General features: G+C 38.5%; 1 protein-coding gene across 1 annotated transcript; it reads right to left on the reverse strand.

Moving 5' to 3' along the window:
* Nucleotides 1-36,915: 36,915 nt before the first annotated feature.
* Nucleotides 36,916-38,607, reverse strand: LOC121101190 (testis-expressed protein 13D-like). The gene is made up of 2 exons (XM_040624042.1): nt 37,996-38,607; nt 36,916-37,743 (listed from the first exon to the last, which is right to left on the reverse strand). The coding sequence occupies exons 1-2, from the start codon at nt 38,605-38,607 to the stop codon at nt 36,916-36,918; spliced, it is 1,440 nt and encodes a 479-aa protein (XP_040479976.1).
* Between the last annotated feature and the right edge of the window lie 33,482 nt (nt 38,608-72,089).

Here is a 72,089-nt window from a genome sequence, read left to right on the forward strand (position 1 = left end):
TCCCTTGTACATGATGAGTTGTTTTTATCTTGCAGTTTTCAAAACCCTTTGTCCTTGAATTTTGACAATTTAATTATACTATGTCCCAGTGTGGTCTTTTTTTTTAGGGTCAAGTGGTATTCTTGAATCTGGATACCCATTTCCTTCCCTAAATTTGGAAATTTTTTGGCTATTATTTCTTTAAATAATCTTTCTGACCCTTTCTCTTTTCCTTCTGGGACTCCTGTAATGTGAAGTCTCATCAGTCCCTTCGGCTTTCTTAACATTTTTTTCATTCTTTTTTATTTATTGCTCTTTTGACTGCATAATTTCAAGTGGCTTATCTTTCAGTTCACTAATCCTTTCTTCTACTTGATCAAGTCTGCTCTGGAACCCATATAGTGAATTTTTCTGTTCAGTTATTACATTCTTCAGCTTCCAAATTTCTGTTTGGTTCTTCTGTATATTTTCTCTTTTTGTTGAAATTCTTATTCTGTTCATGCAATATTTTCCTGAGCTCACTGAGCATCTTCACAATGGTTACTTTTAATTCTTATATTCAGGTAATTCACATACCTCCATTTCTTTAGAGTCAGTCTCTGGAAATTTATTTTGTTCCTTTGTTTGGACAGTTTTTTTCTATTTCTTAATGTTCCTTGTAACTTTGCGTCAGTATCCATAAATTTGAAAAAAAAAAAAAACAGCTACCACTCACAGGATTTATAGACTGACTTCAAACAGGGAAAGACCTTCACCAATCAACCTGGATAGAGATTCTGAGGGCCTCTCAAACCATTTTTGTGGATGTGCCTTCTCCAGCCTTATATTGTAGATTCTTCATTAGTGGCATTTGTTTCTTTTTTCAGGAGCCTGCAATCTCCTGTTCCTTCTAGTATTTTTCTGCTGTATCATGGTCCCTTTGAACCACAGAGTAGCAACATACCACCCACCTCTTTTTTGTTCTCAGTGGTCCCCAGGCATCTAGAATATGCTATGTCCCATCTACATCCTAAGTTAGGTAGGACAGAAACCAGTCCCTTGTGCAGCTTTCCAAAAAAACAGAACATTGTATACTTGCTCCACTCTTTTTCCCCCTGAGGGAAAGTCCATTGAGCTATATTTTCTGACTAGTTTACCACAGGTCCTCTGGAACAATAACATGAAGCCCAGTTCTAAATCGTTCTCAGTGTCCTCAGCATCTAGAGTATGTCTGGTCCTGTCCACACCTGAGACAGGTGAGACAGAAACCCATCTCCTGGATCACCCCCCCAAAAAGCTGGAATGTTGGATGCATGTTCCACTCTTCCTCCCAATGATGTGGTACTGTGCCAGGGAGAAAGAGTATGGTGACATCTTACAAATTTTCCTACTGGCTTCATTGTGGATGATTTTGCACTTGCTTAGGGTACAGGAGCCTCTTAATTTGTTTCTGATTTCTCACAAAGGGAAACAGTCCATGTATTGTTGAATTGGTGTCTCTATGAAAGGAAAAAGGGCCTGGTGCTTACTATCCTGCCATCGTGCTGTTATCACTTCCATGCATCTTGACTGGTAAGATACAGATAGAATTATTTGGGAATATTATTTTCATTCCAGTGGAATTAAAAGAGACTTCAAAAGTACTATGTTAAATTAGATTTTTCTAGGATCCAAATGCATGTTTGTCATGTTCTTTTTAATAGCAATCAAAACACTTAAATTTTGTCTTTCTACTTTAACAAACCAACTTCACCATAGAATGTCCTAGCTAGGTCTCCTTCAATTTTAGTCTAGTTCACTTTAGTAGTTTAGTCATTTATTTAGTCACTCACCCATTCATTCACCCTTCCATTAATTAATATATTAACATTCTGCACTTTAGTGAGAAGGCTTAGGAGAAATACAGAGTCCAGAGAGGTAAGCATACTATGACCCAATTCCAACACAACTCACTACCTGTTTTTATTGAAGTGTTATTTGAATACAGCCAAGATTATTCATATTATCTAAGCCTACCTTCATGGTACAACGGCAGAGTTAAGTAGTTGTTATCATGACCATATAGCCTACAAAGCCTAAATATTCACCATCTGGTCCTTCACAGAAAAATTTTGCCTACCTCTGCCATATGCTATAGTTAGTTCTCATCATTGGCTTGTATAGACATTCTTCTTTATATAAAATAATGGTATTTCTACTAAATGTTTCAGTTTAAATTATATTTTTGTGAATTGAAACCTGTTATAGGAACTCCATCTCTACGTTTTTTTATCCATGAAGGAATCCTTTTATAGAACAAATAATACATTGCACATGTTCTACCAGATTTAAAGTAGCACCCAGATAGGACGGGTTGGCATGCCAGTGGAATGGCATCAAAGAGCATTTTCTTCTTAAAAACAAGATATATGTCTTTTATAATCCACTAGCTAAAAAGTTTCCATTTTGAAAATAGGATATACACAGAAACACCCTATACCAGAAGCTGAGATTTTAAATTATGACCATACAGTTTTAAATAGTGGAATACTTGGTGTTCGTTTTAAACCTAATTGTGATTATTTCTTGATATCCTGTTCTATTTCTTTTAAACTTGTATTTTTATATAACAGGTTGTTTTTAAAGTAAGTTGAAATATTACCTTTACTTATAATATATTTGTATACACATCATGCACTTTATTCATATAAATATATTTTGCATGAGTAACTGCAAACCAAAGCCTTGTTTCTAACATGTGTATTATTTTAATATTTTATCTAAGAACCTTCCAAAATCTTCCTATAGCTGTATTATGTTACTTTTTAAAATTTTCTAAAATGTACTTATTTTAAATAAAGATACCTTTATGAGTAATAAAATGTATTTTATTCAATCATATGTATATGTTAAATAGAAGAAATAAATTCAATAATCAACAAGATGTTATTCAGCAGCTATTGTAGTAGAAATCATTGAGACATGTGGCTTTATCCATTTTCTGATGCTCTAGTTATAAATGGGAAAAAAACTAAATTCAGTATTTCTCAGAAGTTACATAGCATTATTGATTTATAAATAAATATCCAACTTTTATTAACAAAGCTAATCAGCTTCTCTTTTGATTTTTATTCTAAGTAATTAGGTCATAGAATGACGTTGTCTACATAATTGGAAAAAACATAGTGTTCCACCATTTAAAAGTGTATAGTCATGATTAATAATCTCAGCTTCTTATGTATAATGCTTATCCATATATCCTATTTTCAAAACACGGAATATGTCATTTTTAATAGTGAATTTTAAAACACATATTTTATGGGTTTTTTTTTAAGATTTTATTTATTTATTTGACACTGAGACAGCCAGTGAGAGAGACAGCCATTGAGAGAGAGAGACAAGCAGGGGGAGTGGGAGAGGAAGAAGCAGGCTCCCAGCAGAGAAGCCTGATGTGGGGCTCGATCCCCAAATGCTGGGATCATGCCCTGAGCCGAAAGCAGATGCTCAACGACTGAGCCACCCAGGCGCCCCCACATATTTTATGTTTAAACATCAAAGTGTTTCATTGACACACCAAGACACCTCTAATTGTGTGCTACCATACAGAAGTTCTCTTTTTACAATTTAAAACCTCCAGAATGTATGCCACTATATTTAAAACATATATATTTCTGCTTATATAAAGGATGGATGCCTCCAGTCTTCCTAGTTCTTTATTTTAATAAGCATAAAATAAGAGTAAATTCGAGTGACCATGGACATCTTTTATTTTACAAAGAAATGTTTCTTTCTTAGAAATTCTGTGTGCTTTGGCAAAATAATTCTTATGGTGAGAACAACAGCCACAGTGGCAATCCATTAATTTAGTGCCTATTCTGCTTTTATTAGGCTCAGCTAATTCAGATAGCAAGTACAAGAGTTGGTCCCAATCTGAACCTATTGAAACTACTTAAGCAAGTGATAAGAGAGTAAGTCAAAGGTTGTGTTATTTTTAAGGTGGTTCACTCAACATCTTCATTATTCCAGCAACACAAGCAGATTTAATTTACCTTAATTTAATTTCAGCAGTCAACAAATATGAGGACCTACTCTGTACACTATGTAAAAAGATACTATATTGGGCACTACCAGTTGTAGATAAGTAAAAAGCAATCTCTGTGAATTTGACCTTTAGAAAACAATAAAATGCCAATGTCCAAACAGCTATAATATATGGCAAACCATACAACCTATTATTTAAGTGGTAGAGTACTGGAGTTTAGAGAAGGAAGAGAGGGCATCTGACTGAGGAATCCTGAGATATTTTATGATTGAGGTACCTTTAAAATAAGCCATATCTGATTATAATTAAATAATATATTACAGAAATACATATTTAATATCTGTTTCCCCAAGGGAACAAACTGGTGCAGCCACTCTGAAAAACAGTATGGAGGTTCCTCAGAAAGGTAAAAATAGAAGTAGCTACAATCCAACAATTGCTCTATTAGGTATTTACCCAAAGGATACAAAAATACTGATTGGAAGGGATATATACATCCTGATGTGTACGGCAGCATTCTCAACAATAGGCAATTCATGGAAAGAACCCAACTGTCCACTGACTGATTGATGAATGGATAAAGAAGAGGTCTCATGCACGTGCACACACACACACACACACACACACACACACAATGGAATATCATTCAGCCATAAAAAGAATGAAATCTTGCCATTTGAAACAATGTGGATGGAGCTAGAGAGTATTATGCTAAGTGAAATAAGTCAGTCAGAGAAAGACAAATACCATATGATTTTACTCATGTGGAATTTAAAAAACAAAAGAAATGAACATAGAGGGAAAAAAGAAAGAGCCAAACCAAGAAATGCCTCTTAAATATAGAGAACAAACTGATGGTCACTAGAATGGAGGTGGGGGGGGCAGGTTAAATAGGTGATGGGATTAAGGAGTGTACTTGTTGTGTTGAGCACTAAGTAGTGTATGTAAGTGTTTAAGCACTAAATCACACAACTGAAACATAATACACTGGAGGTTAGCTAATTGGAATTTAAATAAAAATTTGGAGAAAGAAAAAAAAATAAAGAGTATTTGAAGCCCAAATCCCTTTCTTATCCAAATTTGGTAGATGCCTGCCATGTCTATTCTCACCCGAACAGAAGTCTGGGGTTTTATTAAATGGAGAAATCTCTGAACTGCAAGAGGCCAGGCACATACCCTCACCCCAACCCTAACCCTAACTCATAACCCCTAATTCCTAACCCATAACACTAATCCTAACTATAACCCTAAACTTAACCCTCTGGAGAGGTCTCTGAAATGCAGGATACCAAGCACATACCCTCACCCTAACCCTAACCTTAACTACTAACCCCTAACCCCTAACCCTAAAGTTATCCCTCTGGAGAGGTCTCTGAACTACAGGCAGGATAATAAGCACGTACCCTCACACTGTCCCTAACCCAACCCTAACCATTCTTCTGGCCCTAAACCAAACCCTAGATCTGAGGAAAAAAGGAAAAGATTATATTTACATATATATAAATATACATATATATATACATACATATATATATATAAATATACATATGAATATATATACATATATTCAGTCATCAAAAGAATGGAATCTTGCCATTTACAATGACATGGATGGAGCTAGAGAGTGTTATGCTAGCAAAATAAGTCAATCAGAAGAAGGCAAATACCATAGGACTTCATACGTGGAATTTAAGAAACAAAACAAATGAGCAAAGGGGGGAAAGCAACAGAGACGCAAACCAAGAAAGAGACTCTTAACTATAGAGAATACACTGATGGTTACCAGAGGAGAGCTGGGTGGGAAGATGGGTGAAACAGGTGATGGGGATTAAGGAGTGCACTTGTTGTGATAAGCACTGGGGGTTGTATGGAAGTGTTGAATCACTATATTGTACACCAGAATCTAGTACTACACTATATGATAACCAACAGGAATTAAAATTAAAAACTTAAAGAAAAAAAAGGAAAACTGCATAGTTTACTTCTTCAACAATTCAAAAGCAATTCTACAGTTTGCATTTTTTCAGAATCATAATTCAATGATCAGTTATCAAATATGGGAACACCTCTTAATAGACTTCCTGGTTTGTCAAAACTAAAGGAAACCAAAATTGAGATTTACAGAAAGATAATCTGTTACAGGAACATATTTAGGGTTAATCTATTAATTTATTTGAATAAATAATTGTGAACATGCTAACATTAAGACTACCCATCTTGGGTATAACTAACTTAAATATGAAATAAACTGAAACAAAATTGATGTAATGAATAAATATCACATTATTTTATAAAGTCAACTCTAAAAAGAGACTCCAGGGAGAAATAACTATGACTATTAAATTACATTTAATGAAGTTATCATAAATAAATGAAATTATTTGTCAAAAGCATTATATATCCACTGTTATTCCTTTATTTTAGGAGGAGAGGGAGCAAATTAAACACTACACAGCATGTGTTTATATGTCTGTGTGTGTCTGTGTGTGTACATAAAACACATATATGGAAATAAAGATTTACATGCTCTTTATTCTAGATCGTGCTGAGAAATACCTAACGTTGTTACAGTAAATACTATATAAGTTCCTTTAAAATTAACAAGTGGAAATCTATCCCATTATTTGACAAGAAATTAAAACTCTAGGATTTTAGTTAGTTGAAAACATGAGTATATCTGTCTTCAGTTATTCCTTCCAATGAAAGATTTTTAACTTTTCATCAGTAAACTTGATCACAAAGTCCTACTAATTTTCGGGAAAAACACAAACTAATTTTTTGCACCGAAGGAAAGCTAAAACATTGGCTGGGGAAAAAAACAGCACATCACATTATAGAATTTGGAATATTTCCTTATAACAATACAGGTTTCTCTGTTGATTCTGTTATGGGAATGTAGTAGTAAGCCCTGTGTTGCTTTTTGGATAAAAATATTGAAATAGCAAAAGGAAATGTGGGCTTGGGAGAAAATGAAGTAGTCTGTTTAGTAATGCTACTTTGTATCTAGGAACCTCTTGATCAATCATCAGAACGTGAAACTTAGACTGGCTGCTATTGTTGGAAGTCTTGGGATTTTGGAACATTTGGTCATTGTACAAGGAAAACAGAAGGAAATAAGCCCAAAGGGAAAAGAGGTTTTAGTGTTTAGATAATCTATCTAGCTCTAAAAGTTCAGGTGTTTCCCCCAATCTGGTGTGAAAATGCACCAATTATATATTTTCATTTTTTCCACTTTTTATTTTCAAATAATTTTAGACTTACAGAAAAGCTGCAAAAACAAGACATAATTCTATTTAATGTCTTCACTCAGCTTGTTAATGTCCTTATATACCCATAGTAAAATTATTAAAACTAAGAATTAACTTTGGTACACTACTAGTAACTAAACTACAGATTTTGGATTTAACCAGTTTTTCCAATAATGCCTTTTTAATCTTTTAATTTTAGAATTTGTAATCGTCGGGATGGCTAGGTGCTGTAGTTGGTTAAGCATCCCACTCTCGGTTTCGGCTCAGGTCATGATCTCAGGGTTGTGAGATCAAACCCTGTGTTGGGCTCCACAGTAAGCACAGAGTCTGCTCGGGATTCTCTCCCCCTCCCTCTGCCCCTCCCATGCACACTCTCTCTGTCTCTCTTAAATAAATAAATCTTTTTTAAAAAAATAAGCATTCCCCTAACAACTAATGATGCTGCACATCTTTCATGTGCCTGTGGGCCATCTGTATACCTTCTTCAGAGAAAAGTCCACCTGGATCTTTTGTCCATTTATGACTAGGTTTTCTGTATGTTTATGGTTGAGTTGTAAGAGTCCTTTATATATTCTGGACATAAATCCCTTCTCAGATAAATCATAAGGAAATATTTCCTCCCATTCTATAGGCTGTCTTCACTTTCTTGATAATGTTCTCTGATCAGCTCCCTGGTGGTCTAGTGGCTAGGATAATGTCCTTTGAAGCACACAAGTTTCCAATTTTGATGAAGTCCAAGTATCTCTTTCTCTGTCTTTTATTGATTGTCCCTTTGGTGTCATAACTTAAAAACTGTGAGCTAATCCAAGGTCATGGATATTTATATCCGTTTTTTTCCTAAGAATTTTATAGCCTTAACTCTTGCATTTAGGTCCATTTTGAGTTAGCTTTTGTCTATGGTGTGAGGGAGGAGTTAAAGTTCATACTTATAGCACCATTTGTTGAAAAGACTATTCTTACCCCCACTAAATAGTCTTGGCACCCTTGTCAAAAAGCAGCTGATCATAAATGCATGAGTTTATTTATGGACTCCCAATTCTGTTCCATTTATCTGTATGTCTGTCCTTACATCAATAACACACTGCCTTGATTACTACAAGTTTACATTAAGTTTTGAAATTGTTAAGTGTGAGTCCTCCAAGTTAGTTGTTGCTGTTGCTGTTGTTGTTGTTGTTGTTGTTGTTGTTGTTGTTGTTTTGGCAAGATCTTTCTGCACCTTGCATTTTCGTATGAATTTTAAGATCAACTTATCATTTCTGCAAATTATTGACTCCTTAGATCAATTTTGGGAGTATTTACACATTTAAAACATTTAATCTTCCAGTCCATGAAAATGATGTATACTTCCTTTTCCTCTGTTTGCTTCTGAGATTTTCTCTCTCTTGTTGACTTTGCACAGTTTTACTGAGAACTGTCTAAGTGTGTCTATTTGTCAGGGTTCTCCAGAGAAAGAGTAAACATAAATATTGATCTTAGATACCTATATATCTATTTATAGATATCTAGATAGATATCTGTCTATCTAGAGAGAAACAGAGAGAGAAAGGAAAGATATTTATTTTAAGGAATTGGCTCATGTGATTGTAAGGGCAGAGAAGTCTGAAATCTTGAGGGCAGGCTAGCAGGATGGATATTCTAGCAAGAGTTGATATTGCAGTCTTGACCTCAAAGTTTGGAAACTACAGCAAAATTTCTCCTTTGCAGTCTGAAGGCGGAATTCCTTCCTCTTCAGAGGATCTCAGTCTTTACTCCTACAGCCTTCGATTGATTGGATGAGGCCCACCCACATTATGATATGTAATCTGTTTTACTCAGAATCTACTGGTTTAAATTTAATCACATCTAAAAAAAAAATACCATCGCAGCAACATCTAGACTAGATGCTGTTTGACAAAACAACTGAGCACTATAGGCAAGCCCAGGTTGACATACAAAATTAACCATTACAGTGTGATTTTCTCTTATTTTGTTTGGCATTTCACTGGGCTTTTAAAATCAATGGCTCAGTGCTTTTCATCAGTTTTAGAAAATCTTCAGCTATTACCTCTTTAAAAATTGCTTATGCTTCATTTCTTTCCTCTTTTCAATATGAGCCTCCATTACCATATGTGTTAGACTTTCTGTATCTCTTATGCCCCTTACATTCTGTGTGTGTTAAGAATTATTTTGTCTCTCTCTTCTTCAGTCTAGGTATTTATCTGACATATTCCATTTCCCTAAGTAACTCTTCAGCTGAGTCTAATCTTCTCAAGCCATCCACTGAGTTGATTTAGTTCACTGTATTTTTTAAATTTAAAATTTTTTATTTGGTTCTCTTTTATAGTTTTCGGTTTTCTGTTTATGTTTACTGTTTATACTCCTTTATCTTAATATGCAGTTATTTTAAAGTTTGATTTTCATAATTTCATGATTAGAATTTTCTGTGTTTCTCTCTTTGTTCTGTATTGTTTTTCTTTTGTTAATTTGGTTTTGGTCACTCTCTCATTATCTTCATGTGCCTGGTTTTTTATTGAGGGCTGGCTATTGTATATTAACATCATAAAAAAGATATTGAGGTCTGAGATGATGCTGTCTTCCTCCACAGAAGATTTGAATTTGCTTCTGGGAAAAAGGCTAGGATACTAAAACTACAGATCAATGTAACCCAGTTATAGAGCACAACATTTTTTGAAGCATACTTTCAGTCCCTAAGAGTGCCAGAGTATTTCCGGCTCACCCTTAATCTAAATTATAGTTCTTTGGAGTCTCAACCTCAAGTATAAAGGATTTATAAGGTTTCCCACTCCTTGGTGAGCCCTAGAGAACCCTGCAACCTGTGCTCAACTTCTCAGCCTCTCAACAGCCTCTTCCAATATCAGCTAATATCCTTTGGGGAAAAGCTGAGCCAAAGCAGAATTGGTTTGGATGTCTCTTTGTTCTCCCAGTTCCTGACTCCATAATTCTTCAATATCAGTTAGCTTTCTTATGTCCTCAAATAGATTTTTTAAAAACATTTTGTTCATGTCTTCTGGTTGTTCACAGTAGAACAGTTGATCAGCATTACCTAGTCTGCCACAGGAGATGGAAGATACCCTAAATATGACCCTAATGAAAATTTTCAAACTTCTTACAGCCGCTATGTTGGAACTTGATTGTTTTCTCCTTTTCCTGCCCTAAAGTTCAATTATTACCCAAAAATAGGGCAAGAGAGAAAGGAGAAAAATGAAAAATAATGCACAATCTGGATAAATCCTCTGAACAATCAAGAATTAAGTCATTTTATATTAAAAATAAAATGTGCATTAATTAAACTGAGGTAATAACTGTGATGAATACCGAACACTAATTATTTCTAAAACTTTGCTTTATTACTAAACTTTTTATTGATTAGTCCCTTCTTTCCCCCTCGATCTAAATGCTACTTCTGTCATATACCAATTTCTTATTTATGTGTACTTCTGTTCTACTGATTCCTCTCTCTTCCTCTCTTCTCTCTCTCTCCCCCCACCCCAATATTACACTGTTTTTGTTTGCATCTTTATAATATGCCTAAGAAACTGGTGGCTACAATGGACCCCTCTTCAAATTGTTTTGATAATTCTTCACCATTTTTCTATGGATCTGTGAAAAACCTAGTTGTCATTTGGAATATAACTGCACTAAATTTTAGAAGTAAATTTGAGAAGAACTGATTGATAATATTGTATCCTTGCTTTTCACCATTATGTATATCTTTAGTTTACACTATATTTTGGACATTTAATAAATAGGTTTTTGGTAGATACCATTGATGGGGTTATAGAATTTCTCAGTTTTCTATGATTGGATGTTAATTTTATTAAAAGCTTTTCTGTATCTATTAAGATAATACTATTTTGTTTCTATTCTCCTCTATTAATTTTATTAGTACATTTTCTAATATTAAATCATCCTTAATTTCTGGAAAAAATATACTTGGATTACTTTTAAAAATATGTTGTTGGATTATGTTTACTAATATACTACTCAATATTTTTGCATCTATATTTCTGTTATTGGCCTATTATTGTCCTTTACTGTTCTTATCAATATTGTGTATCAGGGTTATAAAATTCTCATAAAATTAGGAGAAACACTCATTTTTTTTCTATTTTCTGGCACTGTTTGAATAAAGAAAAGGATTATCTGTACTGGGAGGGTTTGCAAAACATGCTTTTTTACACCCATTAGACCTAGTACTTTGTGGAAGGAGGAACTTCATAATGTTAATTCAGTAGATTTAATGTTTGTAGGACTATTCTGAGTGTTTGAGTAAATTGATCTTATTTTGAAAATACGTATTTACCTGGAAAATTTTCTCACTTCATCTTGGTTTTCTATTTTAGTGAAATGAGAACTATTCTGTTATTAACTTCAAACATTCCTACCAAAGCTATACAATGGCCCCCTTTCCATGCTAATACTATTTAATTGTGTCTTCTATTTGTTAACAATATTGCCAGAAGTCCCTATATCTTAATAATTATTTCAAATATACAGTATTTCAATTTTTATTCCTGTTGTTTCTTTGTCTTTTCTTTGATTTAATATCTGCTTTCCTACTTATGATTTTCTTCTATTTTTTTTGGCTTTATACTAATGTTCTTTGTCTCACTTTTCAAAGTGAATACTTGCCTCAGTGATTTTCAATCTTTCTTCTTTTCAAATACATTTATCAGGCTATACATGTCCTTATAAATATTGGCTTTTTCTGCATTCTACAAGTTTTGATTTAGAGTGATTCCATTGTTCTTCAGTTTTAAGTTTGATAATCTCAATTATGGTTTCTTATTTGGATCTTTACTTAGAAATTTCTTCCTTTAGGTGTTTCTAATTTCCACATATGGCAGTTGCACATTCAAGCTTTATTTGGGTGACATGTTAAAGGGTCTGCCGGCATGCAGGGAACTCCCTCACAGCATGAGACTGCCCAAAGGTTTTGGTGATGGTGGTGGCTACCATCCTGAAGGGGATGAGGGCAAGGGAACTCCAGGGTCAGGGGTAAATCAGAGATGGGTCTCGTTTGTCTAGGTGATGTACCTCAGCAACACTGCAGGGAGTCTTTGAGTCAGAGAGCTCTGAAGGGCAACAGTGGCTAAGAGCTTTACAGTTGCAGGATTTGTCTTATCAATGGTTAACATGTCTTGTAGTTTCACAGGGTATGCAAAGCAGGCAGACTCTAAATGGCTAAATATCAGCTTATTGGGGGTATGTTTAAAACAATTAGATGTCTAGGGGCAACTGGATGGCACAGTCAGTTAAGGTCTGACTCCTGATTTCGGCTCAGGTCATGATCTCAGGGTCCCGAAATCGAGCCCCACATGGGGCTCCATGCTCATCAGGAAGTCTGCTTGAGATTCCCTCTCCCTCTCCCTCTGCCCCTCTCCCCAATCTCCCTCTCTCTCAAAAATAATAAATAAATAAATCTTTTAAAAAAAATAGATGTGTAAAAATTTGAGTTTAGTGCCCAAGGGAATTTGAGCTAATGGATCTCACCCTGCTGTGTAGGAATAAACAACCTAGGGGACAATATACAGAGGCCATCTCTGGTTCATTTATATAACATGTAAAATAAGGAAGTGTGCACTAGTCCAATATAGCATGTTGCTTGAACTTCTAGGCTTAGTTTTTTACCAATGGAGCATTATGCTGAAATAATTTGTATTTCTAGTATACTGGGCTAATTCCTAAAGAACTCTTTTAAACTCTACCACTAATTTCACAATAAGTGGTAATAGAGTAGTAACTGGCAGCCTGTGGTCAAGACCCAGGCTTCCTATATGAGCCAAAGTCCCTAAAATATACGATATTTGAGGGGAATGGAAACTTGGAGCTAGATCATTTGATCCAATGCTTCATTATAAAGATGAAAAAGCTAAGTCACAGAAAGACTAAATGAATTATTTATAGTCACATAGCTAATTAGTGACAGAACCTCAATTGAAATCCAGGTCTCTTGGTTCTTAGTCTAGTAGTCTTCCTACTGTGCCATAACAAGGCAAATCTACCAGGTATATTAATAATTTCATAAATAGTATCTACCAATTTCTTCGTTCCTACAATATTCCACTTATTTATTTTAGCTACATTCCTCATTTTGTCTTTATCAAACCTCATGTTACAAATGATGGAAACAGAGCAAAAGTATAAACAGATAGAAAGCCAGGGTTCACATCTAAGTGTCGGTTCCTCCAAGCTCTTCCTCTTTGGGCTACACAATGGTAATAGTGGGGATATAGTTATAGTTAGTAGAGATACAGTTAATGCTACAGTGCTATGCTGAAATTCCATCATGACCAGCATTTTTTTTTTACTAAATCAGTTATATCAAAGTGTTACATGAAAAGAGCAACACTGAACATATTTATCAATTTCCATTATTTCTTAGCAATGGGTGGTCATTTCAGTAGGTGTTTTTCTGAGTACAAACAAGTTTCTGCTTGCTCCCTAACAACTCTAACCTCACAAGAAAGAGAAGGTGTATTATGAGATATGAAGGATATATACAATGAGTTTTATTTTGTTGTGCTCATTGCCATTTTGTGTTTCAAAGCATAGTAATAGCATTTACCATGTACTCTTATCACTATATCTTGTCATTCAGGTTTTTAAACATGTCAGCCTTTATGAGCACGTGTGTTTACTTAACTACTGTTTTGAGTTATGAAATTGAAGTTGGGAATGCTTACAAGTTGCTTCAATGTTCTTTTTAAGTTTAGACACATTTTCCTCTTCAAGTGACATCTTAAAGCTGATTTTGGCTCCTCAAATTAAAAATAAAACTGAGTATACAGTAAGCACAAAATTTACATTTACACACAGACATGAGAAAAGCAAGAGAATCTGCTATGAAAGGTGAATATTTCAGAAATATCTGGAGCATGCATATTTCAAAGCAAGTTATGATGATAACCTGCCAATCTTGGAACACAGATCATGTAACTAAAGCACTTCACCTGAGTCATGTTAATCTTACAGAATAAGGTATTCTCTTCTTAGTTTATTAGTCCTCTTTTATTGCTTTTAGTACAAAGTGTTCCATAAGAAAAATAACACTGATGACCAGACAACAGCATTTCATAAGTGTCTCTGGCGTTAATCAGTGTGCTTGAATCCAAGGAGCTATTATTTTATCCACATTTAAATCCTGATTGCATTTTATTCTGTCTTGGCAATGCTCACAATGTGATCTTCATTAGAATGTATTTTAAGCTTTCACATGCTGGCATGGCCATTATTTGTATCCTGCACTGTGAGCAGTAAATCATGTGGAAGATGCCTAGATGCAGAGTTCCAGGCTCCAAAATTTGCCTTCTTGTTTTCATTTTGTTCTTAGTGTTCTTCAAGGACTGAAAGGGGGTTTAAAATATAACTATCTCTGGAAACTAAGCACATAAACTGGAGAACCTCAGACCTCTACCATTTGCAAATAAAGATGTCTACCCGGTTCCCCCAGTACCTTCACTCTGGTGAGTAAACATAAAGTAGTTTGGGTGTATCCGGGTATTTTAGCCCATGTCAGGACTCTGCAGAATTATTTCAACTTCTTTGGGTATTTGCAGCAAATGTTAAAGGGCGTGATGTCCCCGGGCGCCTGGGTGGCTCAGACATTAAGCGTCTGCCTTCGGCTCAGGGCGTGATCCCGGAGTTCTGGGATGGAACCCCATGTCAGGCTCTTCCGCTGGGAGCCTGCTTCTTCCTCTCCCACTCCCCCTGCTTGCATTCCCTCTCTCTCTGGCTGTCTCACTCGCTCTCTCAAATAAATAAATAAAATCTTTTTAAAAAAATAAATAAAGGACCTGATATCCCGAAGCTCTTCTTATACCACCTGCATATTTGTGTCTCCACTCTGGAAGATCTTTTAATTCCCTTCAAAAAGGGCCTCAAGTCCTCACACTTTGTACTTTCCCCTTGAGCAGTGTGAAGCTCTAATATAAGAAGACATTTATGACGAGTTTTCCAATAATTGTGAGTTAGGTCAAGTTTGGCATCCAGACCTGACTTCCCATAGCATACACACTTTTATTTTGCTTGCCATTCAGTGTTATCAATGTCACATTCAATAGGGACAGTTTCACATAATGTCGAAATTCACGGGATTCTGAATCAGATAGACTTGAGTTTGAGTCCTAGCTCCCTTCCTTACAAGTTTCTGACCTAAGGCAGTTGTTCTCAACAAAAGGTAATTTTATACCCTGAACCTTCTGTGCCTAGAATATTTGGCAGTGTCTAGGGATATATTTTTTATTATAACAGCTAGTAAGTGCAACTAGAATCTACTGAGTAGAGATTAGGGATGCTGTTAAACATCCCACAATGCACAGAATAGCCCCCTAAAACAAAGAATTATCTGGGCCAAAATGGCAATAATGCCCAAGTTGAGAAACCCCGATATAAGGCAAATCATTTAACTTTTTTGAGCTTCCTCATATTTAAAATGGGAAGAATACAGTCAACTCTCAATTATATGGGTCAAACTGACAATTTGGGCATTAACTTTGATTAGGGTTCAGTAAGTGACTCAGAATGTGCACCCTATGGGGAGAAGAATTGCTAATTTTGCCTCTAGACATATAAAAGAGGAGGCAAATAGCCCTGTGGTTAAAGCAGGCATAGAGGAAGAGGGCCACAACTCCTTCTGCTAGGCCTCTCCATCTTCTAACAGTCACCAATTTAATGAGATTTATGTCTGGCTAAATGTCAGAGAACAAGAGTCGATTCTTGGTAACTTGAGTTAGTGTCCTTCTGAAGACAGTGCCCCTTATTTCTCATTGTGTTTCCCATCAGTGACTCTCTAAGGGTAGAATTTCAAATCAAGAAGGAAGGAACACTGAAAGTACATTACAAAAGACAGTTTTCTATTTGGTCCTTTCAGTATCCCACACAGCATATGATGGAGGCAGCTAGCTATCCTTCTGAAACAAAATACACCCTGTAGGTAAGCACATGAGACGTTTATAATAACAGTTATTTAGCATTATGTACAAGGCACTATGCCATCTAAGTGCTTTACATTATTCATTCATTTTAATCCTCAAACAGCATGAAGTAGTTACTAATACCTTCTTTTTATAGATGAAGAAATTCGGGCACGGAGAGGCTAAGTACCTTGCTCAAGATTATTATACAGCTAACAAAGTAGACGGACCAAGATTCAAACTCAGGATATCTGGCTCCAGAGACTCCAGAGTCTGTGCTATTAATCACTATACAAATCAGAGTCTCAAATAAGGAATACAGAAGAACTTGGAGTATAATGATCTGCATTCCAAATAAATTTTGCTAAAAAGGTAATTGAAGGGGTGCCTGGTTGGCTCAGCCAGAAGAGCATGTGACTCTTGGTCTTGGGGTTGTAAGTCCAAGCTCCACATTGGGTGTAGAGATTACTAATAAATAAATAAATAAACAAACAAACAAACAAAAGCAATTGGAGTTTCACGAATTGGGTGGGAAGAAAGGTACAGTTCAAATGCATAAAAGCAAGTCAAATTTTAAAGTGGAAGTTAATGCAGCATAGTGGAACGTATATGGGCTTTGAAATCAGAAAGATACTGGGCCTAAATTTATCTAAATTTCTTAGATAAAAGAGTTTAGTTATCTTGGGCAAATTACTATAGTCCATAATCCTTACTTTTTTTTGAAAGCCAAAATAAACAAATTTGCAAAATACCTTTAACAGCACCTGGGACATAATAGGCACTTTATAAATGTTCATTTGCATCCTTGCCCCCAACATTCTGCTTACATCTGTTCTTCCTGAAGGAGACCAGACAAATAAATGTTTTCCTTGGAGTGCCCTAATCTACCAAAAACAAAAAAAAAAACAAAAAACCATATCCTAGATCACATAGAGGAGATGGTGGCCTAGACAATATGGAGAGTTATAAATCCTCACTGTGCTTAGCCTGGTGATATATTTCTACAGCCTTTGAGTATATATATGTCTCTCTACCTCAAGAATGAAGATAATGTGGTGGATCCATCATCATCAGAGATTCCACCTTAGAACACAGACTATCAGTGGATCAGAAAAGCAGTTTAGTGGTCACCAAACAAATGTTTTTAATAAAATAGAATAAACAGGCTTATAAAACCCAGCAATGAAGGTAAACACTGTGTTATGAAATATTTGTTTTTGACATATACACACATATGTACATGATTATATTCATATGAATATATACTTATGTGTGTACATATGTACATCTACATTCATAGATGGATAGATAATAAGCTTTGACATAAAATGCATTTCTTTTGTGATAAAAAAAATTGAAAAGCACCATGTTAGAGTTTGGAATTTGGTGTTTTTATTTGTTTTGTTTTGTTTTGTTTTGTTTTGTATCTGACAGGATATATGTTCACAATGTGCCATTCATAATCTCACAGAAAATCCCCCCTTGCAATCAGGGCCATGGAATTGCAAGGTGACTAGCTAACATTGAATTAGGGCAGTCTGTGACCATGAAAATACAATGTAAGTGTTTCAGTAAAAAGGATCATATAGTTATTTCTTGGTGTCCTACTTGCCTATCACAGTACTCTCAATATAGTAAGAAGTCAATAAATAACAGTTGATTTGCTTTCATGAAGCAATGCAGTAACAGGTGAAACACTACCCAGAACTTTCAGAACCATGATACTAACATTAAAGGAAAGTATAACTAGTTGAAAAACTAAAACAAAGGATACAATTTAACAAAATAACATCAACTTAAAATGGAATAATGACCACCTAAAAGGAGATCTCCAACAACATGCCAAAGAAGTTCTCTGATCTCTGGCCTGTTTAATAATTTGGTTGATGAATTCTTTGAAAATATGAATCCTATAACAACTAAATTGGTAGACACCACAAACCTGAGTGGAGGAGAAAGTGCTTTTGAAGACAAAATCAGAATCCCTATGGATTATCACAGGTTGGCAAATAACAAGTGAAATCTAACAAGGTAAATTATTACAGGGATAAGTATAATGTCCTGGATTTAGATTCAAAAAGCCAACTATACAAGTGCAGCACGGGAATGACATGGTTTAGCAACGATACGCGCTTAAAGAAAAAAGAAATAAAAGAAAAAGACTTGGACCTTTTAAAGTGAATACAAAATAAATCAACCTTCCAAAAGTGTATTACAATTTAGATTATATTACTATACAAGCACAGATTTTAAACAAAGGAGTTGATAATCTTGTTCAGACCACACCTGAATATGGCCTTCAATTCTGAGAGCGATATTTTAGAATTTGTTTATGTGAAAGCAGTCAAAATGATGACAGAATTTGAAACCATTTTATATGAAGACTAGGTAAAAGAACTAGTAATGTGTAATCTTAAAAAGAGAAGCCGGGGCGCCTGGGTGACACAGCGGTTAAGCGTCTGCCTTCGGCTCAGGACGTGATCCCGGCATTCAGGGATCGAGCCCCACATCAGGCTCCTCCGCTGTGAGCCTGCTTCTTCCTCTCCCACTCCCCCTGCTTGTGTTCCCTCTCTCGCTGGCTGTCTCTGTCTCTGTCGAATAAATAAATAAAATCTTTAAAAAAAAAAAAAGAGAAGCCAAAAGAAGGATACTAAATTCCTTTTGCAAACTCCCAAAAGAAGACATTGGGACTGCTGGGTGAAAACTAACACGTGTCAGCTTTCATCTCAGTATAAGAAAAAATTTTGCTGTCTCTAGAGGTTATAAATTCCTGGATGGAATGATGGAGTAAAGTATTCATTTGGAAACCAGTCATTTTGCAGGAATGTTGCAAAAAGGATTAAAGTATTAGAATGGCCTGATATCTAGTGACTTTTAAGGTCCCTTCTACTTTTCAAAGTAAATAATTTTTAAAATAAATACTATACATGTTATACATCATTTTGTGGCCTTAGGATCGTCCCTAAATGAAGAAGGAGGAGGAGGAGGAGGAGGAGAAAGAATATTAAAACTCCACAGGATTACAAATTCTTTTTCTATTTTAAAGAGGATTACAAATTCTTATATCAAGCCTTTTATGTGATACATATTAGCTGATACTGCTTTCAAGTTTGGACCCAAACAAACTTGAAACTTGTAGTAAAAATGTATATTTTAAAGGAACAAGTATAATAAGCTCCATGATAGACTTCAAGTAGTTAGATGAAAACTAATATATCTCTCTGATGCCTAACAGATTGAAAGAGACAAAATTTCATCGAAATATTTCTCGAATATCTGTACAGTTGATCTTACATATATTAAATAAATAAAGGTACAGTAGATCTTTTTCTCATTTTTTATTTTGGTGTTAGATAAATGGAACCTGAATCCCCAGTTGCAGACTGATTTGCTGGGAGCAAATTTGAGTTGGCTGCAGACATCCAGATGTTCTTCTATTCATTTGGTAGCTGGCAAATAGCAGAATTAGTTCAAATACTGCCCATTTTGGCAAAATGCTTTTTTAATTGTAAAGAAAAATCCCCGGAGGAACATTCTTAATAAGATAATAGTCTTTCAATTATTCAATCATTAAAACAACAGAAAAAATATGTAAATCATCAAAAAGTTGGATTACCACAGCACTGCTGAATTTTTACGATTTGTTTATAAATTCCCCTGAACAGGCTCTTTGTTGTGAGTTGTCTGTTTTGGCAGGCCACTTGTCAAAACAAAGAGTTTTTAAAAGCACCCCAAATAAAATGACTGGTTTCACTAATCATGTCATCAATGGTATTGATCATTGTTATATTCCTAACCATGTTTATCACTGCTTCTGGGAGAGCAACTATATAGCCACTGGGCAGTAAGGGACTTTTTAATACATCATAGCATAGTTTGGCATACCGAAGTATATCATGTCATATAATCATCATGAAACACAGATATTTAAAATATTAGGTGATCAAAATATAAATTTTATCTGCATGAGTGTACATATTTATATATAAAGGAATGATTTCCAGGAGTGATGTGTTTTGTACAGTTTAAAGCCACGGCTATTAAATGTTGAAAGTTAACAGAAAATGGTAACAATGAACAAATACAAATAGCCCAATATATATATATATTTTTATCTGTGTAATCTTATGCACATTTGCATTTAATTTATTTTTTAAAGGAAAAAAAAAGGTCCTATAATATCATATGCTGTCTTTCATGCTCCTTCAAATATCCCTTCAGTCACTTTCTCATCAATATTGCTGGGCAGTATTAATTTTATTTTGATCTTATAACATCTTACAGTTATAATATTACAAGTACAAACAAAAGAGATCAAGAGAAAATGAATGTTATGTGCATTTGTAAAATACCACAGCAGATAAAGTCATTTGTTTACTTGGTCACCTTTTCTCTGGTCAGGAGAAGCTGTGACTTAAACTTCAGAAAAATATTGGTCTCATCTATTTTATACATATGAGAGATCACACACACACAATTATAAATTATTTTAATCAGAAATAAAGCATTCAATGTGTAAAATCAAACTATAGGCAAAAGAAAGTGAGTTACTCCAATCTAGTAATGGATACCATATTTTTCTTTTAAAAGTGAAGAATATTAAAAAAAGTGAGGAATATAACAAAAGGCCATGCTGTAAATGTATTTCTTCTAAATAGCAATATGTTTTTCTTTTCTTATTATCTTAGCTCAAAGCAGCTTTATAAAGCACTGATTTTTTTCCCAGCAATAGAATGTGATTATATATGAATTATTCTTTGTTAGTGTTTTAGCTGGTCATGTACTCATTATTATGAGGAAATCAAATCAATACACTCACTTTTTCTTTTTTTTCTTTTTTTTTAAGATTTTATTTATTTATTTGACAGAGAGAGAGACAGCCAGCGAGGGAGGGAACAAGCAGGGGGAGTGGGAGAGGAAGAAGCAGGCTCATAGCAGAGGAGCCTGATGTGGAACTCGATCCCAGGACTCTGGGATCACGCCCTGAGCCGAAGGCAGACGCTTAATGACTGAGCCACCCAGGCGCCCCTCACATTGTTTTTCTTATAAAGGCAAAAGGACGTCCAATTTGAATCATTGCCAAGTTGTCATTTTTTTTTTCCATGAAACCTCAGAGCATATTCTTCACTTTCAGTGTTCCTCATGACAAATCCTCTTACTCATAATAAATCAGGGGAAAAGCAGTTTTCCAGTTGAGACTTGTTTTGACATGTCTAAATATTGAACCATACAGGGCATGATAAACTCCATAAAAAATAGCCAAAGGTCTTAGATACATGTAAGACTTTTCTGTGTGTGGCTTTTAAGAATTAGCTTATTACTTCAAAGTTCTGTTGCTATATATCTCTCATAAGAGGTTAAGAGAGGTTTCTGTATTTTCATAATAAATTTTAATTCATTCTAATTCCTTTAATTATTTTTCCAGTGAAGTCTATGATAAACTTATTCTTCAGTGAAAAATAATGTGTGGTACATGGTTCACTGACTACAGAATATGATTTGTATTCAACAAATATAAGTTAAGAACCAAACATACATATCAAAATTAGTGTGGGGCATTCATAAATGTGCAAAGTTTATCTTTTAATTTTTCAAATAATTTCATAAAGTTAATTTTAATTTTTACTTTATATATACATACAAAATATGTTCATTGTAAGACTTTAGAAGACTAGTAACATTTTAAACAAAGTACCTCTCTAAATCCTTTCACCAGATATCACAACATTTAATATATTTTCACATTTTCATATTCCTATATATCCACATACATACATACATATTTAAAATATCTTTTAAAAGAATTTACAGCAAATGAAAAAGAAAACTAAATAGAGTAAGAAGAGTGAGCTAGCAGGAGGGTCTCATAATTTTAAACATAAGGGAAATGCTGTGAGTATTATATCAGTACTTGTGATGGGCAACTTCTAACATGAAACCCAATGGTCCCTGTCTCCTGGAGTTCACCAATTGTGTGATTTCCTCTCATCTATGGTGGGCTGGACCTAATGACTTGCGTCTAACAAATGTAATACACTGTAAGTGATAGATGTCACTTCTGTAACTAAATTACAAAACACTGTGATGTCCACCTTTCTAGCACCCTCTCTGTCTTGTTCATGCTCTTTTTCAGTGTTTGCACTGATGAAGCTGGAAAGATCCACATGGCAAGGGACTGAGGATAGCCATCAGCCAACCACTGACAAGGAACTGAGGCCCTCACTCCAATAACCAATAACCCTTGAAAAACTGATTGATTCTACATTTGTTTACTATTGCTGCTTTAACAAATTACCACACACTTAGCAGTTTGAAACAACACAAATTTATTATCTTATAGTTCTGGAAATCAGAAGTTTGAAATTAATCTCAGTGAGCTAAAATCAAGGCACCAGCAGTGCAGCATTCATTTCTAGAAGTTCTAGAGAAGAAACCATTTCCTTGCCTTTGCTAGCTTCTAGAGGCTGCGTGCATTCTTTGGCTCACACGCCACCCCTTCCATTTCAAACCCAGCAATAGCCGGTTGAGTCTTTCTCACATCACATCACTGATTCCTCTTCTGCCTCCCACTTCCACCTTTAAAGCCCCTTGTGATTACACTGGGCTCACCCAGATAATCCAGGATGATCTCCTTATTTTAAGTTCAGTTGATTAGCAATCTTAATTCCATCTGCAACTATAACTTCTTTTTGCCATGTAACATAACGTATTCACATGTTTCAGGGATTAAGACATGGACTTCTTTAGGGAACCATTATTCTGCCTACCACATTTATCAATAGCCAGGTGAGTGAGCTTAGAAATGTATCATTCCAGGGAGGAGTTAAGATGGCAGAGGAATAGGGGACCCCTTTTTCAGCCAGTCCCCTGACTCCAGTTGGATAGGTACCAGACCAGCCTGAACATCCACGGAATCAGCCTGAGACGCAGGAAGATACATCTGGATCTCTACAAATGAACATCTCCAGCGCTGAGTATTGAGGTACGAAGCGGGGAGCCGTGAAACCGCGCACAGATATCGGAAGATAAATGGAAGGGGGAGGGAGCTGCCGCATTTGGGCGCTGGGAAGCAGTAGCCACCTGCACAGGGGAGCGGGTGGACTCGCGGACCAGCACCCGCGAGAGAGCGGACTGAGACCGTGAGCCCGGAATGCGCGCCACCAGATTGAGGGCCGGAGCTTCGGGGTGCGCTGGAGGGGGGGGGTGGCTGGCGGCAAGCGGTGTTAGAAACATAAAGGACAGAGACACACCGGCCCTGGAAGTGAGGGCTGGGACGCCAGGTGTGGGGCGCACATCCCAGGACACTGCAGGGTTGAGCAGCACCAACAGAAACAGAGTTAAAGTGGCCAGAACATCAGTGGAGAACGGGCCGCAATCCCTCTGTTCTGAGACAGAAGCTGAGATTCGGCCACTGCTGCTCTGACTCTCAGAAGAGGCATAGCAAACCACCAGGGAAAGCCGCCAGAGAACAAAAGCCTGGAAATACCGGCTCACAGTGTGCCCATCTCTCAATAGGGACATGAAAAACCCCACCAAACAGCCGACTGTGGAGTATTGCGCTTGCAGGCCCCTACCCCAAGGCAGGCTGAAAAATCAAGAGGCCCACATCCTGGGGCGCCTGGGTGGAAGTGAGTCGCAGCCTGCCTCGGCTCAGGCATGATCCCGGCATTCGGATCGAGTCCTGCAACGGGCTCCTCCGCGGGAGCCTCGGTTTCCTTCCCTCTCCCACTGCTTGTGTTCCCTCTCTCGCTGCCTCTCTGTCACAAAAATAAATAAAATCTTTAAAAAAAGAAGCCCACATACCTAAGATCCCGTTAAAAGGGGCTGGCGCACGGCTCGGGGACCTGATCAATAATTTGGGCTCTGGACGTAAACCTCCCGCAACCTATCCTCATCAGAATGACGAGAAGGAGAAGTCCCCCCAGCAAAGAAAAGACACGATTCTGTGGCCCGCCACAGAACTAATGGATATGGATATAACCAAATTATCAGAAATGAACAGAATAATGTCAAGATGATGTATATCTTGAAAAAAAAGTATTAACGAAAATGTTAATGATGAATATAGAATCTGTAAGGGCGAAGTAGAGAGCAAATTTGGCAGAAATTAGTACCTTATAAGCCAAATGCAGTCAAACTAGAGGTTCTGACTGCCAGGTGAATGAGGCAGAAGAACGTATCAGCTAATTGGAGGATGGGTTAGTAGAAAAAAGCTAAAATAGAATCTGGACTCAAAAATCCATGAACAGGAATGTAGGTTACAGGAGATTACTGGCTCATCGAAACGCTCCAATGTCAGAACAACTGCATCCCCGAGGGGTGGAGAAAAACAAAGGTCTAGAAGAGATATTTAAACAAATTGTAGCTGAAAACTTCCCTAATCTAACAGGGGAAACAAACATTCCTAGTCCAAGAGAGAGGACCCTCCCAAGCTCAACCACAACAACTCACACACATAGTGCACTTTGTAAATATTAGATCCAAGGATACAGTATTGAAAGCAGCCAGGGCAAAGAAATTTCTCACATATCGCTGAGAAAAGGTATTAGAATTATGTCAGACTTGTCTACACAGACCTGGAATAGAGGTGGGGCATTTTTAAATCTCTTTCAGAGAAAAACATGCTGCCAAGGATCCTTTATCCAGCAAGGCTGTTATTCAGAATGGATAGAGAAAGAAAGACCTTCCAGAATCGCCAGTCATTGACCAATTTCATAACCACGAAACCAGCCCTACAGGAGATGCTATAGTTCTAAAAGTAAAGTGGCCCAAGAGTGATACAGAACAATAAGTCACAATCGATAGAAACAAAGACTTTACTGGCAACATGGCATCATTAAAATCATATCTCAATATTCAGTCTCAATGTAAATGGCCTAAATGTTCCCATAAAACACCACAGGGTTGCAGATTGGATAAAAAGACATGACCCATCCATTTGCTGTCTACAAGAGACTCATTTTGAACCTAAAGATACACTCAGACTGAAAGTAAAGGGATGGAATACCATCTTTCATCCCAATGGACCTCAAAAGAAAGCTGGGGTAGAAATTCTCATATCAGACAGATTGGATTTTAAACTAAAGACTATAGTTAGAGACACAGAAGAGCACTATAGTATTCTTAAAGGATGTATCCAACAAGTGGATATGACAGTTATAAATAGATATGCCCATAACAGGGGAACAGCAAGATACACAAGCCAACTCTTAACCAGAATAAAGAGACATAAAGATAAAAATACATTAAAGTAGGGGACCTGAACACTCCACTATCAGAAATAGAACACCTATGCAAAAAATCGACAAAGAAACAAGGGCTTTGAATGCCATACTCGACAAGTTGGACCCCATAGATATATATAGAACACTACACCCCAGAACCAAAGAATACTCATTCTATTCTAATGCCCATGGAACATTTTCAAGAATAGACCATGTTCTGGGACACAAAACAGGTCTCAACTGATACCAAAAGACTGAAATTATTCCCTGCATATTCTCAGACCACAACGCATTGAAATTGGAACTCAACCACAGGGGAAAATTTGGAAGGAACTCAAGCACTTGGAGACTAAGAACCATCCTGCTCAGGAATGATTTGATAAACCAGGAAATCAAAAATCAATTTAAACAATTTATGGAGACCAACGAGAATGAAAAACACAAATCTGTTCCAAAACCTAAGTGGGATACGCAAAGGTAGTCCTGAAGGGGAAATACATAGCCATCCAAGCCTCATTCTCAAAAGAATAGAACACACCTCAAAATGCAGTTTCTTTATATTTCTCACAAAGCTGGAACAGCAACAGAAGGACAGGCCTAATCCACGCATGAGGAAGCAGTTGACCAAGATTAGAGCATATATCAATGAATTAGAAACCAGGAGCACAGTAGAGCAGATCAACAGAACTAGAAGCTGGTTCTTTGAGAGAATTAATAAAATTGACAGACCACTGGCAAGACTTATCCAAAAGAATAGAGAAAGGACCCAAATTAATAAAATTATGATTGAAAAAGGAGAGGTCACAACCAACACCAATGAAATTGGAAGGATTATTAGAAACTTTTATCAACAGCTTTATGCCAATAAGTTAAGCAATCTGGAAGAGATGGAGGCCTTCCTGGAAACCTATAAACTACCAAGACTGAAACAGGAAGAAATTGGTTTTTTAAATAGGCCAATTAATTATGAAGACATTGAGTCAGTGATAAACAACCTTCCAAATAACAAAACTCCAGGCCCGGATGGTTTTCGTGGGGAATTCTACCAAACATTCAAAGAAGAAATAATACCTATTCTCCTAAAGCTATTTCAAAAAATAGAAACAGAAGGAAAGCTACCAAACTCATTTTATGAGGCCAATATTACCTTGATCCCCAAACCAGGCAAAGACCCCATCAAAAAGGAGAATTACAGACCGATTTCCCTAATGAATATGGACTCCAAAATCCTCAACAAGATCCTGGCTAATAGAATCCAACAGTACATTAAAAGGATTATCCATCATGACCAAGTGGGATTCATCCCTGGGATGCAAGGGTGGTTCAACATTCGCAAATCAATTGGTGTCTTAGATTTTATCCAGAAAGAAAAATTCAAAAATCATGATTCTCTCAATAGATGCAGAAAAAGCATTTGACAAAATACAGCATCATTTCCTGATTAAAACCCTTCAGACTGTAGGGATAGAGGGTACATTCCTCAATCTCATAAAAACCATCTATGAAAAGCCTACAGCAAATATCATTCTCAATGGGGAAAAGCTGGAAGCCTTTCCCTTAAGATCAGGAACACGACAAGGATGCCCACTCTCGCCACTATTATTCAACATAGTACTAGAAGTTCTTGCAACAGCAATCAGACAACAAAAAGGGATAAAAGGTATCCAAATTGGCAAAGAAGAAGTCAAAATGTCTCTCTTCGCAGATGACATGATACTCTATATGGAAAACCCAAGAGAATCCATGCCCAAACTATTAGAAGTTATAGAGCAATTCAGTAATGTGGCAGGATACAAAATCAATGCTCAGAAATCAGTTGCATCTCTATACACGAATAATGAGACTGAAGAAAGAGAAATTAGGGAATCCATCCCATTTACAATAGCACCAAAACCCATACGTTACCTTGGAATTAACTTAACCAGAGACGTAAAGGATGTAATAGTCTAGAAACTACAAATCACACTTGAAAGACATTGAGGAAGACACAAAAAGATGGAAAAATATTCCATGCTCATGGATCAGAAGAATTAACATAGTTAAAATGTCCATGTTACCCAGAGCAATCTACACTTTCAATGCTATCCCGATCAAAATACTGATGACATTTTTCAAAGAACTGGAACAAATAGTCCTTAAATTTGTATGGAACCAGAAAAGGCCCCGAATTGCCAAGGAACTGTTGAAAAGGAGAAACAAAGCTGGGGGCATCACAATGCCGGATTTCGAGCTGTACTACAAAGCTGTGATCACAAAGACAGCATGGTACTGGCACAAAAACAGACACATAGACCAATGGAACAGAATAGAGAACCCAGAAATGGACCCTCGGCTCTTTGGGCAACTTAATCTTTGATAAAGCAGGAAAAAAACATCCGGTGGGAAAAAGACAGTCTCCTTCAATAAATGGTGCTGGGAAAATTGGACAGCTACATGCAAAAGAATGAAACTTGACCACTCTCTCACACCATACACAAAAATAAACTCCAAATGCATGAAAGACCTCAATGTGAGACAGGAATCCATCAAAATCCTAGAGAAGAACGTAGGCAGCAACCTCTATGACATCGGCCAAAGCAACCTCTTTCATGACACATCTCCAAAGGCAAGAGAAACAAAAGATACAATGAACTTGTGGGACTTCATCAAGATAAAAAGCTTCTGCACAGCCAAGGAAACAGTCAAAAAAACTAAGAGGCAGCCCACGGAATGGGAGTAGATATTTGCAAATGACACTACAGATAAAAGACTGGTATGCAAGATCTACAAAGAACTTCTCAAACTCAGTACACAAGAAACAAATCAATAAATGGGAAGAAGATATGAACAGACACTTTTCCAATGAAGACTACAAATGGCTAACAGACACATGAAAAAATGTTCAAAATCATTAGCCACCAGGGAAATTCAAATCAAAACCACACTAAGATACCACCTTACGCCAGTTAGAATGGCAAAAATAGACAAGGCAAGAAACAACAATTGTTGGAGAGGATGTGGAAAGGGGATCCCTCCTACATTGTTGGTGGGAATGCAAGTTGGTACAGCCACTCTGGAAAACAGTGTGGAGGTCCCTTAAAAAGTTAAAAATTGAGCTCCCCTATGATCCAGCCATTGCACTACTGGGTATTTACCCCAAAGATACAGATGTAGTGAAGAGAAGGGCCATATGCATCCCAATGTTCATAGCAGCATTGTCCACAATAGCCAAATCATGGAAGGAACAGAGATGCCCTTCAACAGATGACTGGATTAAGAAGTTGTGGTCCATATATACAATGGAATATTACTCAGCTATCAGAAAGAACGAGTTCTCAACATTTGCTACAACATGGACAGCACTGGAGGAGATAATGCTAAGTGAAATAAGTCAAGCAGAGAAAGATAATTATCATATGATTTCTCTTATCTATGGAACATAAGAAGTAGAAAGATCGGTAAGGGAAGAAAGGGATAAAGAAAGGGGGGGTAATCAGAAGGGGGAATGAAGCATGAGAGACTATGGACTATGAGAAACAAACTGAGGGCCTCAGAGGGGAGGGGGATGGGGGAATGGGATAGACTGGTGATGGGTAGTAAGGAGGGCACGTATTGCATGGTGCACTGGGTGTTATACGCAACTAATGAATCATCGAACTTTACATCGGAAACTGGGGATGTACTGTTTGGTGACTAACATAATATAATAAAAAAACATTAAATTTAAAAAATAAAATAAATAAATAAATAAATTTAATACTCATCCTAAAGCTCAAAAAAAAAAAAAAAAGAAATGTATCATTCCACAGTGGAGCCTTCATATGAGTCTCTAAACCCTGGCTGATACTTTGATTGCAGCCTTGTAAGTGACCTCAAAGCAGAGGACCCAACTAAACCATGTCTGGACTCCTGACCCACAGAAACTGTTAGATAATAAACGTACATCGCTGTAAACTGCTAAATTCTGGGTAATTTGTTACATAGCAATAGGTAACTAATACAGTACTTAAAACTAAATTTTTGTTTTTATTTGCACATTTCCCTAGATTTTATTTTGGCAGCCATTTAATTAAAAATAAATGTACTCCATTGATTTCAAGTTGTGGAAATTACAGGTTACATTTAAGTTACCCTAACCAATTGGTAAAATGATCAATTATGATACTGTTCATAATGAAAAGCTCCAATTTGCTACACTCACACAGTAATTCTACTACATCAACAATACAAATCATTCTTCTTTTAGCTACAGACTGATCCTCAGAATAGGATTACAGTATAGGAAGATGATCAATCAGAAAATGCATGGTGGCTCAGCTAAACCACAATGCTTGTAATTATAAGGAAATTGCGGTACAGTCAACAGAAATTTTAGCTGCTGGAATCAAATTAATGTGTTTCTACTTACATGTTTTCTTCTTCAGAAGTTAAGGATGGTGTCCCTTCTTTATAAAACAAGGAGCACCAAGAGATGAAATTACTATAAAAACTGAGAAGCTGACTTACCTTTTAAAGCTTTTGGTATAGTCAATGGGTGATATCTATACCAATTGATTTGTAACCGATTCACTCAATTAAACCATGGAGATGATGACTGAACCTAATTGCCCTAGACAGAACAAAGCTCAAGACTGTTTCCTTAGCATTATGTTCCCATCAGCCAAATAAACACTTTTTAAAAAATCATCAAGAATATTGGCAGAAGCTTTGTTTGTCTCTCACGAGCAAGAAAGTTTAAAATCATACATTTCCAAATACTTATATTTTATTTGGTAACTTTTCAGAGAGATTACTTATTTAATGCCTATCAGTTGGTTTCATTGTTTCTTCTAAGTAAGGGAAAAAAGTATACAATTGTTTTATAAACTGAAGGTGGCACTGTTCTAAGTGTGTTTTCATATATTACTTCATTTAATACTCACAACATGCCCTATTCAGTACATATTATTATTCCCATTTTGTAGATGGGAAAATTGAGCCACAGAAATGATGAGCAACTTGCTTAATATCACACAGCTAGCAATCACCAGTGCTAGAATTCAAACCTAGTTTATACCCTATACCAGAAACAAGTTCCAAGAGCTTAGTCTTAATAGTTTTTAAATTCAGAAAAACTACATTTAGGAGTCTTATGAGTTGAGTTGTGTCCCCTAAAAATTCAGATGATGAAATCCTAAACTCCAGAACTTCAGAATGTGACTTTACTTGGCAACAGGGTCATTGCAGATGAAATTAATTACAGTGAGGTCATTAGGGTGGCCCTAATCTGACTGGTGTCCTTGTAAAGAAGAAAAATATGGACATAGAGACAGAGGCACACATAGAGGAAAGACAATTTGAAGAGGCACTAGTAGAAGATAGCCATCTACAAGCTAAGGAGAGAGTCCTGGGACAGATCTTTCTCTCAGGGCCCTCACAGCCCAACTTCGCTAACACCTTGATTTTGGACTTGTAGCCTCCAGAACTGCAAGAAAGTAAACTGCTTTTTGAAGACCACACAAAAGTAATAGATTGAACTTTGAGATGTTAGAAAGCTCCGCTGAACCATGCCTCCTTCAGGAAAACCGATTTCATTTAAAAATGAGTAACAGAAAATGATGAGGAAAATTTCAAACAAAGTTATTATAAAGGAAAAAGAGAATAAGAAGTAGAATGACATCTCTCCTGTCAGTATGGGTTTGTCCTGGAAGGGAGGTTTGGCTGCAGTTTTGAGAGCTCATAATGCCTAGATAATTCAACCCCTTCAACCTTACGACATATCACTTGTACTCATTCTAGTTTTCTCAAATCAGTCCACTGTGTTATCTAATTAGTACCTGTAGAGTATTTTAATTTGTTGAGTATTTTAGGGTTTTCCCATCTTCTGATCTGTCAGATGATCCACTGTTTCTTTATGCTCACTCCCACACAGATTGCTCAGGTCTTATAGCTGTGAATTGCCCCCAGCCTCTTGTATTTAGAGCTCATGGAAATATGTTATCACCTACTCTTTTGTAGATGCTGTCCATGGATTTGTTAATTATATAACACATTGCATGCGCAATTCACTTACCCCTTGTGGCCTCCATGGTTCTGTTCCCGCACAGCTTGTGGGTCTGCGCACAGTCCCGACACCCAGCCTAGTGGCGGTGGGGTGAGGCACCCACCACAGGCAGGGAAAGGTGTGAACGAGAAGTGAGGTTTGCATGATAGGTGGCCTGAGCCAGACTCCTTATGGACGAGTCTGGGATAACAAGGGCCCAACACACAGGAAGGTCACCCAGCTATTTCTCTTCCCAGGATTCCTCTGCCAGCCACAGTAAATCTCCTGAGATCCCGCGAGATCACGTTCCTCTGGAAGGAGTGGTAGCCGCAGTAGCATTTCAGCTGTGATGCAGCCATCCTCTGAGCCGCTCTTAACCCTCAGTCTATCCTAGCCCAACATCTCCCTGTCCGTACATCTGGACTCGAATTTACGCCCCTATACACACCCGAGGCTGTAGAGCATATCTGGAGGGCTCCAACTGCCCTGTTTGCCTTCCTGGGAAAACCCACACTTTATCGAGCTGGATCAGTCCCCAGCAGATAGGTGTTCCTCCTAGTGTTCAGAAGAGGCAAACATTTCCTGATCGAGGGGCTTGGGTGAAGGGGCTATCGCTGGGTGCTGGCAGTTGGACTAGGTCAGAGAGAGCAGAGAGCAAGAGCTTGAGGCTGTACTTCAGGGTGAGAGGCTGGAGATACAGGCAGCAATGGTCTCCTGGGCTGGATTCTATAAACTTTGCTTTTGCCAAGAAGAACAACTGGCCTCCCATCTCAACATTTGCTGCAACATGGATGGGACTGGAGGAGATAATGCTAAGCAAAATAAGTCAAGCAGAGAAAGACAATTATCATATGGTTTCACTCATTTATGGAACATAAGAAGTAGAAAGATTGGTAGGAGAAGAAGGGGAAGAAGAAAGGGGGGGTAAACAGAAGGGGGAATGAACCATGAGAGACTGGACTCTGGGAAACAAATTGAGGGCTTCAGAGGGGAGGGGGGTAGGGGAATGGAATAGGCTGGTGATGGGTATTAAGGAGGGCACGTATTGCATGGTGCACTGGGTGTTATAGGCAACTAATGAATCATCGAACTTTACATCCAAAACTAGGGATGTACTGTACGGTGACTAACATAATGTAATTTAAAAAAAAAGAAGAAGAAGAACAACTGTCGCCATGGATGTGCAATGAGACAGTGCATTTGGGTTGTTTCAGCCTTGGACCTTGGCAGACGTCAGACTGGGGCCTGAAGCTTGTGCACCAGGGGCCCAAGTCACTGCCCAGGGGCCTTTAGCCTCCAGGAAGGCAATAGACTTGCTGCCCGTGCTTGCACAGTTTACTCCTCCATTCTGGCTTCAGGCAGTCCTGCCCCACACAGGCTCTAGACCAGAACCTGGTCCCTGATACATAGCCATGGGCCCCTGGGGTGAAGTACCACTGCACTGTACTCCGAGTGGGATGGGGGGAGGCACTGACAAGGATTGGGGTTTGATAGGTGGTGTGATGAGGACTTCACCTGGCAAGCACCAAGGTGTGAAAGGAAAAAAATTAATATATTAATTAAAAATAAGACTACAGGTATAAAGTTTCGATTATGCAAGATGGAAAAGCTTTAGGGACCTGCTGTACAACACTGTGCTTATGGTTAGTAATGTAGTTAAATTTCAGTCAAAATTTTGTTAAGAAGCTAAGATCTCATTCTGTTTTTTTAACCACCATAAAAGATACGGTTATACAATATTCCGTATAATTCCATGTAAAGGATGTTTAAAAAACCTATCCCACCTATCTCTGTGTACATATACGAAATTAAATACACAAAAATGTAAACAGTGGTACTTATCTCCAGTGGTAGAATTATGGTTAAATGTTTTTTTTTCTTTTTCTGCATTTTCTAATTTTTCTCAAGTGAAATCAAACTACATTTATAATCAGAGGCATACTCAGAAAACGGTTTCTTCCGTTTCAGATCTTCTTGGTTCTCTCTTGCATTTCTGAAATCAAAGAGGACTGGCCCCATCAGAAGACAAAGCTCCTGTCTAGGATCAGACATCTTCAGTTGAAGCATAGTTTTATTCCCCGCATAATTATTTTTTAACACTTCCACCATTCCAGGCCCTTGGTCTTTACCACGTATAATTCTCTTATCCCTAAGGGATCTTGAAGAATGCTGAGCCCTTTGTTCCTGTCCCTTCTGTCCCCAGAGCCCGCTGCCTCCTCTTGCCTACCACAGGAACTTTTTCCATATCCCACACCTGCCAATATGTTAGCTGCAGATGCTCCCACAGAAACAGCTATTAGAGCCACTTCTTCTGATTCTGCTTTTGTTAGTGGAAGTGGCAAGAGATAAATGAGAGGTGGTATATTAATTGTGGAAATGGAAATGCTCCTAGTAGCAGGTATGAAGTGAAGAAATGGGTGAGAATGTGGAGTACAGGAGGATATTGCTATGATTCTCCAATTTCTCCACACAGAATTTTGCCTCTCCCATTTTGAAGATCCCATAGAATCTGAAAGACTTCTTCCCACATCCCCTGCACTCTCCTGTTCAGAGAAATACCCATATCACTCATCTATCACCACCACCTTGATAAGTGCCTGTAAGGCAGCAGCACTAGGCCCACCCCTACCATCAGTAATGGTAGTAGCTGCTGCAAGGACTGATTCTTTCTCTTCTTTCTCCAGCACCATTTGAACTCTTCCTTTATTGCACCAGCACTAAATTAAGACCCAGCAGGAAAAATATCTGTACATGCTCATCTTTCCAAATGCACAGGAGACATTAGGATCTACAGGATATCATAGGGTCTCCTCTCCTCCCCCTCCAAATAGTTACGTGTCTGTTTCCCTGACAGCCCTCTTTTATTCCTGCATTCCTATCCCAGGTAACCAAGGCCCTCACCGTTAGTCATATCTCTGAGAGAAGAGAGATTTCCGGTATGACAGGATCATTTTTGTTGTCCATCCCCTCATCTCACTATACCCATTCCAAGAAGGTGTCCAGATCTTTGTTCCCCTCTTATACCAGGGTAGATTTATGCTGCCAGCCTGTATTTGGTTTTCTATAATCCTGATCATTTTTTCTAAATTTTTAAATTTAAATTCTATTAATTAACATATAGTGTATTATTAGTTTCAGAGGTAGAGTTCAGTGATTCATCAGTCTTATGTAATACCCAGTGCTCATTACATCATGTGCTCTCCTTAATGTCCATTACCCAGTTACCACATCCCTTCACCCCCCTCCCCTCCAGCCACCCTCAGTTTGCTTCCTATGATTAAGAGTCTCTTATGGTTTGTCTCCCTTTCTCATTATCTTGACCAAATTTTGCTAAGGGAGAGAGGAATGACTTAGAGAAGAGAGTGAATGGAGGGAGAATACTGTTTATGATACCTAAGCACTCCTTATTCCCTGCCAGGACCCTGGGGAGAAGGTAGGGCCCCAGAGGGGAATGGCCGCTGGGTGCATGTAGGGAAATGGACCCTAGGCATTAGGGCTTCCAGCATTGACAGACACCTCCAAACACCACTGGCCCTGGAGAAGCAAACATGCCCACCTTCAAGGGACCATCTGGACTTGGTTGGTAAGGGTAGCATGGAATGAAGGCCCCACGAAAACCCCTTCCCCCTCCCATTCTTGGGTAATTCTCATTATGAGAGGAGCCCTCTCATAATGAACAAGATTGAACTTTCCTTCACCTCAATGGGATAGAAGGAAGATGAAGATTTAAGCTGCCACCTCTGATTAACCTGCCCCAACACATTACACAGAAGACACAGCAGGCAAGTGCACACTCTTTATTAATAATTACATCAGAAAAACCCTGGCAGAGGTTGAGCTTGGTGAGCTGGGCAGATCTCATGGGAGAAACTACAACATCTTTTGTCCAGACCGAGGCTGATCTACCTTCCCATCCCCTGGGCTCCACCCCGGCTCCCTCCTTACTTGTAGCAGCTGCCTCAGAAGAGCAGAGAGCCTGGAAGAGAATACACCAAGCGGAAGAGAAGGGGATGGGGGCATTCTCAAGAGTGCTTGTCCCAGTCCAGTATTATTTTTAATCCAATCCAAGAGAATCATGATGTCTGTCCTTGGAATCCACCTTGTTCTTCATCCACTCTTGACTGGAAAGGGTCTTGGAATGAAAGTAGCCAAGACTGAGGGTTCAAGTGCATAGCCAATACTCCCTCGAGCACTGTCTTTAAGTCACCCAGTAGTCTTTCAGGTAACCAGGAAAATGGTTTTTCCCTCTCAAAGGAAGAAATCAGACTTTCAGAAAAGTCCTGCCTGTACTTTGTGATGCTACTTTCCCAATCTTTGCGACAGCTCATTCATTTCACCTAGGAGCGATAAGATGAGCAGTCTGGTAAATCTTCTCATGAAAATCTCTGATGTTGTTCCCAGAACTGCAAAAATACCTATGTTATTTCGATTGGGTTTACCCAAAGGCCAAAGGCAAAGAAGTCACCTCTGATCTCAAAGTATGCTCTCTCCTATCATCTAAGCAAACTCACCAAAAAGTTGTGATGTGTGCATTAAATATTAACATATTGCTCTAGCTCCTAACATACATTAGGTAATCAATAACTACTTGTTTAATGAATTAAATGTAATCCATCAAATTTGCTATCATCAATAGAATTTAACACTCCAACACCCCCCCAACTCTTCCAAATTAATCCCAACAGAGAAATTATATTCTAACAAAATTGTTTTGCCCTCCTTTCCCCCCTAATGAGTGTCAGAGCATCTCTTCTTCCCTGACTTCCTCTCACTCTTCTCAGCTCCAGCCAATGGGGGTCTCAGTGAGGTGCGGGTCAGCTGGAATCAAGGTGTGATTTCTTTAGACTCTTGGGAGATCTTCTAATGGGACGGGTTCAGCTTCTTCAGCAACAAACAAGTTCTGTGGGGCTCAGAGACACAAAAACAGGCCCTCACCTATAAAACTTAAAAACAAGAAGCAAACATGAATGCTGTAGTAGTTTAAAAAGGAATAATAGCATTTTCAAGAAAAAACAGTGCTCCTAAAATTCAATATAAGTTATAACTATATACATAGTTATATGTATATACTATATACTATAAATACATGGTTGTTCCTATCCAATGACATAACATTTTCAGGAAAGGGAGGTTAATAAGAAAACAGAAGAGTGAAAAAGGAAAAGGCTTCAGGACTTCAGCCTCTCCGGGGTGTCAACCAATCAGCATCAGCTATCCAGAATCCACCACCTGTGAACTTAAATGCAAATAGAAGAAACCCCCCATTTAAAACATGTGATACTCAAAAAGTAGTCTATCCTTGTTAAAATAAATATATAAAATAAAAACATAGATACATATATGCTTTTGTGTGTGTGTGTAATCAGAATGATTTTTAAAAAGTAATTATTGGGTAACAGGATAATGGACGATTTTATTTAATTTTCTATACTTTAATTTTGGTTTTCAAATTTTCTGTGAAGTAAATGAGTTACTTTTTGATCAGAAGGGGGTCTTACAAAATTGGTTTTTCTTTGCAGTGTTTCCATTCTTACTTACCTTTCTAAAATTAGTGAGTTTGTCCTGGGTCCAGACCTCCACCCTCAACTGCCACACAGACTTTCTTGCATTTATAGCAGGCCTTGCGCCATGAAAAATTCATGGCTTTACACCATGGGCAGTCCCAATTCTTTGGACTGCATCCTGAGGCAGGCTTCCCCTGGTCTTGGGAATCCACGGCTTTTTTCCCTTTTAGTTGCTTGGTCTTCTGCCCCGGAGGCTGCTGTTTCTTGGGGCTTTTTCTCACACCACTGCTCCTGCTGCTTCCCGGTGGGGATGTCCCCTGGGGCCTCTCTGGATCTTCCTGGCTGTGGCTCTTGCTGTTCTCCAGGGGATACTTCTCCTGGGGCATCACTGGACATTCCTTCTGGCTGGAGCTTCTGTCTCCCAGGGGTGCTGTCCCCTGAGGTCTCTCCAGATCTTTCTGGCTGTGGCTCCCGATGTCCTCCAGGGAAGTTATTCCCTGGGTACACACAGGACCTTCCTCTTGGCTGTGGCTTCTGCTGTCCCCCAAGGGACATCCCCCCTGGAGGGTCTCAGAATATTCCTCCTGGTCACAGCACCTCTGGTCACACAGCGGTGCCATCTGCTCCTGAGCCCCTACTGCAGCCCATGTGCCAGGCGGGTAGATCCCGAGAAGTGGCATCTGGGGCATCTGGGGTGGGACTGCTGCTGCTGCTGCTGCCGCCGCTGCTGCGCCTGCTTCTACTACTACTGAGTGTGGTAGAGGTGTCGAGTATGGGAATCCCATTGGGAATGATGCAGAGAATGGGAATGGATGTGACACCTGCCCTGGCAGAGAGGGTTGCACAGCCTGGGCCCAGGAGCTTGGAGGTGCCTGCACATAAAGCAGAGCTGCTGGAGCTGCTGCTGCTGGAGCTGCTGGAGCTGCTGGAGGAGGTGCTGCTGCGGTTGTTGCTGCTGGAGCTGCTGCTGGCGCTGCTGCTGCTGCTGCTGCTGCTGCTACTGGAGCTTCTGCTGGGGCTGCTGCTGCTGCTACTGGAGCGGCTGCTGGGGCTGCTGCTGCTGCTGCTGCTGCTGCCACTGGAGCTCCTGCTGCTGCTGCTGCTGCTGCTGCTGCTGCTGCTACTGGAGCTGCCATCTGGGCCTCCGAACGGTGCATGGCCTGTGCGCCTGTAGCCATCATCTTGCCCTGCTCATCTACATCCACTGGCCATGCAGCGGCCCCACGCTGTTCTGCTCCCGACTCAGACGTGACCTCCTGAGGAGGGTGGTCAGCCGGGGCCGACTTCTCTGCCTGGAGCAGTCGCCCACGCAACACATTTCTCTCATCCAACACCTGCTGCAGAGCAGCCCGCGCGCATCGAAGCTGCGCAGCCACCTCCTTGCGCTCCCCACGCAGCCGCCGCAGCTCGGAGGCCAGGGCCCAGGCAGCGGTCTCTCGCTCCTCTACTTGCTCCTGCAGCCCATAGACCCGGCGCGCCTGCTGCTCCTGCTGCCTGGCGCCCGCCCGCACGCCCAAGGCCAGCGCGCTCCACGTACAGGCTCTCTTAATGGCGCGCGGCACCTGAGGGTCGGCCAGGACACTTCTAAGCCGGTCCTCTACCTCATTCCAGGGCCGTGAGCGGAAGGCCACGTAGAAATCTGGGCCGCCGCCGTTCATGAGGACTTCGTTGTTGATGAACCTGATCACTTCCATGTGGCGGAACCCGCTGGCGTGGTCCCCAAAGTCAACCGCCATGGCTGCTGCGGCCTAGTTAGCCAACCGCCTCACAGGCGATGCCGCCCCTGCTGCCACCAGTAAATGGCCGCCCCTCACCTCCCCACTCAGTCCTACGAAAGTCGTTTCCCAGTCCTGGCCTCCTCCTTGGCTTCTTTTCTCCCTCACTCCCAAGTTTTTCCTCAAAAAGAGAAGAAAAAAAGAAAAGAAAGAAAAGCGGGTTCTCTCACCACACCAACCCCCGGTGCGTGAAAGGCGACGACGGCGTGATGCGTCACTGACAGGATCTCTGAGCCACGCACGTCACCGCAAGGTGTTCTGGGACCCATCTCCTGGGCCAAGCGCCCCCTGGAAGGCGAACCGGGTGGATGGCTGCATGGTGGATGGCTGCATTGGGTAGTACAGTGAGTCCAGACAGGGACGGGGCACATCAGATTCCTTGGAGATAATAATAGTTGTCACTCGTGCACATAAGGTCTTGGATGGGACTTTCAAACACACACACTCCAGTCAAAAAAAACGGGTGGGTCAGAGAAGGTCAGAGAACTTCTGGGGGAGGGAGGAAGAGAGTTGAGGTGGAGGCTGGGGTGCAGGACCCCCTGTTCGGGGAGATAAATAGGGCGCAAGCCTGGGGTCTATCAAACCTAGAAAAGGGGCAGGACAGTGTTAAGAGTGAAGGCTGTGCTTGTGCTACTGCTGTGGGAAAGGGAACGAAGCTGCGCATTGGGGCAGCAGGGGGAACCAGGTGAAGAAGAGCAGGAATTTGCCACCCCAAAATATGCCACTTGGGCACATTACTTTGAGTTGAAGTTACTTAAGAAACAGCTGATACAAGCAGGACACTCTAACCCTCCTTTGTGCCCCTGAAAGGAGGAAATAAATCACCCATGTGAAGTATACCCTCTCTTACCCAAAGAGTAGAAGGCACCCTTACCAACAGAAATAGGGAATGAATTTAGGGCTGAAAAGGCTAAATAAAACACTTTATTACGTCTTCATTAATTTATAACCCCAAACCCAAACCTCTTTGTCTTGTCAATCTGTTACAATTTTTTTGTTTGTTTTCAAGTTATAAAAGCTGCCTGGTTTAGTCACTTTTTTAAGTCTTATATTTATATGGGGCTCCTGTATGTATGAAATTAAATTTGTTTTTCTCCTGTAAATCTGTCTTATGTTAATTTAATTATTAGGCCAGCCAAAGAACCCAGAAGGGAAGAAGGGAAAAGTTTTCCACCTCTAAGTTTTGGCACCTGATGTGGGACCCTCCACTACCTAGACATTGCTCAGTCTGGGGCTGCTGCAGCTGAGAGATCCTGGGATCTGAAAAGAGCCCACAGAAGGTAAGAATTCTTACCACATAGGTCTTCTGGATATCTGCTCACAGGGTCTGGTGTAAGTGAGAGTGAGAGTCCTTTTCTTCTTCTAAGTTTAGTTTAACAGGAGAATATCAGGTTCCTTGGATATAGTGACTCTGGTAAATATTATGAGTACTCTTGTTTTTTTTTAAGATTTTATTTGTTTATTTGACAGAGAAAGAGCCTGAGCACGCGCACAAGCAGGGGAGTGGCAGGCAGCGGGAGAAGGAGAAGCAGGCTCCCTGCTAAGCAGAGAGCCCAAAGCAGGGCTCAATCCCAGGACCCTGAGATCATGACCTGAGCCAAAGGCAGACGCTTAACTGACTGAACCACCCAGGCACCCCTAGCCCTCTTGTCTCCTATTGATCTCTTTCCTCCCAGAGATGGTCATTGTTTTCTTTTGTCTTTGTCCTTCGTGTCATTTGTCACGAGGGAAACCATAGGGTAAAATGCTTCACAAACTGGTGAGTTCACAGCTCTCACCAGACTGGCATCCGTTTAGACAAACTTGGCTGTGGCTCCTTTATGTAAAAAACAGATGAGGTTTTCTTTTCATCTTGGTCTGTCCTGAGAGTATGGCATTGTGACCAATGAGAATATTCTCTCTGGTCTCTGGCAGCCAGAAGGTATAAGTACTGGCTTGCTTCTGGTAGCCAGCCAAATGAGCTGGGAATCCAACATGAAGTCACAGGCAACATTCTCTTTGTCCAACTGTGCCAGCTCTCAGGGGAGTTTGTCATAAGGTGTCCCAGTTCATAAGGGGCCTTTGTTGTCTAAACCATTGTTGTCTCGTTAGTGCTGGAAAAGTATAATTCTAATAGCACCTGCTTAGTGGCATAGATTAGTGGGTCTGTGACTGGAGACATCTCACATTCTCATGGGAAACTGGAGACACCATTTTCACTACACTATTCTTACTACTGGTGACAACAAAGGTTTTTGCTTTCTTAGGCTAACTCTGGGAGTGAACCCTCTGGATCTTGTGAACACTACATCTTTTGCACACTCTTTTGGGATGCCTCATGTTCATGGTTAAGCTATGAAAAGTTTTACTGGTTTGAGTCTCTATTGAGATTAATATAAGATCCTACTCGTCAATGCCAGACAATAAATTCTTTGAATTAGAAAAACTTCTATATTTGAAAAAAAAATTAAAGAGCTCTCACCCTAAACCACTGCCTTGTTGGTACCTATGGAAAGACCAAATTATAAAGTGGATACAGAGGAGGATAATTACTAGATTAGAGACTCCCTTAACAAGATTAAAGAACAGAAATTAGAACAAAAATTAAAGTCTACATCCAACATAAATTCCAGCTTTGTCACTAAATTACACATCTGAAACTAATATTACACTGTATGTTAACTAACTGGAATTTAAATAAAAACTTTAAAAAAAAATAGAATAATAAAATCCAGCCCTGTCTCCTCAGCAAATTCCCTTAGCTCCTAAAACTCCTTCATGTTCCCCAGAAAATCCCTTAAACATCCAGCTGCCTGTTTTAACCTCCCTTTCCCTACAAGATTTACCACAAGCACTCTGGCCTGATCTCCAGGTCTAGGGTACACAGGTTACTCACGTAAATGTTGAAAGCTAGGAAGTGAATTTAGCAGAAGCACAAAGATAGGTGGTAGGATTCACTTTGCTCTGTCCCTTACAACAACTCCTGCTCTCCAGAGCTCTGTAATCAGGCTCATTTGTATTTCCCTTGGGTGCAATGGAACAAATCATATTTAAATAAGAAGGAACAGATTGGATTTCTGGTGACAGATCCAATGGTCAGAAAGGTTTTCCTCTTTTGCAATAGATTGGGCCAAGAAAGAAAGTGATGAAATAAGGTAAGAAGCAACAGTGAGAAAAAGGTATACAGGTCTGGTCTGGTCATGTTGGGAAAGCTGTCTCCTTCAGCTGTCATCTGCTTCAATTCCTAGAAATCTTTATTTTCAGGTCATCAGTTGGTGTGCAGATCTAGTCAGGGTTTGGTGCTTTCTGTAGATGTGAGGGGTCTGTTCTTTGGAGGTCAGAAGCACAAGGGTTGGTTAACAGTACCTGATAGGGGTCTTTCCATCAGGGTTGAAGAGAGTCTTTCTGGACATGTTTTTTCTAATAGATGAAATTTCTGGGCTGTAATGTGTGATGTTTAAGGTCTTTGTCTCTGGAGAGTACACTGTGGAAAGACTGTTCTACTAAAGCATGGTTATTCCCAACAGAAGCAATTAGGCCTTTGCAATATTTAAGTATATCTCCTTTTACCATTTGTGGATGGAAAGAAGCAGGAGCCAAGTACATTGGCCATCCTGTGATTATCTTAAAGGGTGAGAGTTTATGAGTTCCAAAAGGGGATGACCTGAAATTTAGAACCACTAACGGCAGTGCTTTTGGCCAGGGTATTTGAAGGATCTCTACAAATTTTGCCTAATAATGCTGTTGGTGCATTTGGTTAGCCCTGAGGCAGTAGAAGCACAGTAGAAGTGTTAACACCAGCCAAACAGCACAGACCTGTTAAAGTGAATTCCCTGGTCACTATGGAGGTCGAGGTGGATTCCCCAGGTAGGGATGATCTTTTCCAGTAGGATTGTAGCCACAAAAGTAGCAGTCCAGTAAGAAAACATACAAACCATTACCAAGACATATTTATATCCATGAGATAGGGGAAGCTAAATAAAATCCATCTGCCAAACTTAAGTGGTCCATTGGGCAATTTGAAGTTTCCAGGAGCAGTTGCAGATAGCTTTTCCTGAACTATATTTCAGGCAGGTGGGACAAGCAAAGTAGGCACTCTGTGGCCTTATTAACATTTAGCCACTAGTATTAGTTTATAAAAGTTTTTGTTTTAGACTTTTGTTTTGTAGACTAAAGATTCATTGCATGTATAGTAGTCAGTAATGGGAACTGGATTATTATTTGGCCCAACCCAGAGTTTTCTTTTTTTATTGAACCAATATTTAGTAGATTTCCGATATTGTTTTTACTTTTCTGGGGCCAATTGTTGGACATCTCTACTCAATTTTTCTGGATTATTATTCGGAGGAACATCCCTTTGGACCAAGACAGAAGTTTAGTTGTTTCTTCCTTTGAGAGCAGAATGTTTTGCAGAAATAGTCATTGAGGTGGTTTCCATTAGCCTCCAGGGAATCAAGTTTGGAATGCACAGGGATCTTGATACTGGCCAAAGTGTCTGCAAGAGTATGGCATCTAATAATTTCTGCATATAAAGGCCGTTTTTAATTTTGTCTCCACTGGAAGTAAGGAAGCCTTGCTGTTTCCATAACATTCCAAAGTCATAAACTATTCCAACATACCTACTGTTAGTATAAATATTTGCAGTTTTCCCCTTGGCTAAAATGCAGGTCTGATCAATAGTATACAATTCAGTCTGTTGAGCCAATTCAGCCAAGGGCAAATGTGTTGCCTCAGTGACTTCAAAAGGAGTTGCAATAGCGTACCCAGCATAATATTTATCATTTTCACCTTTTAAATAAGAACCATCAGCAAACCACGGAGAGTTAGTGTTATACAAAGCAGTTTCCCGTAAGTCATCATGGGGAGTCAGGAGGTGATCTGTGAGAATTATAGTCATGAGGAGTATTTCATGGGGAGTCAGGAGGTGATCTGTGAGAGTTATAGTCATGAGGAGTATTGCCCATAGAGAAGGGAAGACGGGTGGCAGTGTTAAGATTATTACAATGAGGAAAAGAGAGTTTGGAATCCAATTTTGACAGTAGCCAGCTGGCCTGAGAAAACCTTGTAATTGGCACTTAGTTTTGGAAAGTTCGGGATGCCATGAAGCCTATTTGGATTTAAATACAGCCCGTGTTCTGAAATCAGGTGCCACAAATATCAAACCCGAGTTTGAGCAAATCACAGTTTCTCCTTGGAGGTTCTATGTTCCTTTAAGGCTAAAAGTTTTAACAGGTAGATGCTGCCTTTCCGCAAAGAGGCCTGAGAAGGAGAGGAGAGAAGCAAGTCATCTACATATTATAATAAAGTAGAGCTTCCAGGTAACTTTATATCATCTAAATCCACTTTTAAGATTTGGGAGTAGGAAGGATTTTTAGTAAAACCCTGGGACATTACTGTCTAGGTGCACTGCTTTCCTTCCCAAGTAAAGGCAAAGGATTATTGACTGGCCTTATCCACAGGGAAATCAATCACGGAAAGATCTGATGGAGCAAATAAAAGATATTGAAATGTCATCTGATTTCCATAGTTGACTATTTTGGTTGCTACCAAATTCTAGAATCATCTCCCCCTTTCAGGAGAAAAATTCTAGCATGATATTTCTCTAAGAAATCTCAGCCTAATAAATGAACAGGGGTGGGGGAACCAAGAAGAAAAGTATCTGTATCTCTTAGAGAGCCTAAATGAAAGGGAATAAGTTTAGAGATAGAAACCTGTTTATATTTATTAAAGATCCTCACTCTTTGAACTGTTCCAGTACTTTCACGTAAGGGCTATTTAATAACAGTAAGCTCAAGCACCAAGAGGGTAGCTCCAGTGTTGATAAGAATTCTCTAAGCCAAGTAAGAGGAAGGATTGGGAAAAGCCCTGTAGTTCCTCAGAATTGTATAGTTGGGAGTTCAGAGGGCATTGGAAATGCTGGTGAGAGGGCTGAACATACCTGGAATGCTTACATTTGGAACAATCTTTCTTCCAGTGCCTTGGTTTTTTGCAAGAGTGGCAGAGACCAGGACGGGTTTGTTTTTTGTTTAGAGGCTTCCATTTGTTAGATCTGAAAATCAAGGATTTTACTTTTAGGTCTCCCTTTTACTTGAATCCTCTAGGGTATAGGTGAGCTGATTTGCTAAAAACTGAATCTGGAGTGGATAGTTTCCCATTCCATCCTAGTCCTTTTAACTACAGGGGAAAGATCACAGTTCAGCCCTTTAATGAACATAAAGTTGAAGGCTACCTGTGTAGATTCAGCATCCATAAGGAGGCCAGAATTTTCCTTAAAAACAATTTGGAGGTGACTGTAATAGTTGTCCACAGGTTCACTGGGTTTCTGAATGGTAGCAATTGCCTAGCCTGATCATATAAAAAGGCATTGGGGTTGGTCTCTCATTTAAAGTTCTAGAAATTTGTTCAGGATCATCCCAATCAGCTGTTTCCATCCAATGTTGGGTTTGGCCTTCACCAACAAGCATGTGAACCAGCTGGTACAAATCTGAGGAATGTGTTTGTTAAGTCAGGATGACTATATTAAATTCCTTGGCAAATCTATGGGGATCTTCAATAACTCCAGGAAAATCTTTGACTATGGCTTATAATTCAGCCTTAGTCCAGGAGACATGGGAAATTAGGGGCTTAGCAGTAGGATCTTCAGAAGGTCTAATTTTAAAGATGTAGTTTCTAATGGATTCAGAGGAGGAAGGAACAAGGAGAAGTTCAGAGAAAAAGTGAAGTTTATCGAGAGAATTAGAATAAGAAGGTAGAAGGTAAAAGGAGGTGGGTATGGGAAGAAAGACCTGTGAAGCTTTTTGTCTTCTTTTAAATTGTTCACCTCAGTTAATTTAGAAATGGTCATTGTAAAGAGGCGATTTTAGAGTCCTGAATACACTTGGAAGCCTCAAGATACCAATTGAAATAGGGGTCCCATTCAGTTTATTTTAGAGCCATGGTTCTAAGAAAATCAAGTTTAGGGAGATCAAAAGCCCCCCATAATAGCCATTGGAGTTCTAAATTATTTTTGGTTAAATTGGTCCAATTAGTTAAAAATGCACATGAGCAGGGACCATAGTTTTTTTTTTAAGATTTATTTTATTTATTTTAGACAGAGAAAAAGCAGGACAGAGGGGCAGAGGAAGAGAAAATCTTAAGTAGTCTCTGCACTAAGCACAGAGCCTGACTCAGGGCTTCATCCCATGACCCTGAAATCACAACCTGAGCCAAAACCAAGAGTCACTTAACTGACTGTGCTACCCAGATGCCCCAGGAGAATAGTTTTTAAACATAAAATTGTCTGAGGTAATAGAAGGAGATCCCTCCTGACAGAATTTAGCAGATGGGGATCCCATTATTCGAAACCTATCAAGAAACTGAAAAGTACTCAGCAAGAAGAACAATACCTTCATAAAAGCAAAAACAAGAACAGATCCTGAATAAAGTCAGAGAGCTCAACCAAAAGGAGGGAGTTCATATCCAAGAGGAGATTTACTTAACTGAAAGTGCCGGGAATGGCCAGCAATCCCTGCACCAGTGGATGAAAGATTACACCGAACTTTGCTGTGAAAGAGAGGAGAAGGCAAGGGGGTCAATGCTCAGAGACAAAGACCCTTTGCTCTTCTTTGCTCCCGCTTTTATTGGTCCTTCAGGATAATCACAAATCCTTATCACTGTTTCTCAAGCACGTGATGTGTGACAGGGGGTCTTAACGGAAACTGGGAGGATCTGTTTACAAGGAACGGTCTCGGATATGCTAATCTGCATGTTCTACAAGTTCTGCTAAACATAGCCTAAGGGACAATGCCTCTGTCTCTTAGATCACAGGGTGGCTATTTCAGCTAAGAAAGCTTTGGGGGGAAGGCAGGTCCCCGTGGCATTCCACCGGCAGAGTGGTCATGCAGGCCTCGGCATTCCAAAGGCCTACGCCCTTCTCTGAAATCTTCCATTCCCTCAGCAGCTTCTGTGTTACATTTTAGCAAGCCAGGTATTATGGCTGATTTCATGCTCTGCATTAACCCCAACATGAAAGGAAGAAGATGACTCACAGAAGCAGAGAGCACAAGGGGCTCAAGTGGGTACTTCACATGGTTCCATAGGTCATTAGTTTCTCATGGGTTTGTCTCCTTTGGGTCCCTTCCTGGTCACCATGGTCACCATGTAATGTTGACCTTAGAAAACAAAAGATCCAGTTATTTTACCAGCAATTTAGTGTATCCCGGAATAGCAGAAGAATTGCAATTCAAGCAAACTATGACAACCATTGGCAAGTCTGGGGAATAGAGGAGAGGAGCCTGCTTTTATAGAAGAAAGAAGGAAGCTGGGAGGGGCTCTTTTGCTGAGTTCTCATTGACTGGGCTGTTGCTGGGGGAGAAATTCTTCCTCCTGCTGGGGTATGGAAAGTAAGCTGCTTTCTCTTAGGGGAATGTGACGTACGATGCTCTAGAAATAATTCCAAGTCCACCTAACTTACCAACCCCAAATCTCTGTCCTGTACCTAAGAAAAAGATAGAAAATTTTAAGTAGTAATTACCACATGCTTCTGATGATAGAGAAATGTACCACAAAACTCCTAGGAGAAAACATACATTTTTTTCACCATCCCTTGAAGATGTAAATCTTAACATGTCTTTGAAATGTAAACACCCCAGGAGATAAAACACTGCCCACAATCACCTGAGACTGAAGAAAAAAGGGAAGAAAGAAGCTTTTTTATATACAAACTTCTTTAAAGGCTCCTTTGCCCAAACACTAGTCCACAGCCTTCATAAGATTACTTATGAAAAACAAATACAATTCTTAAGCGTCTTCTCCACAAATATTAGTAAAAAGTTTAGCCATCTGAGCAGGTACACAATTTACTCTAATTGCAGAAACACAATTTGAATCCAACTGTTATTTATAAATTAGTGAGTTCTGTATTACTGTACCTGATTCATGACCAAAATTTTAGAATGAAAGTTATAAGGTCTCTATATGTTTCTGTATGTCTATAAATGTGTGTCATGTATATGTGATATTTTCCTACTATGGGATGGTATTGCCAAAATTAATTTTTTAAAGGTTCCATTTAATTGGCTTAAAGGTTCCATTTAATTGGCTTAAAGAAAAATAAGTGCTTATCAAAATAAATATATCTAAGCTCTCAGAAATATATTTGAAATTAACTGAAATGTTTTTCAAGTTCACATGATTGGGAACAATCTTCAGTAAATAAAAGCTAGTTTAATTTTATTGGTTTAATTAAAAAAGGAATGTCTTCAGAGTTATCAGCATTAAATATAATGCAGACATACAACTTTTATTCTACCTGGGCTTATTAGTCAAATAAACTCATGTTATCTCTGCTACAAAATTTGTCAGCAAGAAAAGTTAACTTAAGATGATGGCTAGCTGCTTTAACGTCTCATGAAATTTTCATGAGCAATCTAAATATGATTGTTTAAAACAAGTGATTTAGATGAAATGAGATAAAATTTTATAAGTAAAGTTTTCAATAATAATTGTATTGTATAATATGTCTACTTTAATAGTTTCCAAAATCTTTTTGGTAACTTTAAACCTTAAAGTTTTGGTAAATTAGGTTAAATGATGGAAATTCATTGACAATCTAGATCATTCCCAGATTAGATAAAATACTGAAACATTAGTTACTAAACATAGGTTTATCCACTTTTGGCTTCTTATTACAGAGAAACTAAAGATATTTGGATCTTTCAGTAAACATGTCCTGTGCCACATTGAAAAATTGGACTATAAAAAAAGTATATGCTTCTAGAAATCATGAAATAGATTCATAATTTTTTTATAATAATTTTTTATTATGTTATGTTAGTCACCATACAATACATCCCTAGTTTTTGATGTAATGTTCCATGATTCATTACTTGCATATAACACCCAGTGCACCATGCAATATGTGCCCTCCTGAATACCCATCACTGGCCTATCCCAATCCCCCACCCCCCTCCCCGCTAAAGCCCTCAGTTTGTTTCCCAGAGTCCATAGTCTCTCATGGTTCATTCCCCCTTCTGATTACCCCCCTTCATTCTTCCCTTTCTTCTCCTGCCAATCTTCCTATTTCTTATGTTCCATAAATGAGTGAAACCATATGATAATTGTCTTTCTCTGTTTGACTTATTTCACTTAGCATTATCTCCTCCAGTCCCATATATGTTGCTGCAAATGTTGTGAAATCATTCTTTTTGATGGCTGAGTAATAGTCCATTGTATATATGGACCACATCTTCTTAATCCAATCATCTGTTGAAGGGCATCTCAGCTCCTTCCACAATTTAGCTATTGTGGACAATGCTGCTATGAACATTGGGGTGCATATGGCCCTTCTCTTCATTATATCTGTATCTTTGGGGTAAATACCAAGTAGTGTAATGGCTGGATCATAGGGTAACTCAATTTTTAACTTTTTAAGGGACCTCCACACTGTTTTCCAGAGTGGCTGTACCAACTTGCATTCCCACCAACAGTGTAAGAGGGATCCCCTTTCTCCACATCCTCTCTAACATTTGTTGTTTCTTGCTTCAGAGGGGAGGGGGGTGGGGGATTGGGATAGGCCAGTGATGGGTATTAAAGAGGGCACATATTGCATGGTGCACTGGGTGTTATATGCAAAAATGGATCATGGAACATTGCATCAAAAACTGGGGATGTACTGTATGGTGAGTAATATAACAAAATAAAAATTATTTAAAAAACTGCTTAATATAAAAGAAACTCCAAAGAAATTATAATCACCCTGTAAAATTGAAAGTAGAAAGCACTTAAAAATTCATGAGTATAAAATAAAATACGCTTCAATAAAAAAATTGTCACTTTGGTTAAATGGATAATTATTGTTTCACAGTGATCTGCGATCCTATTTAATCAAGTGTTTTAAAACCTTTTAATATTTTTTAAAGATTTCATTTATTTATTTGACAGAGAGAGAGAGCACAAGAAGGGAGAGGGAGAAGCAGGCTCCCTGTTAAGCAGAGAGCCTGATGCAGGGCTTGATCCCAGGACCCTGGGATCATGACCTGAGCCAAAGGCAGACACTTAACTGACTGAACCACCCAGGCACCCCAAAACCTTTTAATATTTTTGACAAACTTCCCCAAAATCAAATTCTAAATGAAGCTGATGTAGGAAAGATGTTAGGGTTCGAAGCTGATGGCCAAGAAAGAATTCTTGAGATGTCTTTGGTGCAAAAGTTGATTTTATTAAAGCCCACAGACAGGACCCATGCACAGAAAAAGCTGCACTGGGGTCATGAGGAGTAGTCCATTATATACTTGCAAGTTGGGAAGGGATTAGTGATAGTGTAAGTCTCTAAGGAATTTTGAAAGCCAGGTTTCCAGGACCTTGAGGGGGCTAGCTATTGTTGAGAAAACGTCATTTATTACTGTCTAATAAAACCTTAGTCATGAGACCCTTCAGATGTATATCTGTGGGCCATATGCTTACGGGATGATTGCCAACACATATCTTGGGAGGGTTAGAGATAAAGGAGATTTCTTTTTTTTTTTAAAGATTTTATTTATTTATTTGACAGAGAGACAGCCAGCGAGAGAGGGAACACAAGCAGGGGGAGTGGGAGAGGAGGAAGCAGGCTCCCAGCGGAAGAGCCTGATGTGGGGCTCAATCCCAGATCGCCGGGATCACGCCCTGAGCCGAAGGCAGACGCTTAATGACTGCGCTACCCAGGTGCCCCGATAAAGGAAATTTCTAAAGGAAATTTTATATGTTAAAGTAGGCTTACAAGATCCTGGCATGGGTATGGGGGGTGTGGGGCTAGCATTGCCTTTTGCCCTTAGCAAAGTGTCAACATCGAGGCAGTTGAGTCCCTAGAGGAATGTCACTCTGCCTGTTTCAAGGACTTGTCAATGGACTGTAGGTAATAAGAAAATTTAATAATTTTTCTTCTGCCTTTGGTTCCCACATCAAAGTCATTTTGATCTGGAACGAACTTAGAGATTTTCAGAGGGTCCATGGAACATCTCAAAGTTTTGTTCTCTCTTCTTCTAGTAAAAGAGATGTTAAACATTAACCTTGTTTATGTTAAATTACATGGGAAGCATTGTCAAATAAGAAGTGATGTTTAACCTTCTTAGGTTATATTTGTATGGGTATGGGTTATTAATATAAATGTTACAGAAATTGTATAAAATTCCTAAAACTGATATGTGATGTTATCAGTCATAATTCCAATTATTAATATTCTATATTAAAATGTGTATCACAGAAAAACCAAATTTCCTTGTCAACTGCATTATAATGAACTCTTATCAGATCTTTAATCATGGCCATTTTTAAGTCCTTTACCATTTATAAACAACAGTTGTTTAACTCTGATGCTTTTGCAAAAATGTACCTACAAAAGTATTTCATCTTCAAGGAGACCCATGGAAGGAACTCTAACAAGTACATGTTTCTGATAACTTTCAGACCATACCACTAAACTGAGTAAGAATTTACAGAACTCTAATGAAGAACATGACAGCTTCATTAAACTGCTAATAAAAGATCAAGACAAAAGAATTCATTACATGGGACTGAATGAACTGATGAAGATTGTATAATTTAAATGACTTTTTGAAACTTTTTTTTGTTTTTCTAGTTTTAAGGAAGCTATTTTCTCTTTTCTCTTAAACTATCAGCAGTTTGGTAAAGTGTACCTTTGTGAACAAAGATAAAACAATTATTTTTTTCCTTACCTGATCCTACCAGAATTCATAAACTCTTAGTGAGTATTCTTATTTTTGAGGTAGTATAGTTATATGCATAGTTCCATAAGAATCTGTTCTTCTTGTAACATGACACAATTGGAAACATTGGTTATATGACCAAGGCTTTGACTGGAATGTCATATCAGAAAAAGATGTACATAGACTCAGATATGACCAGAAAGCTTTAAGGAACTAAGGTTGACTTTCAGGAGCAAATAAAGCCTCTTGGAAAAACAGCCTAGTAACTTGCTTACGGGGTTCTGGACAACCTTACCAGGTGAGTAAAGAAAGTTTCTTCCTGCAGGCTCAGGAATCTTAAAATACTTTGGGAACCTCAGTAGTAGAGGAATTAATCCAAATGTGCAGGTATTGCAGGTCAAGTCTAATGTTGAGTACTTGGCTTGGCTTCCTAGGCTCTAGAGGTTTTTAAGAGTCAATCTGAGGGTTTTTTATGAAAAGTTCCAGTGAAACAGGCATAAAAAGCCTATATGGTCAAATCACTATTCTTGCTGTATTTATGAAAATAATCAGGCCAAGTTTAATGAGATTAGACTTATTTTGCAAACAAATTAGTCTTACTCAGATTATCTCTGATAGAAATGGAGGTGACAGTAGGGAAAAAATGTTTTCTGTGAAATCTGTAACATACTCTTGTGGATATCAGTTTCTAATCTTATTCATTGTCTTTGAGGTTTTGTTATCTACCTGTAAACTGAACTAGACTATCCTGAATTCTTCCAGTTTCCTCCCATATCTGTCCACAACTCTCCAAACTAACATTTCTAGTTTTTCTCCCACCCTTCTGACTTGAAATGGTTGAGAACTAAAACTGCCCTTGTCCTGAAGCCATGCAAGATAAAACTGGACAACTTGATATAAACTTCAGAGAAATTACAGAACAGACAGTCTTCATGTCTGTTGCTGTGTGGGCCACTCAGAAAGATCACCATAGACATTCAAACTGCAAACTAGGAAAATCTGTAAAAATTTCCACTACTTGCCTTCCTTCACTCCATCAAAAGATGCTATGAGCTAGACATCTAGAATTTTTTTGACTGGCTGCCCTCAGGACTCAGACTGGGTTTTTTGTCCACTCCAAACATTAACCATCATTTTCCTTTTGTTTCCATAGGAATACCTCTTATTAAATACCTGATGTAGATATTTACACCATACAGGCCTAACTTTGGGAACATACCTACATCACTGCCTCCTGAAATGAAGCACAGTTGTTTAACTGAATTGACCAATTTTCAAGACTAAAAGACTAGCTCAGTTAAATGGAGTGATCTACAACTCAGCTTCTGAATTGTGAAATTTCTTGCAAATTTCAACGGCAGGACTGAAAGAGAGCAGAATATGCCACCCCAAAATATGCCACTTTGGCATATTGATTATTTTTTATTAAAGTTACTTATGAAACAGCTGGAACAAAAAGGACACTGTAATCCTCCTTTGTCTCCCTGAAAGGAAGAAATAAATCTCCCATGTGAAAGGTAACCTTCCTGAAACAGAAGGGTAGCAAGCATCCTTATCACCAGAAATAGGCAATTTAGGGGTAAGAAGATTGTATAAACAAACTTTGTTTCTTCATTAATTTACTACTCCCAAGATAAACCTTCTCATATCCTCAATTCTTCACAAATTTATTGTTTCTTTATTTAGAAGGTATAAAATCTGGCTGCTATGGACACTTCTTTGAGTCTCATATATTTATGAAGCTCCAGGACATATGAAATTAAATTTTTCTCCTATTAACTTATATCAATTTAACTATTAGGCCAGCCACAAACCTAGAAGTAAAAAAGGGAAAAAGTTTCTACCCCCACACAGGCTCAGTTATGTACCCTATACATGAGTAAAGGGAGAACCTGACAGCTATGGGGGACTACAATGCTCAAACCATTGGGGAAGGTTGGTGAGGGGCACTAGAAAGAGAACCACTGTGATAGTTGAGTGGGTAAGGAGAAAAGGGAAGTCAGACCAAGATGTTCTGGAAAAATAGGGAGCTATCAAGGGCAGGAGGCTATAGTGAGGATGAGTGACCTGATCCTGTGAACAAGAGGGAAAGACATTTCTAATTTCAGCATTCTAAACTGGAGTACTCTGATGAATGATGAGACAATGTTTGTGAATACGTATGGGAAAAGTCAATTGCGAATGTTGAAACTCATGTTTCTGGGGGCTTCCAGAGGACACCACAAGCCATGTAGAGTGGTTTACAATTATGAAGTGGAGGAAAGGGGGCTGCCCTTTGCTCAGCAGCTTCTCTTACCTCTTGGTTGCCAAACTGTCTTCAAGCTTCCTGCATAGTTCCTGCCTCACTTCCTTTCACAATAAACATTAAAGTTTCTCTTCTCAACATTAAAGCTAACTCCTTCACCTATAATTTAGATCCCAGCCTCTCCCATCTCTTCAGGAAGTTCAGTCCAGTCATGGTCTCTCCACTGTCTTCTCTATTTCAGTCTCTTCCTCTCTACTTCCTCCTTCCCCATCATGGTATGAACATGTTCAAGATTTGTCTATGCTGTATAATGTTCTTGTCTTCATTTCCTGTACCTTAATTTCCGCCCATAAAACTACAGAAAGTATTCGAAGGGCACCACCAGTAAACTTCTCCCCTCTCTTAATCCAAGTTTCTTCTAACTTGAAATGTCTGTGGCCATTGACTATGTTGACCACTCCCTTTTTGAAATTCATCTCCCTTTTCTTCTGGAACACCAAACTCTCTCAATTTTTCTCCTGTCTTTATGACTGCTTCTTAGTTTCCTTCTACTGCCTGCTATGTTTCCATTCATTCCTAAATACTGGCATCTCCCTGAGTCTTGTCCTCAGACCCCCCTTTTTTCCCAGGCACTTTCCCTCATTTCAAATACTCTTTCTATCTGATCCTGTCTATTCTCTTGTTCTTGGCTACCATTATTAATTGTGAAAGACTCACACAACTTTCAAGTCCTTCTCTGCGTCCTACTAAGCTTCAGGTTCACCTAAACAACAACTTAGAAAGCTTTACCTGGATCTTCCATAGGCACATTACTCTCTACAAGTCCTAATGTCATCAACACTACTTTGGATGACTGTATTGCCAACTTTCTTAACATTTTTAAGGATCTGCTTCTTCAAAGAGTTGTTGCAAAGGTGAAATAAAAAAATATATATGTATATATATATGTATATATATGTATATATATATGTATGTATATATATGTATATATATACATATATATGTAAATATACATATGTAATTGTCCCTTTCACTATATCATCCTCGTTAGTATTAAAGAAGTCTTCATGCAGAAGATGGGACTTTATCTGGAAAGTGTGATTTGGACAACAGGTAGACTTTAGATGAGGATAGTGAGGGGCAAAACAAACCTGAAATTCACAAAAGATGTTTCTCTGTCATTTACTAATGAACTGCTTGGCCAAGATTTGTTCCAGGTCACCCTGTTCTGCCATATCCAGTTGAATTATATTGCTCAATTCATATGACAACTGCCTCTTGTGCTTTCATTTCATTATGTTTTTAGAAGCTGTCATCTGGTCCCCCACCTACCTGCCTTCTACATTTCAGCTATTTTCATGGGTGCTCTTTGCTAGAGCTACACATCTAATACCATCAAGGATGCACCATGTGTGTGCTGGCATTTGTGATATTTGCAGCATCTATGTTGCCTTCTGGGTACTGAAGGCATCATCTGCCTCTGATCAGAAACAAAACATATTCTGTATATGCAAGTAAAAACAGGGTTGTTGAAGCATAGAATTAAGATGACAGTGGAATATACAGAAAAATTAAAATTCACATTAAGGGGATAATTATGAGGGTAAATGATTTTGTATATAATAATCATCTCTTCTTAGGCCAGTAATAGAAAAATAAAAAGAAAATGGGCAATTCTGGCATGACCCTGAAATATTAAAAAGCCACATTTGATGTATTTATCTAGTTCTTTATATAGATAACCAGAAAGATAACATTTTTCCCTAAAAATAACTTTTTCATGCTTGGACCAGTTCAACTTGCCAGGTATTGAATAAATATTATAAGTAGCAACACTGTTTTTACTAGCTATATAAAAATTCATTCAGGTGTAAGAGGAGCAATTATCAATATTACCAGCTCTAATTTTCAAATTGGCACTAATCATTGTTGCATATTAAGTGAAGGTAGACGTGATTCCATTTAAAATAAAAGTAAAGTTGTTCACTGATGATCTTTTCAATAGTCATTTGCATATTTATGTTATAAATAATAATAATGGTGCCAATAAAAAGTTTCTCTTCTGGGCTTTTTTTAATGTTTTTTTATTATATTATGTTAGTCACCATACAGTACATCCCTGGTTTCTGATGTAGAGTTTGATGATTCATTAGTTGCATATAACACCCAGTGCACCATGCAATACGTGCCCTCCTTACTACCCATCACCAGCCTATACCATTCCCCCACCCCCCTCCCCTCTGAGGCCCTCAGTTTGTTTCTCATAGTCCATAGTCTCTCATACTTCATTCCCCCTTCTGATTACCCTCCCTTTCTTTATCCCTTTCTTCCCCTACCGATCTTCCTAGTTCTTATGTTCCATAGATGAGAGAAATCATATGATAATTGTCTTTCTCTGCTTGACTTATTTCACTTAGCATTATATCCTCCAGTGCCGTCCATGTTGCAGCAAATGTTGAGAACTCGTTCTTTCTGATAGCTGAGTAATATTCCATTGTATATATGGACCACAACTTCTTAATCCAGTCATCTGTTGAAGGGCATCTCAGCTCCTTCCACGATGTAGCTATTGTGGACAATGCTGCTATGAACGTTGGGGTGCATATGGACCTTCTCTTCACAACGTCTGTATCTTTGGGGTAAATACCCAGTAGTGCAATGGCTGGGTCATAGGGTAGCTCAATTTTTACCTTTTTAAGGGACCTCCACACTGTTTTCCAGAGTGGCTGTACCAACTTGCATTCCCACCAACAATGTAGGAGGGATCCCTTTTCTCCACATCCTCTCCAGCAATTGTTGTTTCTTGCCTTGTCTATTTTTGCCATTCTAACTGGTGTAAGGTGGTATCTCAGTGTGGTTTTGATTTGAATTTCCCTGATGGCTAATGATTTTGAACATGTTTTCATGTGTCTGTTAGCGATTTGTATGTCATCATTTGAAAAGTGTCTGTTCATATTTTCTGCCCATTTTATGATTTGTTTATTTGTTTCTTGTGTATTGAGTTTGAGAAGTTCTTTGTAGATCTTGCATACCAGTCTTTTATCTGTAGTGTCATTTGCAAATATATTCTCCCATTCCATGGGCTGCCTCTTAGTTTTTTTGACTGTTTCCTTGGCTGTGCAGAAGCTTTTTATCTTGATGAAGTCCCACGAGTTCATTGTATCTTTTGTTTCTCTTGCCTTTGGAGATGTGTCATGAAAGAGGTTGCATTGGCCGATGTCATAGAGGTTGCTGCCTATGTTCTTCTCTAGGATTTTGATGGATTCCTGTCTCACATCAAGGTCTTTCATGCATTTGGAGTTTATTTTTGTGTATGGTGTGAGAGAGTGGTCAAGTTTCATTCTTTTGCATGTAGCTGTCCAATTTTCCCAGCACCATTTATTGAAGAGACTGTCTTTTTTCCACCGGATGTTTTTTCCTGCTTTATCAAAGATTAGTTGCCCAAAGAGCCGAGGGTCCATTTCTGGGTTCTCTATTCTGTTCCATTGGTCTATGTGTCTGTTTTTGTGCCAGTACCATGCTGTCTTTGTGATCACAGCTTTGTAGTACAGCTCGAAATCTGGCATTGTGGTGCCCCCACCTTTGTTTCTCCTTTTCAACAGTTCCTTGGCAATTCGGGGCCTTTTCTGGTTCCAAAGAAATTTAAGGACTATTTGTTCCAGTTCTTTGAAAAATGTCATCAGTATTTTGATCGGGATAGCATTGAAAGTGTAGATTGCTCTGGGTAGCATGGACATTTTAACTATGTTAATTCTTCTGATCCATGAGCATGGAATATTTTTCCATCTTTTTGTGTCTTCCTCAATGTCTTTCAGGAGTGATTTGTAGTTTCTAGACTATTACATCTTTTACGTCTCTGGTTAAGTTAATTCCAAGGTAACGTATGGGTTTTGGTGCTATTGTAAATGGGATGGATTCCCTAATTTCTCTTTCTTCAGTCTCATTATTCGTGTATAGAAATGCAACTGATTTCTGAGCATTGATTTTGTATCCTGCCACATTACTGAATTGCTCTATAACTTCTAATAGTTTGGGCATGGATTCTCTTGGGTTTTCCATATAGAGTATCATGTCATCTGCGAAGAGGGACATTTTGACTTCTTTGCCGATTTGGATACCTTTTATCCCTTTTTGTTGTCTGATTGCTGTTGCAAGGACTTCTAGTACTATGTTGAATAATAGTGGCAAGAGTGGGCATCCTTGTCGTGTTCCTGATCTTAAGGGAAAGGCTTCCAGCTTTTCCCCATTGAGAATGATATTTGCTGTAGGCTTTTCATAGATGGTTTTTATGAGATTGAGGAATGTACCCTCTATCCCTACACTCTGAAGGGTTTTAATCAGGAAAGGATGCTGTATTTTGTCAAATGCTTTTTCTGCATCTATTGAGAGAATCATATGATTTTTGAATTTTTCTTTCTGGATAAAATCTAAGACACCAATTGATTTGCGAATGTTGAACCACCCTTGCATCCCAGGGATGAATCCCGCTTGGTCATGATGGATAATCCTTTTAATGTACTGTTGGATTCTATTAGCCAGGATCTTGTTGAGGATTTTGGAGTCCATATTCATTAGGGAAATCAGTCTGTAATTCTCCTTTTTGATGGGGTCTTTGCCTGGTTTGGGGATCAAGGTAATATTGGCCTCATAGAATGAGTTTGTTAGCTTTCGTTCTGTTTCTATTTTTTGAAATAGCTTTAGGAGAATAGGTATTATTTCTTCTTTGAATGCATTGGTTAGAATTCCCACGAAAACCATCCGGGCCTGGAGTTTTGTTATTTGGAAGGTTGTTTATCACTGACTCAATCGTCTTCCATAATTCGTAGGCCTATTTAAAAACACATTTCTTCCTGTTTCAGTCTTGGTAGTTCTATAGGGTTCCAGGAAGGCCTCCATCTCTTCGTTGCTTAACTTATTGGCATAAAATGTGTTGATACAAAGTTTCTAATAATCCTTCCAATTTCATTGGTGTTGGTTGTGACCTCTCCTTTTCAATCATAATTTTATTAATTTGGATTCCTTTCTCTATTCTTTTGGATAAGTCTTGCCAGTGGTCTGTCAATTTATTAATTCTCTCAAAGAACCAAGCTTCTAGTGTTCTGTTGATCTGTCTCTACTGTGCTCCTGGTTTCTAATTCCATTGATATATGCTCTAATCTTGTGAGCCAGCTGCTTCTCTGCGTGGTTGGCCTGTCCCTTGTTGCTGTTCCAGCTTTGAGGTGAAATATAAAAACTGCATTTTAGATGTGTTCTATTCTTTTGAGAAGTGAGGCTTGGATGGCTGATGTATTTCCCCTTAGGACTACCTTTGCAGTATCCCCCTAGGTTTTGAGCAGATTTGTGTGTTTTCACTCTCGTTGGTCTCCATAAATTGTTTAAATTGATTTTTGATTTCCTGGTTTATCACATCATTCCTGATCAGGATGGTTCTTAGTCTCCAAGTGCTTGAGTTCCTTCCAAATTTTCCCCTGTGGTTGAGTTCCAATTTCAATGCGATGTGGTCTGAGAATATGCAGGGAATAATTTCAGTCTTTTGGTATCAGTTGAGACCTGTTTTGTGTCCCAGAACATGGTCTATTCTTGAAAATGTTCCATGGGCATTAGAATAGAATGAGTATTCTTTGGTTCTGGGGTGTAGCGTTCTATATATATGTATGAGGTCCAACTTGTCGAGTATGGCATTCAAAGCCCTTGTTTCTTTGTCGGTTTTTTCCATAGGTGTTCTATTTCTGATAGTGGAGTGTTGAGGTCCCCTACTTTAATGTATTTTTGTCTATATGTCTCTTTATTCTGGTTAAGAGTTGGCTTGTGTATCTTGCTGTTCCCTGTTGGGGGCATATATATTTATAACTGTCATATCCACTTGTTGGATACATCCTTTAAGAATACTATAGTGCCCTTCTGTGTCAACTAATAGTCTTTAGTTTAAAATCCAATCTGTCTGATATGAGAATTGCTACCCCAGCTTTCTTTTGAGGTCCATTGGGATGAAAGATGGTATTCCATCCCTTTACTTTCAGTCTGAGTGTATCTTTAGGTTCAAAATGAGTCTCTTGTAGACAGCAAATGGATGGGTCATGTCTTTTTATCCAATCTGCAACCCTGTGGTGTTTTATGGGAGCATTTAGGCCATTTACATTAAGACTGAATATTGAGAGAGATGATTTTAATGATGCCATGTTGCCAGTAAAGTCTTTGTTTCTATCGATTGTGACTTTCTGTTCTGTATCACTCTTGGGGCCTTTTTACTTTTATAGAACCCCCCTTAATATCTCCTGTAGGGCTGGTTTCGTGGTTATGAAATTGGTCAATGACTGGCGATTCTGGAAGGTCTTTCTTTCTCCATCCATTCTGAATGACAGCCTTGCTGGATAAAGGATCCTTGGCTGCATGTTTTTCTCCGAAAGAGCTTTAAAAATGCCCCCCCACCCTTTCTCTCATTCCAGGTCTGTGTAGACAGGTCTGACGTAATTCTGATACCTTTTCCTTGATATGTGAGAAATTTCTTTGCCCTGGCTGCTTTCAATACTGTATCCTTGGATCTAATATTTGCAAATTGCGCTATGATATGACGTGGCGTAGGTTTGTCGTGGTTGAGCTTGGGAGGGGTCCTCTCTGCCTCTTGGACAGGAATGTTTGTTTCCCTTGCTAGATTAGGGAAGTTTTCAGCTACAATTTGTTTAAATATCTCTTCTAGACCTTTGTCTCCACCCCCTCGGGGATGCCGATGATTCTGACATTGGAACGTTTCATTGAGTCAGTAATCTCCCGTAACCTACATTCCTGTGTGTGGATTTTGTAAGTCCAGATTCTATTTTAGCTTTCTCTTCTACTAACTCATCCTCCAATTTGCTGTTACGTTCTTCTGCCTCATTCACCCTGGCCGTCAGAGCCTCTAGTTTTGACTGCATTTGGCTCATAAAATTTTTAATTTCTGCCAAATTTGCTCTCACTTCCGCCCTTACAGATTCTATATTCTCATTAACATTTTCGTTAATACTTTTTTCAAGATATACATCATCTTGACCATTGTTACTCTGAATTCCATTTCTGATAATTTGGTTATATCCATATCCATTAGTTCTGTGGCAGAGGCCACAGACTCATCGTCTTCTCTTTGCTGGGGGGGGATTTCTCCTTCTCGTCATTCTGATGAGGAGCGTTTGCAGGGTTGTCCAGAGCCCAAATTATGGACTGGGACCAAGGCCGTGCGCCCTTGTTTTATAGGGTTCTTAGGGATGTGGGCTTCTTGATTTTTCAACCTGCCTTCTGGGGGAGGGGCTTGCCATGCCGATACTCTGGCGACTCTGTTTGGGTAGAGTCTCCCTGTCCCCTGCGAGGGGGTTGGGAGTGGGCACACTGTGATCCGGTATTTCCAGGCTTTTGTTCTCTGGCAACTTTCCCTGGCGGTTTGCTCTGCCTCTTCTGAGAGTCAGAGCAGCAGTGGCCGAATCTCAGCCTCTGTCTCAGAACAGAGGGATCGCGGACCATTCTTCACTGATGTTCTGGCCACTTTAACTCTGTTTCTGTTGGTGCTGCTCAACCCTGCAGCATCCCGGGATGTGCACCCCACACCCGCCGTCCCAGCCCTCACTTCCAGGGCCATCACATCTCTGTCCTTTGTGTTTCTAACACTGCCAGCCGCCCCTGCATGTTCCTGGAGCTCCCGGTCTGAGTCTGGTTCCAGTGAGCACAGTGGAGCTCCGTTTCAGTCTGGTGGCGCGAGTTCCCTGGCTCACAGTCTCAGTCTGCTCTCTCGCGGGTGCTGGTCCGCGGGTCCACCCGCTCCCCTGTGCAGGTGGCTACCGCTTCCCAGCTCCCGAACACAGCGGCTCCCTCCCCCTTCCGTTTATCTTACGATATCTGTGCGCAGTTTCACGGCTCCCCGCTTTGTACCTCAATACTCAGCACTGGAGATGTACATTTGTAGAGATCCAGATGTATCTTCCTGCATCTCAGGCTGATTCCATGGATGTCCAGGCTGTTCTGGTACCTATCCACTCGACTCAGGGGACCGGCTGAAAAAGGGGTCCCCTACTCCTCCGCCATCTTAACTCCCCTCTTCTGGGCTTTTTATACAGTTATAAATAATAGATAACTTTTTAGTACTTACTATGTGCTATGTGCTTTTCATACATCATGTGCTTTTTTTTATACAATTGTCACCACAACCATGTAAGTTAAGTAACAGTATTACCTCCATTTTTTAAATAAGTAAATTGGGGCTTAAGAAAGCTAAATAACTTTCGCAAGAGCCCACAGCTAGTGTGTGGGGAAGTCAGAATTAATACCTTGATTGTTTTAGCACAAAACCCATGCTCCTAATATTACACATACTTCCTGCAATGACATATTTCCTCAGAACTCTGAGACCCAAACTAATAAAATCAATGTGTGATACATGTGGTAATACACATGCAAAGGTCATACTAAAAAAAATTTCTTTCACTTCACAAGCAAGAACAAAGCTTGCCTATAACCCTTTAGGTAACCAAAGGTATTTTTTAAATGAGTCAAATGAGGAGGAATGAACAATTTGAAACATAGGAAAGCAGGAATCAGAGAGTACACTTTGGAATTTCCATTAAAACCTCTCAAATGTAAAAGGTTTTCTAACCCATGGATGGTAACATCCCAGTTCCCTGGTAAGATCTATCACTGTAGTGGAGACAGAGGCACCAGACCACAAAACTTCAATGGCAAGATTCTATGAAAATCATCCAGCTAATTCCAGTTGTTTTCATTACATGTTCACCAATCATCTGATAATATTTGGACTTCCAGTATAACTTACAAGTCTGGAGGAAACTCCATGATCATCAACCTAAGTGTTGCAATCTGCTTGATAGTTATGCTTATCATTGTAAACAAATAAACCAGCACTCAGATTTTAGATTGATCCCTTTTGAGTTAAACTAGTGTGTAAGCAAGTCTTTGAGATATTGGTAACATTTGGTTACCTAACCAAATTGAGCATCTGATCTACAGAACTGAGAAGCATATCCTGGAATGGGGTGTCCCCACAAAGTTATATCCATCCTAGGTGACAACTCTATGTCATGATTCATGCAGCCACAAGTTCACCTGACCTAGACTGATCAAGATAATCACTATAATTTCAGGGAGAATCATATATAAGCAACCATTTCTAATGTTTCTCATAGTCTGAAATCCCCAGGAAATGATTGAAATTACAAATAATCATGTCCAATATGGCAACGTAGGAAGACCCAGAACTCACCTACTTTCACAGACACTGTGAACTGATGGCTGATTGAACAGCTTCTGCACAACAAATAATAGAGGTGCCACATAGAGATAAGTAGGAAAAACAGAGATACAGTAATGATCAGAAGCCCACCCCCCCAAGGCAATGACCTCTACTAGGGAGGGATATCACTGATGGGCCTGCATGCAGACTCATCCAACCTGAGGCACCAGAAAAAATAAAACAAAACAGCCGTTTATAGAGCAGCTAGACTATAATTGAAGGAAATCCATTTACTAACACGACCATGTGTACAAACAATTGGGGAACTACTAGAACTCTCTAAGATCAAAGTTGTAGGCAAATACCATTCTTTATGTTCTCCCTTCACCTTGACAGCACAGATAGGAACTGGGACCACTCTGGCCCTGCTAGGGACACCACTGTGAGCCCCAAGTCTTTAGCCCATGCCAGTTCCAGCTGTCCCACTTAAGGTGGCCCTGCACCAGTGCCCACCCCAGCTCCAGCAGTCCCAAGATGGCACCAGTGTAGCATGCCCCAGGACCCCCAAGGCCCATGCACAACCCAGCTGTCCCATCAGGACTACCCCTGTACAGCATGCATCAAGACATCCTGGCCCATGCCCACTCTAACTCCAGCTGTCCTGCCAGGTGGCCTGGGTGCAGCACAGTTCAGGACATGCCCAACCCACTCCCACTTCAGCTTCAGTCATTTCACCAGGGTTGCCCCAGTGTGGCATGCCCCAGGACAACCACCCTGCCCCACAGCTCATGCCTGCTCCAGCTCCAGCCAACCAGCTAAAGTCACCAGAACATGCAGTCTAACACAGAGGATGTTCTTACATAAGGCCATTCCTTCAAAACCAGGAGAGGTAGCTGTTCTGCCTAGTTTATAGAAACAAACAGAGAAAGTCAAACAAAATGAGGAGACAGAAGAATATGTTCCAACAAAAGAAAAAAAATGAAACCCCAGAAAAAAACCCTAATGAAATGGGGATAAGTAATTTATCCAATAAAGAGTTCAATCTAATGATCAACATAGAGCAACACAGTGAGAAACTCAACAAAGAGAAAATGTAAAGTACCAATCAGAAATCACAGAGTTAGAGAATAGAATAACTGAACTGAGGGTTGCTGGAGGGGAGATGCTTGAGGGGAAGGGATAATTGAGTGATGGGCATTAAGGAGAGCATTTGATGTAATGAGCACTGGGTGTTAAATGCAACTTATGAATCACTAAATTCTACTTCTGAAACTAATTTAAAAAAAAAGAATAACTGAACTGAAAAATGCACTAGAGGGAAACAACAGCTTATTAGATAATACAGAAGAATGGATAGGTGATCTGGAAGGTGGAGTAGTGGAAATCACACAGAACAGCAAAAAGAAAAAAATTTTTTTTAATGAGAATAAGGGACCTCTAGGACAACATCAAGCACACTAACATTCATGTTACAGTTGTCCCAGAAAGAAAAGAGAAATAGGCAGAGAACATTTGAAATAATAATGGCTGAAAATTTCCCTACCCTGGGATAGGACACGGATGTCCAGGTCCAGAAAGCACAGAGAGTCTGAAACAAGATGAACCCAATGAAATCCACACCAAGACATAGTATAACTAAAATGGCAAAAGTTAAAGAGATGATCTTAAAGGCAGCAAGAGAAAAACAAATAGTCACATACAAGGGAAACCCCATAAGACTATCAGCTGATTTTTCAGCAGAAACTTTGCAGGTCAGAAAGGAGTGGCAGGATATATTCAAAATGCTGAAGGGGAAAAACTTACAACCAAGAATCCTCTACTTGGCAAGATTATCATTCACGATTGGAAGAAAGATAGAGAGTTTCCCAGACAAGCAAAAACTAAGAGTTCATCACCATTAAGCTGGCATTACAAGAAATGCTAAAGGGTCTTCTTTAAGGGTAAAAGTAAGGCCACAACTAGAAATGAGAGAATATATGAAAGAAAAATATCTCACTGGTAAAGGCAAAGATAGTAAAGGCAGTGTATCAGCCACTCTAAGAGTTAGTATGAAGGCAAAAAGACAAAAATAGTGAAATCAACTCTAACTACAATAAGTAGTTAAGGGACATGCAAAATAAAAAGATGTAAAATAAGGTGTCAAAAACATAAAGCATGGAGGGGTGGTAAGTAAAAATGTAGTGCTTTTACAATGTATCTGAACTTAAGCAACTATCAGTTTAAAATAGGCTGCTATTTATATAGATTAATATATGTGAACCTCATGGTAAGCTTAAACCAAGATTCTACAGTAGATACACAAAAATGAAGAGAAAGGAACCCAAACATAACATTAAATAAAACCATTAGGCTAAAGGGAAGGGACCAATAGAGAAAGAAAGGAATAGAGAACTACAAACACAACCAGAAAACAATCATCAAAATGACAATAAGTACATGCCTATCAGTAATCACTTTAAGTGTAAATGGACTAAATACTCCAATCATAAAACACAGGGTCGGTGAATGGATTAAAAAAAAAGGCCTATTTATATGCTGTTTATAAGAGATTCACTTCAGATCTTTAGATACATACATATTGAAAGGAAAGGTATGGGAAAAGATATTCTATGCAAACAGAAACAAAAAAAGCTGGCGTAGTAATAATCATATCAGACAAAATAGACTTCAAAGCAAAGAAGATAAGAAAAGACAAAGAAGGGCATTACATCATCATAAAGGGATCAATCCAAAAAGAAGATATAACATTCATAAATATTTATGCACACAACATAGGAACACCTAAATATGTAAAGCAAATATTAATAGACATAAAGGGATAAATTAACAGTAATATAATAATAGTAGAAAATTTCAACATCTCACAAACATCAACACATAGATGATCAAGACAGAAAATCAATAAGGAGACATTGGCTTTAAATGACACATTAGACCAGAGTGATTTAATAGACATATATAGAACATTTTATTTTAAAACTACATAATACACATTCTTTTCAAGTGCATATGGAACATTCTCCAGGATAGATCACATGTTAGGTCACAAAACAAGTCTCAGTAAACTCAAGAATATTGAAATAATTTCACGGTTTCACTCAAGCATCTTTTCTGACCATAATAGTATGAAACTAGAAATCAGTTACAAGAAAAAAACTGGAAAAACACAAATACATGGAGACAAAACAACATGCTACTAAACATCCAATGGGCCAATGAACAAATCCAAAGAAATAAAAAAAAATACCTTGAGACAAATGAAAATGGAAACATGGCTTTTGAAAGTCTATGGGACATAGCAATAGCAGTTTTAAGAGGGAAGTTTATAGTGATATAGGCCTACCTCAGGAAACAGGAAGAATCCCCCCAAAACAATGTAACTGTATCCCCAAAAGAACTACAAAAAGAACAAAGACCAATGTTAGTAGAAGGAAGAAAATAATAAAGATCAAGAAGAAATAGATGAAATCAAGACAAAAAAAAACAGAAAAGATCAATGAAAATAAAAGCTGGTTCTTTGAAAAGATAAAATTAAAAAAAAAAAACTCTAGCCAGACTTATGAGGAAAAACAGAGGACTCAAATAAACAAAATCATAAATGAAAGGAAAGTTACAACCAATACCACAGAAATACAAAGGCTCCTAAGAGACTACTGCAGACGATTATCTGCCAACATATTGGGCAACCTAGAAGGAATGGATAAATTCCTAGAAAGACACAACCTTCCAAGACTGAATCATGAAGAAAAAATCTGAATATGCTGATCACAAGTAATGAAATTGAATTAGTAATTTTAAAACTCCCAAAAAACAAAAATCCAGGACCAGATGGCTTCATAGATGAATTATATCAAACATTTAAGGAAGAGTTAATATCTATACATTTCAAATTATTTCAAAAAATTGAAGAGGAAGGAATGCTTCCAAACTAATTTTATGAAGCTAGCATTACCCTGATACCAAAACCAGATGAAGACACTACAAAAAAGAAAATTTTAGGTCAATATTCCTGATGAATACAGAATATTAGTCAACCAAATTCAACAATACATTAAAAGGATCATACAACATGATCAAGTAGAACTTATTCCATGGATTCAAGGATGGTTCAATCAACATGATACACCACATTAACAAAAGAAAGGGTAAAATCATATGATCAGCTCAATAGATGCAAAGAAAAAGCATTTGAGAAAATTCAACATTTGTTCATTGTAAAAATTCTCAACAAAGTGGATTTGGAGGGAACATATCTCAACATAATAATAGCCATATATGACAAACCCAGAGCTGGCATCATACTTAATGGTGAAAAGTACAAAGCTTTTCCTCTGAGATCAGGAACAAAACAAGGATGTCCACTCCCACCATTTTTATTCAACATACTATTGGAAGTCTTAGCCACAGCAATTAAGCAAGAAAAGGAAATAAAAGCATCCAAAATGGAAAGGAAGTAAAACTCTCACTATTTGCAGATGACATGATACTACATATAGAAAACCCTAAAGACTCCACCAAAAACTATTAGAATAATGAATTAAATAAAGTTGCAGGATATAAAATTAACATAAAGAAATTGGTTGCATTTTTATACACTGATGTGCTATCAAAAAGGGAAATTAAGAAAAAAAATCTCATTTACAAATTGCATTAAAAAAATAAAATACCTAGGAAAAAATTTAACCAAGGAGGTGAAAGACCTATACTCTGAAAATATGACACCAATGAAAGAAATTCAAGATGACACAAATAAATGGAAAGAGACACCATGTTCATAGACTGGAAGAATTACTATTGTTAAAATGACCATACTACCCAAAGCAATCTACAAATTCAATACAATCCCCATCAAAATACCAGTGACATTTTTCACAGAACTAGAACAAATAATCCTAAAATTTGTATGGAACCACAAAAGATCCTGAATAGCCAAAAGAATCTTGAGAAAGAAGAACAAAGCAGAAGGTATCACTCCCCCAGATTTCAAACTATAATACAAGCTATAGCAATAAAAACAGCATGATACAGCCATAAACATAGACATATAAATCAATGAAACAGAATATAGAGGTAAGAATTAAACCCACATTTATATGGTCAATTAATCTATGAGAAAGGAGGCAAGAATATAAGAATATAAAATGAGAAAGACAATCTTTTCAATAAATGGTGTTGGGGAAACTGGACAACTTGCAAAAGAATTAAACTGGACCACTTTCTTACTTCATACACAAAAATAACTTCATGATAGATTAAAGACTTGAATGTGAGACTTAAAACCATAAAGTTCCTAAAAGAAAATACAAGCAGGAAGCTCTTTGATATTGGTCTTGGCAATATTTTTTGGGCTAGTTTCTTCAGATAAGGGCAACAAAAGCTAAAATAAACAAATGGGATTGCATCAAACTAAAAAGCTTTTGCACAGAAAAAAAAAATCAAAGTGGAAAGGGAACCTACTGAATGGGAGAATTTTTGCAAATGATATATCTAATAAGGAGTTAATATCCAAAATATAGAGAGAACTTACACAATAACAAAAAAACAAATAACCTAGATAGACATTTTTCCAAAGAAGACACACAGAGAGTCAACAGATATATGAAAAGATGCTCAATATCACTAATCATCAGGAGCATGTCAATCAAAACCACAATGAGATATTGTCCCATACCTGTCAGATTGTCTATTATCAAAAAAGGCATAAAACAACAAATGTTGGCAAGGATGTGGAGAAATGGGACCCCTGGTACAGTTGGTGGGAATTAAAATTGGTGCTGCCATTATGGAAAACATTATGGAAGTTTGTCAAAAAATTAAAAATAGAACTACCATACGATTCAGCAGTTCCACCTCTGGGTATTCATCTGAAGAAAATGAAAACACCGATCCAAAGAGACACATGCACCCCTATGTTTATTGAAGCATTATTTACAATAGCCAAGATATGGAAGCAACCTAAGTGTCCATCGATAGATGAATGAATAAAGAAGATGTGTGTGTGTGTGTGTGTGTGTGTATGTGTGTGTGTGTGTGTTGTACAGCCATAAAAAAGGAATGAAATCTTGTCACTTGTGACAATATGGATGGACCCAGAGGGTATTATGCTAAGTGAGATAACTCAGACAGAGAAAGGTAAATACTGTATGATTTCACTTACATGTGAAATCTGAAAAAACAAAACAAATGAACATACAATTTAGAAATAGACTCATAGATACAGGAAACAAACTGGTGGTTACCAGATGGGGTAGAGGTTGGGAGGCAGGTGAAATAGGTAAAGGGGATTAAGAAGTGCAAAATTCCAGTTATAAAACAAGTAAGTCATGGGGATGTAATTTACAGCATAGGGAATGTAGTCAATAATGTTGTAATAACTTTGTATAGTGACAGATGGTAACTAGACTTCTCATGGGGATCATTTCATAATGTATAAAAATTTCAAATCACTGTGATGTATACCTGAAACTAATAGGATACTGTATATCAATTATACTTCAATTAAAAAATTAGCTAAAAGGTACAAGAAATTACAAATAGTAACATTTGTTTTAAAAAAAGTTTAATTATATATTATAGTAACTGCCAAAATTCCACTAAAGTAACACTCTTCCCTGATGTTCTACTTCAGAAATTGGCCTTCTATAGCTAATGAGAATTAACGATTAATTTTAGATGGCTCTAATAGAATACTATTGCTTTTGGTCCACCTATTTAGGTCAGCAATGTTCATATTTACAGTGGCAAGCTTAGTGCATTATATTTTCTAGAAAAAATTATTTATTACTCCAATCCTGTGGTCTTGTTTCTGTTGTTTTCTTCTCAATATTTTTTGTCAGAGAGCTAAAAATATTGCATTACCTCTCTCAGATTGCATTTTAATTTGACAGGAAAATTAGATTACAGTCATATTTTTCCCATCCCTGCTCCTATAGTTGTATGTCAATAGGCCAAATAAAGCCATGAGTGATAGTAATCCATTTGGTATCAATCCAGACCACATTACAAATGGTCCAATGGGTGAGTGTTATGATAAAAACATACAAAATGCCTTTTATATCTATCCATTTCACAGGTTAATGAAGCCCCCACAAACAACCTTTCTTTTATGGATCTGCAAGTCACAAAATTACCTAAAAAGTTTAAGTTTTTTTCAATTTGTATTACATATTAGAAGTTAGAAATTCTAGTGCTCTTTTACCTGCTCTATATAAAAGGAAGGAGACATTCTTCTATTAATCCTAAATAATGCCCTCTTAGCTTCTCACTAAATGCTCAATTTCCTGCATTCTGGGCCCTGTAACACACTACTGTACAGTAACTGATTTTGTTAAGGTCACAAATGCCTTACTAATTGTAAGATCCAAGGGAGATGTTTTAACCCTTACTTTACTGGACCTCTTTACTGTACTTAGTAATGACAATAAATCCTTTTTTTCCTCAAGTTCTTCACTCTTGACCTCCAGGACACCAAGCTCCTGTAGTTTATTTAGTATATCTCCAACCATTTTTTTTCTTTCATGGGTTCCTATTCTTGCATTTTCCTCAGTAAATATTGATGTTTCCCAGAGTCTGTATCATTTCTCTTATCTTCTCACTTTAAAATTAAAGCTCAAGTGTTCAAATATTGCATATGTACTCATAACTCCTACATCTATATCTCTAAACCAAATCACTCACTCAGGCTTAAGACTTGTGCTAAACTGCATGCTAAATGTCTTACAGGAATCTTAATACCACAGTTGAATTCATCTCTAAATTCCAAACCACATATTCTCCTTCCTCTATAATTATTTGGCATATGTCTTCATCTACTCAATCACTAAAACCAGAAATTTTAAATTCATCCCCCTATGTCCAGTTGTGACTATGTGCTCCTTAATATTCCTTGGGTCTGTCATCACTTTAACATCCACACTACCATTACCCAAGGCAACCATCATCATTTGCCTAGACTAATACTGTTCTCCCAACCTCTTATATATTCCCCCTTCAAATTTATCTACCAAAAAAGTTTCAGGCCAAACTATTTTTTTTGAAGATTTTATTTATTTATTTGACAGAGAGAGACAACCAGCGAGAGAGGGAACACAAGCAGGGGGAGTGGGAGAGGAAGCAGGCTCCCAGTGGAGGAGCCCGATGTGGGACTTGATCCCAGAACGCTGGGATCACACCCCGAGCTGAAGGCAGACGCTTAACGACTGCACCACCCAGGCGCCCCCAGGCCAAACTATTTAAAACTTTACGTATAAGCACCATGCTTAAAAAGCATTCAATGTCTATATTTCTTACCTAATAAAGTCCACCATATGATAATTGTCTTTGTCTGATTGACTTATTTTGCTCAGCATAATACCCTCCAGTTCCAACCACATGGATGTAAATGGTAAGATTTCATCCTTTCTGATGGCTGAGTAATATTCAATTGTATATTTATACCACATCTTCTTTATACATTCATCTGTCAATGGACATCTCGGCTCTTTCCTTAGTTTGGCTATTGTGGACATTGCTGCTATAAACATTGGGGTGCAGATACCCTTTTGGATCACTACATTTGTATCTTTGGGGTAAATACCTAGCAGTGCAATTGCTGGTTCATAGGGTAGCTCCATTTTAACTTCTTGAAGAACCTCCATACTGTTTTCCAGAGTGGCTGTACCAAATTGCATTCCCACCAACAGCGTAGGAGGGTTCCCCTTTCTCTGCATCCTCACCAACATCTGTTGCTTCCTGACTTATTAATTTTAGCTATACTGACTGGAGTGAGGTGGTATCTCATTAGAGTTTTGATTTGTATTTCTCTGATGCCAAGCGATGTCGAGCATTTTTTCATGTGTCTGTTGGCCATTTGTATGTCTTCTTCGGAGAAATGTCTGTTCATGTCTTCTGCCCATTTCTTGACTGAATTATTTGTTTTGGGGTGTTGAGTTTGATGAGTTCTTTATAGATCTTGGGTACCAGCCCTTTATCTGATATATCATTTGCAAATATTTTCTCCCATTCTGAAGCCTGTCTTTTAGTTTTGTTGATTGTTTCCTTCACTGAGCAGAAAACTTTATCTTGATGAAGTCTCAATAGTTCATTGTTGCTTTTGTTTCCCTTGCCTTCCTTCTTGGAAGAAGTTGTTATAGCCAAGGTTGAAGAGGTTACTGCTTATGTTCTTCTCTAGGATTTTGATGGATTCCTGTCTTACATTTGGGTCTTTCATCCATTTTGAGTTTATCTTTGTGTATGATGTAAGAGAATGGTCCAGTTTCATTCTTCTACATGTGGCTGTCCAGTTTTCCCAACACCATTTGTTGAAGAGACTGTCTTTTTTCCATTG

The sequence above is a fragment of the Ursus maritimus genome, assembly GCF_017311325.1.
Source record: "Ursus maritimus isolate PB19 chromosome X unlocalized genomic scaffold, ASM1731132v1 scaffold_X1, whole genome shotgun sequence".
Taxonomy (NCBI): Eukaryota; Metazoa; Chordata; class Mammalia; order Carnivora; family Ursidae; genus Ursus; species Ursus maritimus.

Excerpts from the sequence above, each read along its gene's own strand:
- LOC121101190 (XM_040624042.1), bottom strand. The coding sequence starts at position 38,607 with ATGGCGGTTGACTTTGGGGACCACGCCAGCGGGTTCCGCCACATGGAA. Across the intron at positions 37,744-37,995 it reads AGGCCCAGATGGCAGCTCCA|GCACCTCCAAGCTCCTGGGC; the intron begins GTAGCAGCAGCA and ends CTTTATGTGCAG.